The 60,948-nt window shown below is 34.3% G+C and overlaps 7 protein-coding genes across 12 annotated transcripts in view; 3 read left to right on the plus strand and 4 right to left on the minus strand.

The window, feature by feature from the left end:
• Positions 1 to 1,304, plus strand: part of LOC108341664 (dynamin-related protein 4C) — a 2,049-nt gene extending 745 nt beyond the window's left edge. The window contains exon 1 of the mRNA XM_017579319.2: positions 1 to 1,304. This exon is cut by the window's left edge and continues 745 nt beyond it. Coding sequence (XP_017434808.2) covers positions 1 to 1,244 — 1,244 coding nt within the window. The 3' untranslated portion in view covers positions 1,245 to 1,304.
• Positions 1,305 to 3,056: 1,752 nt separating this feature from the next.
• LOC108343162 (probable LRR receptor-like serine/threonine-protein kinase RFK1) lies at positions 3,057 to 14,026 on the minus strand. 4 transcript variants are annotated; one of them, XM_017581263.2, is made up of 24 exons: positions 13,733 to 14,026; positions 13,258 to 13,432; positions 13,043 to 13,114; positions 12,820 to 12,888; positions 12,658 to 12,729; positions 12,466 to 12,537; positions 12,282 to 12,353; positions 12,116 to 12,187; positions 11,958 to 12,029; positions 11,784 to 11,855; positions 11,602 to 11,673; positions 8,572 to 8,640; positions 8,268 to 8,333; positions 7,536 to 7,598; positions 7,394 to 7,441; positions 6,953 to 6,996; positions 6,092 to 6,480; positions 5,823 to 6,021; positions 5,191 to 5,343; positions 4,874 to 4,992; positions 4,563 to 4,773; positions 4,150 to 4,387; positions 3,910 to 4,060; positions 3,057 to 3,794 (listed from the first exon to the last, which is right to left on the minus strand). In XM_017581263.2, exons 1-24 carry the CDS (start codon positions 13,824 to 13,826, stop codon positions 3,423 to 3,425), a joined length of 3,036 nt encoding a protein of 1,011 aa, XP_017436752.1. In that variant the 5' UTR covers positions 13,827 to 14,026; the 3' UTR covers positions 3,057 to 3,422. The 4 variants fall into 4 exon arrangements, with proteins under 4 accessions (XP_017436752.1, XP_017436751.1, XP_052735137.1 ...); XM_017581262.2 differs by having other exon boundaries at positions 7,394 to 7,444; XM_052879177.1 differs by lacking the exons at positions 11,602 to 11,673; positions 11,784 to 11,855 and having other exon boundaries at positions 7,394 to 7,444.
• Positions 14,027 to 20,017: 5,991 nt separating this feature from the next.
• LOC108343302 (26S proteasome non-ATPase regulatory subunit 14 homolog) lies at positions 20,018 to 24,446 on the plus strand. Of its 2 annotated transcripts, none has more exons than XM_017581498.2 (7): positions 20,018 to 20,299; positions 20,391 to 20,568; positions 20,651 to 20,732; positions 21,723 to 21,899; positions 22,016 to 22,183; positions 22,335 to 22,562; positions 24,151 to 24,446. In XM_017581498.2, exons 1-6 carry the CDS (start codon positions 20,167 to 20,169, stop codon positions 22,524 to 22,526), a joined length of 930 nt encoding a protein of 309 aa, XP_017436987.1. In that variant the 5' UTR covers positions 20,018 to 20,166; the 3' UTR covers positions 22,527 to 22,562; positions 24,151 to 24,446. The 2 variants fall into 2 exon arrangements, with proteins under 2 accessions (XP_017436987.1, XP_017436986.1); XM_017581497.2 differs by having other exon boundaries at positions 20,031 to 20,299; positions 24,121 to 24,446.
• Positions 22,352 to 27,086, minus strand: LOC108343301 (uncharacterized). 2 transcript variants are annotated; one of them, XM_017581495.2, is made up of 8 exons: positions 26,515 to 27,086; positions 26,276 to 26,425; positions 26,053 to 26,187; positions 25,831 to 25,947; positions 25,563 to 25,670; positions 24,585 to 24,812; positions 24,118 to 24,464; positions 22,352 to 23,571 (listed from the first exon to the last, which is right to left on the minus strand). In XM_017581495.2, exons 1-8 carry the CDS (start codon positions 27,062 to 27,064, stop codon positions 22,960 to 22,962), a joined length of 2,247 nt encoding a protein of 748 aa, XP_017436984.1. In that variant the 5' UTR covers positions 27,065 to 27,086; the 3' UTR covers positions 22,352 to 22,959. The 2 variants fall into 2 exon arrangements, with proteins under 2 accessions (XP_017436984.1, XP_052735139.1); XM_052879179.1 differs by lacking the exon at positions 22,352 to 23,571 and adding an exon at positions 23,578 to 24,035.
• Positions 27,087 to 27,777: 691 nt separating this feature from the next.
• On the minus strand, positions 27,778 to 32,760 carry LOC108341665 (uncharacterized). Its single transcript, XM_052879178.1, has 8 exons — positions 32,165 to 32,760; positions 31,927 to 32,076; positions 31,702 to 31,845; positions 31,420 to 31,512; positions 31,195 to 31,302; positions 29,219 to 29,476; positions 28,673 to 29,022; positions 27,778 to 28,581 (listed from the first exon to the last, which is right to left on the minus strand). Exons 1-8 carry the CDS (start codon positions 32,727 to 32,729, stop codon positions 27,970 to 27,972), a joined length of 2,280 nt encoding a protein of 759 aa, XP_052735138.1. The 5' UTR covers positions 32,730 to 32,760; the 3' UTR covers positions 27,778 to 27,969.
• A 14,229-nt stretch (positions 32,761 to 46,989) lies between these two features.
• LOC108341112 (seipin-2) lies at positions 46,990 to 49,615 on the plus strand. Its single transcript, XM_017578751.2, has 2 exons — positions 46,990 to 48,137; positions 48,979 to 49,615. Exons 1-2 carry the CDS (start codon positions 47,097 to 47,099, stop codon positions 49,462 to 49,464), a joined length of 1,527 nt encoding a protein of 508 aa, XP_017434240.2. The 5' UTR covers positions 46,990 to 47,096; the 3' UTR covers positions 49,465 to 49,615.
• Positions 49,616 to 55,823: 6,208 nt separating this feature from the next.
• Positions 55,824 to 58,198, minus strand: LOC108341920 (nodulin-26). Its single transcript, XM_017579604.2, has 5 exons — positions 57,926 to 58,198; positions 57,363 to 57,587; positions 56,670 to 56,867; positions 56,289 to 56,350; positions 55,824 to 56,196 (listed from the first exon to the last, which is right to left on the minus strand). The coding sequence occupies exons 1-5, from the start codon at positions 58,049 to 58,051 to the stop codon at positions 55,986 to 55,988; spliced, it is 822 nt and encodes a 273-aa protein (XP_017435093.1). The 5' UTR covers positions 58,052 to 58,198; the 3' UTR covers positions 55,824 to 55,985.
• Between the last annotated feature and the right edge of the window lie 2,750 nt (positions 58,199 to 60,948).

The following is a 60,948-nucleotide window of genomic DNA, read 5'->3' on the forward strand; positions in this document are numbered from 1 at the left end:
ATGATGTGAACATCGGTCTTGGCTATGTGTGTGTAAGAAATCGCATTAGAGATGAGTCCTACGAAGAAGCTCGTGAAGAAGAAGCCAAACTATTCAAGACACACAAGCTTTTGTCCAACATTGACAAGTCCATTGTTGGTATTCCGGTTTTGGCAGAGAAGTTGGTTCAGCTTCAAGCGGCTAGTATTTCCAAAATATTGCCTGAGATTATTAAGAAGATCAATGACAAACTTGATTCTCAGCTTTCCAAGCTGGAAAAATTTCCCAGAAAACTCACCTCCTCGGTTGATGTTATGTCTGCATTCATGGATGTCATTGGGTTGACAAGAGAGTCCCTATGCAAGATTCTTCTGAAGGGAGAATTTGACAAGTACCCTGATGACAAACAAATGCATTGCACTGCTCGCCTTGTTGAAATGCTGGATCAGTACTCTAATGATCTCCGCCAGGGTTCTGATAGTGCTGAAGAGAAGTTTTTGATGAAAGAAATTAAGGTGATAGAAGAAACCAAGCGGATTGGACTTCCAAACTTCATGCCACGCACTGTTTTTCTTACACGTTTACACAGTAAAGTTGAATCCATTTCAAGCATACCAATTAATTTCATTGACAAGGTGTGGGACTATCTTGAAGATGTGGGGGTAACTATCCTGAAACATCACTCAGAACATTATCACCAACTTCAGACATCTTTAAGACTTGCTTGGAAGAAGCTCATTGCTAAGATGAGGGAAAATTCTATGAAATATATGCAAGAGGTTGTAGAAATGGAGAAGCTAACCGATTACTCTTGCAATCCTGAATACACAATTGAGTATAATAAACTGATTGCCAGCCAGAATAATTTGGTGGCAAGTGTTAAAGCAAGTTATTCCTCGATAGGTATTAATGGTTTTGGGGATGTTCAGGTTAGTCATCTGACCCTGTACAAAAATTTACTTCCGCAAGCTTTTGACTTGAAAGTGAGACTAACAGCATACTGGAAGATTGTGCTTCAGAGGCTTATAGACAACACTGCACTGCATTTGCAATTCAGCATTTTCAACCTTTTAAGGAAGGATCTAGGGTATGAGGTTTTGAATGATGTGGTGTCTCCTAGTGGAGGTGGAATAGAGAGATTGTTTGAGGAAACTCCTTCAGTTGCTGTGAAGCGGGACGATCTCAATAGGAGCATTAAGACTCTTAAGGAAAGTAAGGAAGTGGTGGCTAGCATAATTGACAAAATTTCTACCTATGGTAATTAAAATTAAGAATGTCTTTTTTGATGTTCGTGACCATGTTAATGTTGCATCTAAGGTTTTAGAGCGAAGTGTCCGTTAAGTGTTAGTATAATTAGATATATGGTTTTTAGGTTGCTGTGTTCTCTAGGTTTATCTTGGTGTGTGTTGTAGTTGTATAACTCGTAGTGTGTGATTTGGCTCCCACGTTAGTTATTCTTTTTCTTGTTGTCTTATGATCAAGGCGCTGAGTTAGGTTCACAATGATGGGTTGACGTTTTATCCTTGTGTCTTGAATACCCTAAAGTGCTTTCCTGCAAAATGACTGATTTGAACGTTGCATTGTTTTGTTCTTTCTGTTTGTCTTCCAAGAATATCCGTCCCCCCATATCAGTTGTTTTATATAAACTTTAAGTTGTACTTTTTTTATGTATGACTTCAATATTCATTTTATACATGATTGAGAATTTAATAAAAAGATTAATATTAACCTATCTGATAAAAGAAAATAGGCTTAATTACCTACTTAATCCCCATGTTAAGAGGTGAATTGCTGTTTAATATCCGGTTTTAAAAGTGTAGACACTAGGTCCCAAAGTTGTGAAAATTGTATCAATTGAGTCCCTTCCGTTAAGTGGATAATAACGGAGTTAACTTTCGTCTCACGTGACAAAAGAATCTGCGTTTTTTATTCTCTAACCTTCAACTAGGTCTTGGTCTTGGCCTCCAAGATCAGTCACAAGAAACATGCATGAAGAGCCATGAACGAAGGCAAAGACAAAGACAAAGCCAGAAAAGGAAGGATTCCGATGAATGTTTTGATTTTCACCGTCGTGCTTCTCCTCCGAGTGCAGTGTCTTCGTTTCTCAACTCATCAAGCATCATCAAGAGAGAGCGAGATGAGTTGGCCGGAGAAGAAATTGAGTTAGAGGTAGAGAAGCAAACGGAAGTGAACGGAAGTGAACTGTGAGATACTGAAGCAAACGGAAGTGAACTGTGAGATACTGAAAAAATGCTGTGAAAGTCTAACAGAAGAGAACAAGATGCTGCAAAAAGAGTTGGAAGAGCTTAAGTCGATGAAAACAGCATTGCAGGGACCCCTTTTTATGCAGCTTCCAGTGCCAACCCTTACAATATGCCCTTCCTGTCAGAGAATTTCCGGTGGCAGCGCCGCCACCACCAACAGTGCCTCCTCTCCTACCACCACCACCTTGCTTGTGGGACCAAGAGCTTGCTGCTAGGCTGGCATTTCATCCAGATCCACAACGAAGGCTGTGAAATATCAGAACGTTAGTTAAAAAGAGATAGAATAGAAAACGCATTGGGGTCAAAGGTAAAGGAAAAGAGAGAAAAAGTTGGAGAGATTTCAGGAGAAGACAGAAGAGAGAGAATAAAAAACGCAGATTTCTTTGACACGTGAGACGAAAGTTAACTCCGTTATTATCCAGAAGGGACTCAATTATACAATTTTCATAACTTTGGGACCTAATGTCTACACTTTTAAAACCGGGTACTAAACAGCAATTCACCTCTTAACATGGGGACTAAGCAGGTAATTAAGCCAAAAAAATATAACAAATGGAAAAACATAAGTTAATAGAATTAGGTTAGTTGCAACAAAATCCAAATTTCTCTCTATTTAGTTGGGTTAATAAATTGTTCTTCCCTTTTTGTTTTCTTTTTCAAAATTCAATACAAGATATTTGGAATGTGGACACCCATAATCAGAAGGTTCATACCAAAAGCGCATTTTTATCCGTTACAAACACATAATTTATTACAGTTTACATTGCGTATGAATTAAGCTTTTACCATATTTTTGTGCGTAAAACTAGGGAGAGACTCCAAGCAGAAAACTATATTCCACGGGAGAAACCAAAAGTATTTACATAAGTCAAAATGGCTAAAGAAAAAATTAAGATTAAACATCAAGTTTTTAACTCTTAGAAGTAACCTATTTGTACACTACTAAATACAAATAAAAACAAAATAAAGGTGACAGAGAAAAATATTCTCGTACTCTTCTGGAGAGACCTCTGCAGAAAGCAGAGAACTACTCCAGTGAGTGGAAAGGGAAGGTCATATGCATGTGCGAGGAGCATTCTTGCTTAATCTGGCTGTTGATGATAAAAATTTCAAGGCCTAAACATCTGGAGCAACCACTGCTAATTGGTAAGTGCGTATCCAAGTTGTTGACAGGGGTAGCTAACTATTGTCAGTTGAACAATGATCCTCAATATTACTGCTAGTGTGAGTATTACCACCAGATGCTGAGCTGAATGTATGAGACGATGAACCACTCAAACTCTGCTTTGATCGATGTTGATGGAGGTCCCTTAAGGATTTGAACCTTAAATCCTCACTGTAGGTACTTGGTTCTGGAATTGCATCAGGAATATCTAATTCTCCTTCAAACATATTCACCACCTCAGACATCGTAGGCCTAAGAGATACAGAAGCATTTGTGCACAGGAGAGCAATTCTGACCACCTTTTCTAATTCCGTTTCATTAAGGTCTGGCCCCAACCTTTCGTCAACAATCCCCACTAATTTCTTAGCTTGATTTAACTGACATGCCTGCAAATACCAATTATTGTTATCTTAGAAGGATTAAGTAACTTTAAACAAGTAATGGCAAGAAGAATGATGGGTTTATAATTGAAAAAAATACAGCTAGGTGCTTTGAGCATACCCAATCAAGAAGACAAGCACTTCCATCGTCTGGTAGATAATTGTTATTGCTTTTCCCACTAACAATTTCTAATGCTACAACTCCAAAACTGTAAACATCGGCCTTGTAACTAAGATGGCCCCATAATGCATATTCTGGTGCCATATATCCTCTACGACAAAAAAAAATGGAAAAGCAAATTTTAGGTACTGGCAAATAATATTCAGAGATTTATGTATGATTAGTGCGAAGGCAACCTACATAGTCCCAGCAACTCGGGTGCTGATATGGGTTTTCTCTGTTTCATCAAGCCTAGCCAAGCCAAAGTCAGATATTTTTGGATTCAAATCCCCATCGAGTAACACATTAGAAGCCTTGATATCTCTGTGCACTATCTTGAATCTTGACTCATCATGGAGAAATGCTAGACCTTTCGCTATGCCAATGCAAATCCTAAACCTTGTGGGCCAATCCAATTTAAGCTGTTGGTTCTCACTACCTACAGAGATCATGGGGCCTTACAAACATATTGCTGAAATCCCCTTTAGAGGGATTGTAGGCGAAATAATTTAGGCATAGAGAAATATATGTAAATATCAGATTTTTTATTCATACAGAGCTTCTCACATGACCACATATATGATCAAGAAATTGATGGACAAGTAATGACTAACCAAATAAAGCTCGGGCCAGGCTGTTATTTTCCATGTACTCATATACTAGCAAAAGTTGTTCCCCTTCAGCACAGTATCCATGAAGCTTTACGAGGTTGGGGTGTTGCACACAAGATATCAACCCTATTTCATTTATGAATTCCCGATTTCCCTGCCGTGATTTTGATGACAATTGCTTGACCGCTATAAAAGTACCATCTACCAATTGACCCTGCATTGTCGCATCCCGGTTACCAGAAACCTAGTGTACCAGGCATAAACAGAAAATTCCATTCAAATAAAGTAAAATTATTTGGAAGTTGTCTAAAAACCTTGTATACGGGACCAAAACCGCCTTCTCCTATCTTATTAGCAGAAGAGAAGTCATTGGTGGCAGCTCTGATATGCTCCAAGCTAAAATTACCTGCTTGAATATCTCCATCTTTTGCATCTGGCCATGTAAGTCATGCGAAATTTTTATTAGTCAGTAGTTATCTATATATCCTACTGTAAACAAAAGCCTCAAACTTATCAGTTCTGAATAATTAAAATAGTGATTGAAAGCAAAATAATTAGTTTGTGCAAACTTTTATTCTCACTCCCCTATGGATATTTCGTAGAATTCATCTTTCAATGTATAATACTTCACCTTCTTTCTTTCGCGGTTTCCCTCTGAAAAAGCCTTTCCACTTCCACCAAATGAGTCCAAATATAAAGAGCACTAAGCATACAGCACCGGCTACAATGGCAATGATTATCGAAACAGCAACTTTCTTTTGTCCATTTGAGCAAGTTCTAGAATCTGTTCAAAGAATAAGGTATCACACTGATATTTTACTCAGCACTACCCATCATATTCATAACATCACTTCGAAAAACAGAATGTCATTCCACTCATAAGATTGCTGTCAATACTAAAATGTGTAGCCTTCAACTAATATATGTAGAAATGATATTGAGAGTATAAGGAATGCTTACCTAAGAAGTGACAAGAAACAGACATTGCATTTGGTCTTTACTAAGAAGATAAAGAAAGCCATATGAAGAATGTTATTTAAGAAACAAAAAAGAGCGTACCAAATTTAAAAATGAAAGCAGAAGTACTATTTCACGATGCTCTTGTTCTCTAAGGGCATTCTTTTTTCAATAGTAACAGAGTAGTGTATTCTAGAAAAGTGATGTTAGACTTAGACACCGTAAACTGTGATGGTGACAGTGACACCCTTCTTCGAATTCAAATACAATAAATTTACACCCATGTTGCCATGGGGTAGTATTCACCTGAAACCACAGATATAGCTGATACAAGGGGGCCATAAACTCCAACATCAGGAATTCTAGTCGTTCCTTTTCCAGCCCAGTAGAATCTAATCTCCAAGATATTATTTGTGATGCTGATATTGGGTATGGGCAGTACCAGTGGTTTTTCAGTAACATTTGTTTCATTCTCTATATTAAAATTTTTGCGAGTGATTCTTCCCTGAGACAAAGTCAATGCATTAATTCATAATCTGGAAATTAAAATAAAATTCATTAGTTAAATCGGTTACCTGAACATAGATATCAAATATGCGCTTCCCAAGACTTTTATATGTTCTATCATTTGTAAACTGTATCTCTGCAAAGTGAAGGTTTACAGTATAGTTCCCATTTTGCATGCAGTTGTGGAAATAAGTAAGTGTAATTGGAGATACACGCGCCGTTTTATATAATTCTGGCAGATTTGAAGATGGAAGAGATACAATGTAGCGTACGTTCTGGGACTCAAAATCATCCATGAAGTCCCCAGTGCTACTAAATCCCCAGTGATCATCATCACTGTAGAAATACGTTGCAGTGCCACCCTGAACATCTCCGTCTCCGGCATAAAGCTTTTCTCCTCTATCATCTTTTACCCTTACATCCTTCCCACCACAGTTAACATATAAACAACTTGAAACTGAAAAATGCTTGAGAAATTAAAATAGTGTGAGAGGATTTTTTTGACAGTGAATAAGAAAATTTACAGTACAAAATTTCATATGCAATTCAACATAACTGTCATACAAAGCAAAGAGTTATTTTGTACTATGCATTTACTTTCATTTCAATGTTGCTACATATACACATATTTACACACAAATCACCTTACAATTTTCATCATTTGACTAAGCAACATTTCCACTCATGTACATTTTGATCCAACTATATATATACCGCTAGTATGAGGTGCACATCTAATTTGGAAGAATCTTTGGGCTTCATCCTTCTAATTCGAGGTAATTTTTATAAGGTCTTGCCTTTTCTGGCTTACCAGTTTAAAGGGGTGATGATATTCTAAATAATAGAGAATAATCTAGTCAAGTACAATAAGATTTTCTAATACAGAGGATGTTTAATATTTTTAAATGACGTAATTTAATATAACTTACACCGTGAACAGCTGAAATTCTTGGAGCAAGGAACATACTCCTCTCTGTCAATTGCAAAATAGAAATTCCTTAATAGTTTTCAAATACAAATTAACTAGTATGTACTGTACTTATAAAAAAGTTTGAATATCCTTTGACAAACCTTTTTCCATACATTCTCCTCCCTCAAAAGTTTTGTGGGACATTATAAAATACATTAAGTACTAAATTATGTATTAGAAAGACGGTGTGAATCCTGTATTGTTTGCATTTGCTAAGAAAATTTATAATAATTTATTACTATATCATTTTCTCATTAATTAAAGTAGAGGAAAATAATGATGTCAAAACAATAGTCAGGACTAGCACAGCACTTGTTTGGTCTGCATGCCAATTAAATTCTTGAAAATAAATTTTTCAATTAGGCTTCTTGTCTAATCAAAACTAGAGAAGCGGTCTTACAACTTATTCTTCAGAAGCGAGGTTCTGAACAAATTCAGATTCAAGTTCCTGCTAAGTGAAACAACAAGAAACAAATTTCAGTTTAGAAAAATATAAACTTGAAAAATATAAAGGAAATACTATTGAAAATGTTTTCACTGACATGCCATCCTGACAAGCAGGTTGCTCGTAGTCTTGCCAAGTAAAGTTGTTGTATGATAGATCACTGTGTCCAACACAATAAGAGAGCTTTTGTCAATAAACCATAAATTGAAGTCCAAATCTGTTTATAATTATGTACTCCCACTAAAAAAGTGAAATTTAAACCATTCAAGACCAATTACTGATAAAATATCTTCTAGTATTGAACACATTAAAATGCCATCATGGTTCCCACCTTCTTTCAATCTTTTCCAAAAAACTAGTATATAAAAGTAAGATCCTTCATAAGATCTCTATATTAGAGATGTTCTAAGCGTAGAAAGGAATATAAGTCGTATTGCCCTTTGTGTTCAACCAAAATTACACAGACTAAGTTCTTTTAAATAACTTTTGAGATTAGATGACTGAGTTTAGGTTCCTCTCTGTATGGGAGTGTTTTCCTTTCTACAAGCTCATATTAAGTAGATTTAGTAAATCATATCTAAATATAAGGTATGAAATACCTCTAGAATAAAGATGAACCAACTGGGTATTGTCTACATTCTGCAATTGCTTTTACTCAGGAAATAATTTCATCGTGATTTTTTTATGCCAAATCTATTATGCAGTGAACCACATACTCAATGACTAAGAAATCTATTGAGTTATACTAAACATTCCAAATCTACGAGAGTAAAACCTTAATTGCAGAAAATTAATATAGATAAAGAATTTTGAACCACAAGAAACTTACATGCTACTTCCATCCTTCAGGACTGAATTCGGTATATTGCCACTAAGCATATTACCTGTTAGGTAACTACCAGAAGCAATGCCAAACTGTTTAATTCATTGTGTCAATACTTGAACATAAAAACAAATATTCAGTTTCATTATTAAAAACTGCTACATTTCATGATTCTGGAATCATGAAAATTGGATTAGAAATATCTCACTTTAGTAGAAAATTTGCTTTCAAATGCAGAGATCTGTTATCTGCATAAGTTCTTCTCCCTTAGGTTTTAAGTCAAAATTATACATTAGAGTAAGATGCTTACATAAATCTTAGACGCCTTGCACTTATAATTGATGAAATTCCCCCAACGAGCATGTTAAAACTGACATCCCTATCATAAAATTTTGAAAATATAGAATTTAAATTTTAATGAGGCAATACTCTTTTACAAGAAACATGTAATCATACAATAATATAAGAAGCTTGTATTACAAGTTAAAACAAGTCAATAACAAGTATAGTGCCGATTCATAAATCTTAATACACCGGAGATTTATAACTTTTTTCCTGTGTCTCCTGACAAATAGATTTGTAGTTTATGTATTTAGAAAATAAATAACTCTGAACCTTTAACATATGATTAATCACAGAGACTTATACTAATATTTCCTGGCACAGTTACTCAACTTCGGATTCTAAAGCTGTAACAAAAAATACTCAGCTCATTCTCATATTGATATTTGCATTGTATTGCCTTTTTGCCTTACTATATTCAAGCTGGATTTAAATATGTATTGTTTAGAATTCAGTCAACAGAAAATCTTTTCTTTTGTCTTTTACCTTTTAATGTAGATGTACATATTGTTTATTATATATCTTTCTAACTCAAACCTTGGATTAGGATGCTAGACAGGGGTGGATGCGCATTATGGATTGTGGGAGCAATTGCTGCCACAAGAATTTATATTTTATTTGCTAACATATGAAAAAAGAAACTTTACCCCACATTATATGATAGGATTTAATATGACATGTTATGATGGGTAATAGGTGTGCAGGAGAGAGAAAACAGTTGAAGAATTAATTGTTCAGTTTAGGAATTAATTGTTGTTGGGTAGTTAGAAGTGGGCTGCCTTTATAAGAAGGCAAGGGGGAGTCTGGTAGAGGGGAGTTTTTGATATCAATTGTATAGACAGGAACCTTGATCCTGTGGAGGGGGATTATGCTCCCAGTTACTGGTTGTACATGACATTGGTTGATGTGAATACATATTTTCATTCTTTTCTTACCATTTGGGTGCTATTGTGTGAGTGTGTGCTGTGAGACAGTTAGGTTTCATACCCAGAAACCTAACAATTTGGTCCGACCTGCCGGATCAAAGTGGGGGTGAAGGATCAAGAAGCTGCTCCGCTTAGGAGGGGACTGCCAGATCAAGAAGGGATCAAGAAGGGATCAAGAAGTGATCAAGAAAGGGTGGAAGCATGGAAGGAAGAGACAATACCTTGGAGAGAAGGGTCAATGAACAGAAAATGGGGATGGCAGAATGGAGGAGAGATATCCAAGAAATAAAAGAAATGTTGCAGGAAATCAAGATTCACATAATGGGCTCAGAAAGAAGTGAGAAAGCTATCATGAGAGGAAAGAAAGATGGTTCAGAGGAAGATCTGGAGGAAGACAGGGGTAAAGGGCAGCAGAATTGGAGGCAGCGGGTAGAATTGCCCAGGTTTGAGGGGTTGGACCCGTTGGGATGGATCTCTCAAGTTGAGAAGTTTTTTGACACCCAAAATATCACAGAGAAGGAGAGGCTCAGGTTGGCTTACAACTGCATGGAGGGAGGCACAATTTATTGGTTCAGGGCCTGGAAAAATAAAACCAAGAACCTTTCTTGGAAAGGGCTGAAAGAGGCATTGATAATAGGGTTCAGAGAAAGAGATAGAGGTTTTGTTTTTGAAAAGTTAGGCCAAACTGCAAAAATCACAGAAGCTGCTGATGAGAAAGTTGTTGGTGTTGCTACCCAGGGAGTGGCAAAAGCTACTCTTTCTGGGAAGGAAAGAGAAAGAGATATCAGTGCAGAAGACAAAAACTGTGATGGAGGCATTGTTTGTGTTGCTGCCCAGGAAGTGGCAGAAGCTGCCGTTTCTAGGAGAGATAGTGGGGTAGGTTGTGATGTGTATGATAAAACAGTGAAGAAGGGGGAAGACAGAGGAAAGAAAGCAGAATATGGTGGGAACAGGGTGACTATGATGGCTGGAAATAAAGTAGAAGATGCAGCTGTCTTGAGTGGGGAAAAAATATGGTTGTCACAAACATATAAAACACTAGAAGACCAATGGCAGAGATATTTCTTTGCAGGGCTGCAATTTAACATTCAGAGGAAACAGTTAGCTCAACATGATGATGATGAAGGAATTGGATGGTCAGATCAACAAGTTCTTTCCTTTTTAGCTTCTAGGATGAACAAATTTGGGCAAGGAGAGGGCTTCGCCAGTACTGCTGCTATAAAAATACAAAAAAGGTTTTGGGGGTGGAAGAAGAGAAAAGAATTCTTGATCATTCATCAGAAAAGAGTTAAAATCCAGGCCCATGTAAGTGGTCACCAGGTCAGAAGGCAATATAGAAGAATCATAGGGTCCATGGGAATTCTGGAAAAAAAGCAACTCTTAAAGGAGTCAACAATTCTTTCATATAAACCACCACCCAAGCCTCCAGACCTGAATTGGAGGCAGCAGCCAGTGGGTTCCCTTCCTATGATGAAGATGAGCCATGGGAACAAGCATTACTGTACCAACCTTGAGGACAAGGTTGTTTTGCAGCAGGGTGTAATGATAGGATTTAATATGACATGTTATGATGGGTAATAGGTGTGCAGGAGAGAGAAAACAGTTGAAGAATTAATTGTTCAGTTTAGGAATTAATTGTTGTTGGGTAGTTAGAAGTGGGCTGCCTTTATAAGAAGGCAAGGGGGAGTCTGGTAGAGGGGAGTTTTTGATATCAATTGTATAGACAGGAACCTTGATCCTGTGGAGGGGGATTATGCTCCCAGTTACTGGTTGTACATGACATTGGTTGATGTGAATACATATTTTCATTCTTTTCTTACCATTTGGGTGCTATTGTGTGAGTGTGTGCTGTGAGACAGTTAGGTTTCATACCCAGAAACCTAACATTATAACTATGGTAAAAGTCAAACATAATACCTTGTTGAAACATTAAACCTAAAGTATTTTATTTTCGTGGAAATATTATAAATTATTATTGCCTACGCTTAGAAAAATTTCAAAATCTGCCATTGGTCCCAAAGAAAAACGGAATAAACATGTTATAGGTATACAATCTTCACACGCTTACTTACAAAGTCACCAAATTCTTCATTGTCCAGATGTATGAAGGTATAACACCAGATAAGTTACAGCTCCTTAGAATCCTTAAAACACAAAAATTCAGTTGCCTTAAACTTCAAACTACTGGTTGAAAGAATATATATTCCCATTTAAGAAACAAAACGTGACAAAATATTATCACTAGTAGACGTACAATATAGTCAAGTTTGCCATGTTTTCCAGATGAGGAAAGACCTGCGCAGGACTTTCTATGTCACTGATTCTTCTGTATAAGCATGGCTACCATGAGCTACAATACAGATATGATAGACAGAATGAAGCGTAAAATGTACTATGATTCGAGGTACTAAAAGAAAGATATACTCACAGCATAACTAAGTTCTTCAAGAGAGAGATATTTGATGGGAAGGGTCCCTCTAGTCCACTTGCATGCATTTCTCTTCACAGGTTTTACATTGGTAAGAGTATGAAGTTAGAAACAATACAAGATTTAACATTTAACAAAGAAAGGAAGTAGAATCTCACAGTCTCTGGAGATGTTGCCAGCTCTGTATGAAACTAGGTACTGTTCCAGTAAAATAGTTATCATTTATTCTACTGCAATGTGATAATGAATTGTATGCATGAGCTGCAGTGTATGTGTTACGTAGTTGGGTTATGATTAAGGAAAAGGAACAAAATCAAAGCTCACAAGTCTGTCAAATTTTGTAGCCCAGCAAGTGTAAGTGGTAAGTTCCCAGTCAATTGATTGGATGACAGAACCCTTCCGTGTTGAAATTGCAGAAAAAAAATCGTTAGAGAGAGAAAGTAAAAAAAGTAAAATCAAATAATCATACTAAAAAGTGAAAACAAAAAAAGGAATTGGGATGCCTTACAAGGTCTGCAAGTTGATTAGTCTCCCAAGCTCAGGTGGAACAGCACCAGAAAATTGGTTTGCTTCAAGCATTCTAATAGGAAACAAGACAAATGAAGAGGTTAGTAAGTTATACCTCATTCTGGAGGATTTCAATAAACCTGATAATATCTAGGATAAATATGAATGAATTAAATTAGAGCTTGGAACATACAGATATGTAAGAGTTGTAAAATTTTCTAGATGCTTTGGAATTTCCCCAGATAAGCGATTCACAAGAAGAGAACTGCAGACAGTTGTATGTAATATGTCAGTAATATAAAATAAGAATGATAGAGCGAAAAGTTTGCATTAGTTGGAAAATACTCAGACTCACATCGAAGCTAATTTCATTGAAGCCCATTCCTCTGGAATTGAACCGGTGAAACAATTGTAAGCAAAATCTCTGTCCATGGAGGAATTTTTTTTGGAAATATTAAGATAAAGGAGTCACTGAACTATAAAATGTTCATAACGGGAATAAACCAAATCAAGTTGTAAGAACCCATTACAATTTTTTTAACAAGAAACAACGATTAACTTATTTAAATTGGTCATACACATCTTGTAGAAAAGGTAGTTTGGCCAGTTGAGGTGGGAGTGTGCCAGGTAGACTAAGCCGCTTGAGAGTCCTAAACATACAAACATTGTTCATCAGGGCTAAAACAGAAATTTGAGACTACTTCTGGATTTAGATAACTGAATGTGGAAATTCAAGAGGTAAAACCGCGAAAACACGTAACCCAAGGAAAATAAACTAGTTTCGTAGTCATACATCTTCACAACATGACAGACAGTATTGTCTTCAAAACTGCAGTCACAACCAATGCTCCTCTCTGATTCAGCTGGTGGTTCTTGCGTTAGTCCAACCATTTCAATAATGCAGGAATCAGCATCAAATTTCCAATATGCCGATCCCATCGCACTCGCAATTTCTTTTAGGGCATCAACTAAATGGCAACATAAACATGTAACCATAAGCATTGTAGTTTTAAACAGCAGTAATTAGCACGTTAATCTAATATCAACTGGACAACTTCCCAACCAAAGGGAAATCCTGTTTCAATGTTCATATAATTAAGAAAATTAAAGTGGATAGATATAAATTATTAATCAAAACTTCACCCATAAATTATTCATTTTAAATCATGAGCAACTACGACAACAGGTTACTGAAATACGCTGAACTAGAACTTCAGCAGCTCCAATCCGTAGTGTTTCCACATCTGCAAAAATGAAACTAAAGATACCTTCTTCTTGAGGTAATTTTGATGCAGAAACTGTCAGCAATTGGAAGCAACTTAGAGCAATAAAAAGGAAGACAAAGAAACTGGCAACTCCCATGTTGCTCTAAGGGGTGAAAAAGAACGACCAGATTGGCTAAGCTAAACCTCTACTATTCAAGGCTCATTTTTTCTCACACTGCAGCTAACTTACGTGCAATAATTGAGTTGAAGGAACCTAACGGAGTAGGAGAATGGAGATAATGGATCTGAAGATGGAACAGTCGGAGTCAAAGACACTGTCACTATATTAATTGAGTGTTTGTACTTTTCAGATGATGCCTTGATTTGAATTGTTTTGCTAAACTTTATGAATTAAACAAGTTGATAATTCTATACTTCCTCCATTCTAAAGTATCCTTTACCAATGGTTTAAGAAAAACCATAGACATATATGTTTTAATACAATTTTATTAAATACTCACACTTTCAATAAATACTAAGAATAAAGTAATTGTGATGATTTAACAATTAATATATTAATTCATACCAGAAGTCACTAAAAAAAATTAATAATGTACTGTAAAAAAATATTTCTTTTGGAGTAAATTTTAAAAATTGAAAAAGTATGAGAATTTCGGACCCAGCTAGTACACTCAAATATGAATATGAAAATGGATCGCGATATTCTAACAACGTCAATTTGACAAAAATTTGACAACGCCACGTGTCAAGTTTTAATTGGTTGAATTTGAATGTTTTTTTTAATTTAAAATCTGATTTGGAATGGGTTGAAGTTTGGATTCCGAAACTGCCCTCTTCGTTTTCGAACTCTATCTTCTCTTCTTATCACTGTCTTCTCTCTCCATTTTAGGGATTTGAATTTCATTTCAACTTCTCTCTTCATAGCAGTGTTCTCCCTCCTCCATTTTTGCAGTTGTTTGTTCGTCACCATTGAAAGACCAAGTTAAGGTGTTTCTGGGTTGAGAAGTGAGTTCCTGCACCATTGACAAACAACTGATGTTGTTGTAATCGATTACAGGGAGCTGGTAATCGCTTACCAGTAGAAAATCTCCTTTTGTACCGAAAGTTGAAGAGTGCTACCCAGACGTAGCTTAAGCACTCTCCAGGAATATTTTGGATTCGTTATGACTATCTTTTGAAGGTTTTATGGATGGATCATTAATGGAACACTTCAAGTTGGAATACTTCAATATTAAACAAATATAAACGAAATAATGATGAGTAAGGTGAGTCATCCATGCAAAAAAAATAGAAAAGATCACTTATAGGGACACAAAAACGACTTTGGAGAGCAATGTTCATCTACCTGGGGAGTACAGTTGAAGTTTCTGTACAAATTACCCTTTTTCCTCTGGTAATCGATTACAAGACCCCTGTAATCGATTACCAGAGTTAAAAAGGTAATTTGTACAGAAACTTCAACTGTACTCCCCAGTTAGATAAACATTGCTCCCCATTCTCTATTTTTGTTGAATTTTTCCTTTTTTGAGATGGGTGAGTGAGTTCAATATTATTCGGTGTGCTCCCTGCACCAATAATGAGGTTAGGTCATTGATTTTTTCAAAGTAAAAATGTCCATTTAGGTGGTTCTCTCCAATTGAGGTGAGGTGCATAACCCATGCTGTCAACTTTGACCTTTATTGACTATTTTAATCATAACTTTTTCCACAAACCTCCAAATGATGTGATTCTTTTTTTATTAGAAAGTAGACTCAAAAATCTTTCCAATGACTACTAATTTATAATTTTTGGACACCTAAGTAGCTGCAGTTAATTCCTTAAAGTTAACGTTTTATATATTTCTACCACCTCTGATCTTTGCTGGTTGTTTTGCTCATAAATTTCTCCACCGAACTCCAAATGAGTTGATTCTTGTTTTGTTGGAAAGCTCTTTGAGTCTAGATTTAAACAAAACAAGAATCAAGTCATTTGGAGTTTGGTGAAGAAAGTTAAGAACAAAACAAGTAGCAAAGCTCAGAAAAACAGAGTTGGGGAGCAGTGTTCATCTACCTGGGAAGTACAGTTGAAGTTTTTGTAAACATTACCCTTTTTCCACTGGTAATCGATTACAAGACCCCTATAATCGATTACCAGAGGAAAAAGGGTAATTTGTACAGAAACTTCAACTGTACTCCCTAGCTAGATGAACATTATTCCCCATTCTCTATTTTTGTTGAATTTTTCATTTTTTGAGATGGGTGAGTGAGTTAAATGTTATTGGGTGTGCTCCCTGCACCAATAATGAGGTTAGGTCATTGATTTCTTCAAAAAAAATGTCCATTTAGGTGGTTTTCTCCAACTGAGGTGAGGTGCGTGATTATTGTTTGTTCGTCATCATTGACACAGGGCTGATGTTGTTGTAATCGATTACAGGGAGCTGGTAATCGATTACCAGTGGAAAAATCCCCTTGTGTACCAAAAGTTGAGGAGTGCTACCCAGACATGGCCGAAGCACTCCCCAACAGTCCTGACGACTGTGTTTTCAAGGTTTTGTGGATTGATCCCCCCTGTTGGTCATGGTTTAAGGCGTCCACAACAAGCAATTTCAACTTTGGTGAGTCCTATGTAGATGGAAGACCCACGAAGGGTGTTTATAGGTTGAGAGGTAAGGTTCTGCACCATTGACACAGGAATGATGCACTTGTAATCGATTACATGGACCCTGTAATCGATTACTAGTGGAAAAATCCCCTTTTGTACCAAAACTTAAGGAGTGCTACCCAGACATGGCTGAAGCACTCCCCAGCAGTCCTGACAACTGTGTTTTCAAGTTTTTATGGATTGATCCCCCCTGTTGGCCATGGTTTAAGGTGTCCATAACAAGAAATTTCAAGTTTGGTCAATCCTATGTGGATGGAAGACCAAGTAAAGGTGTTTCTAGGTCGAGAGGTGAGGTCATGCACCCTTCAAACAGGAATGATGCACTTGTAACCAAAGAGGAAGGAACAATGCACCTAAGCGACGAAGGAACAACGGTGCCAGCGGAAAAAACGAGAGCTTTGGAGAAATGGCGCACAGAAAGCACTTCAATGGCGTAGAGAGAGAGAGAGACGACTTCCTCCAAAGACACTGGTGGACCCAAGCGACGGACGAACATCGGTGGACAAAGACACCACTTCAATGACGGAGAGAGTTTCAAAGGAAGGAACTTCAATGACGGAGATAGTGTTTTGAAGGATCTTTCGGTGAAGGGGGAGAGAAAGTTTCGAAAAGGGGGAGAGAAAGTTTCAAAAAGGAGGAAAGAGACTTTCGCAGGGTTAGGTTTCAGAAATTAAAAAGCGCCAAAAAGTTTCTGAAAATTATTCCAAAAATGCCCTCCAAAACAAAATGAATCTTTAAAAAAAATTTAATAAAAATAACCAATAACAGTGAGACACGTATTGTTGTCAAATTATTGTAAAAAATCTGTTGTTGAAGAAACGTTTTCCTGTGAAAATAGACATTAAAGTCGGTAAACGAAATCCACGTCCCGTACCAGAATATGAGGCGTTTAGAATTGGTGAACGAAAATCAATAGATAATTGTAGTAGGTGATAAAAGTTATAACATGGTATTTTAATATATTAAAATTTATTACTATGTATTATTGACATATACTGTTTAATAAACATATTTGAATAAATATAACTTTTGTTTGAGGTGTTGTGGTCCCTAACTACTTATGTCACCGCAACAGTGTTAATTTAAGAAAAGAAAATGAAATGAATAAGTTTAAGGTATAATTGTTAATGTCACCAAGAACACTTGCAAGGAAGTGGAAAAAAATAAGCAATAGTTCAAAAAACGAGTTTGAACACCAAGTTTCATATTCAACGAATCTCGTTAATTATGAAGCAATGCCAAATATTCATGGTTTTAGGGGTTGAAAAACTAAATATTCAAGTAGGGATCTTTCCTCTGAAAGTTCATATTAATAGATGGTGAGAAGATACTAGATTTTTCAACTCTAAAATGCAGTTGTTTTGGGATATGGTATTCAATTCAATGTGCAAAAGAGCGGGGTTATCGTGTGGTTCAGAATTGTTCACATTTTAAATTTAATTCCTGAGTCTTAATATATTGAACATCAATGAAAATATTTACAATGGTACTCATAGCACGGAATTTAGAAAGATTACAAAATTTAAACGAGTTTATTGGTCCTATGAACATGAGAAAGTATGTATTTAAAATATTATGTTTATTTATAAGATTTTTTATTCTATATATAAAAATTAATAATATCCATAAATATAATAATTTCTTATTTATATGTTAAATTATAATAATAATAATAATATAATATTTTACTAGATTAATCATATTTTGTTAATATATGATATTAAAATATAATTAAATTAATCAGTAAATATTTTGTTAATATATGATAATTACATCAACAAATATCTTTTATAATTAAAAAAATATACATTATTTTTTATTAACATAATATTACTGTAAATATTATAATATAATCAAATATATTATAATATTATTATAATCATTTTTCAGCAATTTAGTATAATATTTGTCTTTATTAACATAATTATAGGTTATTTTTTGTATTTATTTTTTTATGTCACTTTAATATTTAAACACCATATGATCAATGCAAATAAGACAATTCAATACTTTTTTTTTTATATTGGTATCAAGGCTTTTAATCCACAACCACAACAATTATGTCATCCACTGCCAGCTAAAACAATGTCCTTCAATCTATAATCTCTATACATATTATCCATTATATGCTAGGAAAAATAGTATGTCTTAACCAATTTATTGTTGCAAATATTACTATAATCAAGCCATTTTAGGACGACAGATAAATTCTATGTCAATTAATATTACAACTTGTTTCATTGTGAAAGATCTAAACAGTTTTGGAATGAAGCTCAAAGCCTTGTTGGTTGCACACCAGATCCAAAATCATTTATCTTAAATATGAATTTCACACCACACGAAAAGGAGACATGAAGTTGGAACAATATCTTGACAAGATGAAAAACCTGATAAGTTAAAGCTAGTAGGTTCACAATTTTCTAACTCTGATTTAGTGATTCAGACACTAATTGGTTTGGATTTTCATTACAATTCGATAGTTATCAAATTGTCTGATCAAATTAACATTAGTTGGGTTGAATTGCAAACCCAATTGTTAACCTTTGAAAGTTGATTAGATCAACTGAATAATTTCAGCAACCTCAATCTGAATGCCTACAAACTTTACTACTTGAGTTCAAAGACAACAAATTTAGATCCTAAAATGATTGGAGAGGTTTTAATTTCAGATAAGAGATGATAGAGAAAAAGATAGATGTCTAAACCAATATAACATGTAAGAAGAATGTTAATATAGTTATTACTTTTTGAATAATTGTAATAGTAAACTATATGTTTTTTTTATATGCTAGTTCTATCAAACCTGTAATATTTTATTTAGTAGATTATTTTATTAAATGGATGTTATATTAAATTTCATAAATTAATAAAACTATTAAAATGAATTAACGAAAATATAAGACAAAATATATAATATCATTGTGTTCTTTTTTTATATTATTATATATATATATATATTAAACTTTTAAAATGAACCATTAAATATAATTTTTATACAAAATTAATACAGACTTAATTAGTGTAATGATTTATTAGGTAATATCAATTTAAATTTTACATATAAAATAAGAAGAATATTCATAATAAAAATATCTATATAATAACTTAATATAAATATGTTTTATTGTTAATAGTCTTTTATATCATTATTATTAGTTTTAAAAGATATTGTTTTAAAAAAATAATTAATACCATAAAAATATTAAATGGCAAAAAAATTGAAACACTTATTAACATAGTTAACATTGATAAGTAGATAAAATAAATAAAAATTAAAAAATAAAATAAATAAATGAAAAATAAAATAATTTCTATATAAATATGACAATAAAATAAATATAAAAAAACTTAAAAATATCAAATAACTAAAAATATAACTTTTTAAGACAATTATAACAAAATAGAATAGATATTAAAATAAATTTTCAGGTATTTTTTTCTTATATTATAATAAATAACAAATTTTAAAAAAATTAAAAAATCCGACGTGACTCTTCTGTAAACAAAAATGATGTTGTTACATTAAAATTTTTAAAATAGAACCAAATTAATTGATATAAAAAAAACAATTTGAGATTTTCATGACGAATCACATCACTTAAACTGTTTTTTAATAGATGAGAAAACTGTGAAAAAAATAAATTTAAGTCTATATAGATAAAATTAATGCATTATATTCGTCATTGAAATATTTCAAGAAAAAAATTGTTTTTTCTTGAGAAAACATTGAAATAGTTCAATCACCATTCTTTAGTTCATTGGTTCAAGTTCCAGTCAAGCGAATTCAGTGAATTCAAAACTCAAATCCGAATCAAAATTTGGAAGTGAGATTCGCGATGGAGAGGCTTCAGCGAATGTTCGCGGGTGCAGGTGGAGCGCTAGGTCACCCTCCCCCAGATTCCCCAACTCTCGATTCCTCCGAGCAGGTCTACATCTCCTCTCTCGCGCTCCTCAAAATGCTCAAGCACGGTAGGTAAAGCTGTAAAGTTTGCTTTTTAACCAATCAAGTCAAGGGATGCCCGATTTCAAAATTAGGGTTTTCGTGTTTTTGTAATTACAGGGAGGGCCGGGGTTCCCATGGAGGTGATGGGTTTGATGCTGGGAGAGTTCGTGGACGAGTACACCGTTCGTGTCGTTGATGTCTTCGCAATGCCGCAGAGTGGCACTGGTGTTAGTGTTGAAGCCGTTGATCATGTTTTTCAGACTAATATGCTTGATATGCTCAAGCAAACTGGACGGTAGTTTATTTTATTTTATTTTTGTAATACTTCTGTTGGGTTTGGTTTATGAATTCACTGGTGGTGGTTTTTTGTGTTGCAGACCAGAGATGGTTGTCGGCTGGTACCATTCGCATCCTGGTTTTGGCTGTTGGCTCTCTGGTGTTGACATCAATACGCAACAGGTTCAGCTCCATTTCTTTCTTGAATATGTTCTTCGGTTGGTTCTTTTATTTCCTTATATTGTTTTTGCATCTACCTTTCAATTCAAAGGATCTGTGTGGTGGATGATTTTAGTATGCTTCGATTTTAATGATTTTTTCTAGTTTTTCAAATCATGGACTAGACTAGGATGCTGTACTTTTGTGGAGGATCGCAAGGTTTAAGTGGATCCCGTGGTTTAAATACATTTCACGTTGTTGTTGTTTTTTTTGTTCACTACAATCCTACCTTTTTGTTCAAAATTCTTGAATTCTTAAGAAGAATTCAAGAATTGCATTGAATGTCCAATAGTGAAGAGAACAACATACCATACGCTCCAACTTGGTTAAGTCACTTTACTAACCCTCGAATTATGGCTACTATATTAACCTAATTATCAATCTTATTAAAATTGCTAATGTGGCTTTGATGTTTGCTGGTTTGATTAATTAAGTTGATGCCTAGTTTCTCTTAGAAGATGATGACATATGAACTATTCTCTGGGTTAGCATAGCAGAAAGAGTACTATAAAATGAGTCTGAATACTTCGCGGAGTGAATTATATAACATTTAAATGATGAACCAAAATTTCTACTTAGATATGTTTTCAGGGTTGATATTGCTATTACTCTTATTTTCAAGAGATCTGGGATTCGTTAATAAAACATCATTTGATTTTGATGTTCGTTAAAAACCAACTTTTGTTTGTTAGTATGAAGTTTGCTTTGATTTCATATTAAAGGTTTCATAAGCTATCAGTGGAAGCAAACCATTTTTTTTGCTTATTGAAAACGGTGTCATGATATGCATTTCCAAGTGCCAACTGTTGTCTACTTAAATTTAAGTCGTAAGTAGTTGAAATTTCCAGCCAGGCCAGCCATTACAGTATTAGCAGTAGCCATTATTTTTTTGTTCTTTAGTATGGTGCTGCTGATTAGTATGAGTAACTTGCTCTTCTATGTTATTTTATACAGAGTTTTGAGGCTTTGAATCAGCGTGCAGTGGCTGTGGTTGTAGATCCAATACAAAGTGTTAAAGGCAAAGTGGTGATTGATGCTTTTCGATTGATCAATCCACAGACTATGATGCTTGGTCAAGAACCAAGGCAGACAACATCCAATCTGGGACATCTGAATAAACCATCCATTCAAGTGTGTTACCAAAGCACTTTTGTTATGTGTATACTGTTTTTTTTTTCTTTCTTTTGGAAGCACTTGTTCTGCTTTTTTTTAACTGTTACTGACCTATCTTTATTGCCACTATTTAGGCATTGATCCATGGGTTGAACCGGCATTACTACTCCATAGCCATTAACTACAGGAAAAATGAACTTGAAGAGAAGATGTTGCTTAATCTCCACAAGAAGAAATGGACTGATGGTTTGACACTTAGACATTTTGATACACATTCCAAAACTAATGAACAGACTGTACAGGTAATTTAATGTTTTAAACTGTAAGGTAGATTGGTACTCATCTGATTACTCATAATAAAATCCCTGCATATATTCTGTTTGTCCTATTTTTAAGATTTAAATTAATATCTTTAGCAGAATAAATACTGATAACAAATTAAATTGCGTGCAGGAAATGCTGAGCTTAGCTATCAAATATAACAAGGCTGTTCAAGAGGAAGATGAGCTGCCTCCAGAAAAGCTTGCAATAGCTAATGTGGGAAGACAGGATGCAAAGAAGCACCTTGAAGAGCACGTCTCAAATTTGATGTCTTCCAACATCGTTCAAACTCTCGGAATGATGCTTGATACTGTTGTCTTCTAGAGTTGTTATTTTGGACCTTCTGGTTTCTCTAGCATGGTAAGGATGCAAATTGAGTTGTTAAAATTCCTGTGTCCTAATTCTTCTCAAACTATATTTGAAGACACTAGACAGATATATTCTTTGGACGAGCTGAAAAGGTCAAGAAAGTAAAACTCAGCACGTAGTTTGTGTGGGTGTCTCCCTAAGTATTACTTACTGGGTATCCTTTAATGTTTATTGCTGGATTTGTCTTCTATAAAATTGTGTGTCAAAACAAAAATTTCAATTATGTTTTAAAATACCATAAGAAACAATTAACATTACGCAAACATATATTGAAATATCAATTTTATTTGTGTAGTCTATAAATGCAAGGTCTGCATTAAGCTCCACATATCGACAATGCGATTACATGCAGTATTATTTTAGCTCTGCTATAATGCTGGTCGTACAGCTATTGTAGAGGGGTTTTGTAGCCACGTTGTGGCACTTTCTTTAAAGTAGCCAATATGAGATCGATGTAGAGTGGAAATTGAGCCAAGGCAAAAAGTGTCACCGGCAGGCATGTCACGGCATAGACAGGGAATGCAACTGATTTGAGTTTGCCCTCTAGGATAAAGAAATGACCAACACAGAAACAGACCATTATAGAGGTAATGGACATGAACAACGATGTCAAACCCAGGATAAGCTTCCTGGGAAGAATTTTACCGAAATCACGCTCTTGATACCGAGATGTGAGTATTGAGAGGAAAATCACCATTGAGGTGACAGAACAGCATAGAGCAATGAGAGATGAGATGGCAAAGACTTTAAACTCTGGTCTGTATCCAAGAGTTGGGGTCCCTATGTCATCTTTAAAGTCACCGGGGACAGTGGTGGAAGTGGAAAATGCCACCGTGGCTATCAGTGCTGCTACCACGGAACAGGATTCCGAGGTTTTTTTTAGCCATTCTCCACCACTCTTGAGAAGGTCCCTGTGAGTCTCGCTGAAAATATCCCTTGGTGTCTTGTTTTTTCTGTTGTACCGTCTAAAGAAATGCGGTTGCATCGTTTCCTTGACAAACTATATCACATCATCAATGACTAAAAAATGTAAATCATTTTACAGGGGTAATAATTGGATTCAAATTGAAGCACCCTATAATATGACGAGGACTTGTTACGTAAAATAATTGAATGACATTTTAGTTGCATGCATTTATGTAATAAGAATTTAATTAATATAGAATAAGTTAAAAAAAAAGTCGTATCTTGGTGATAGATTTATAAAATTAGTATGAGTAAGTTTAAATAAAACCTTTTTAAAAAACCATAAATCTCAACCATAGCATTGAATAAACTCTTTTAAGCGCTCTTAATCCATCTTTTCAGCTAATTACGTAAACAGCACCTTTGATTATTATATTTGTAGTGAATGCGATTTGTAGTATTAAAATTTAACTCAACCTCCTTTCTCATCTTAGATATTTTATTTCACCGTTATCTGTGCATTATTCCGATCTCTGTTATCACATAAAAGTGTGTGCCCTATGAGTTTACAAATTAAAAGCAAGTTAATGTTTTTGATCTATTTTGACTGGTTAAAAAGCCTAATGATATGTAAACTTACCAGGTACCACTTGATTTCCCAATGCATTTGCAGGGCTTCGCCAGGAAAGAGCCAAGGTTTATAGTCTCCAAGCTTGGCTGCCAAATGCAAAGCACTGTTTCCTTCGTTATCCACACTCCCGAATATACTCTCCTTCAGATTTTTCTTCTTGAGCAATAAGTCATATAAGTAGGTTTGCCTGTTCTCCACTGCCAATAACACTATATTTTTCTTATTCGCATCCATATCATGAACAGCTACAGGAAACGACTCCATGATTTTCTCTACCATTTCTGTCACTCCGTTCTTTGCAGCTATTAATATCGGTGTCTCACGCACCTTTTCTTCCATGTTAATCTTCTCGTTCCCTGCACATAAAAGTAAACCTCAATACCCAACACTAATTTATACACGCGTCGATTATGTGAAAAATTAAAAAAGTAAATACAAGCTGATGCAGAACGAAACGCACAGAAATAGTGTTATACCATTCTTTTGTTGCTTGTCTTCGGTGTTACGGTCCCAAGTAACATTACCCCACTCATCAAAACAATAAGGGTTTGTGTGGTGATCTTTATTCTCCAATTTTTGCTCGGGTACGCTGCCATCGTCAGCATACTCATACGTGGAAGCTTTTGCCAGAAGAACATCTACTATTTGAGCGGACCACACGTGTTTTTCCTTCCTTCTAGTTATCCTCTTTATGTTTGCTGACCCTTTTGTAGTTTCATAATAACAAATATTTTCACTTTATAATAAAACCAAAGAATCAAAATTGCATATTAATCATAAGAGACAAAGATATTCAATTGAACACACACATATGTGGGAGAGAGAAACAAGATGAGAGTGACAAGAGTACTGCTCACAATTAAATTTAGAAGAATGAAACCAAGTGAGATTGAGAGGAATATGTACTGGACAGGTCAAAATATGAATAAGATCTAAATAAGCTTTTTAACCTGAATGTTAGAGGAATCCATATTACTTATTAGACAACAGTATGTACGAATTAATGATAAATCAAAATTAAAATAGCCAACTCAAAATCTTAATATACGAACTACATTCATAATCCCTTAACTTCCAATTATGAAAAATCCAATACTTTGGACTTAAGCTATAAATGTTTTTCTTAGTATTATCTGCTCCTCCTTTACCCAAAACATATAAAAGGCAACATAGAAACAAAGAACCTCACTCGAGTATAGAAATGGATTTTTGGTACAAAAGCATTAATGCCTATTTTGATTAGTTTTATTTTCAACTAAAAAAAGTAATCGTGTTAGTAAAAAGTCTTTTTCCCCAAAAGTCACCCAAATGCCTCCACTCAAATTAAAGTCTGTGTATAAAAAATATATCAGGAATCTAGTTAAGCTCAAACTTGCAAAATTTAGAAGAGGTATGGTGAGATATGCAAAAATAAATACACAACTCTAAAGCTAAATATGTTAATGAAGGCATACCTGTTCCAAAGATAACCGACATGATCACAAATACAATCTTGAACAAATCTACACATCTTTGGTAATTGGGGGGAAATAATGGATGTTGCCAATCGCTGGTTTCAGACCCTAAACAAATAATATTGAGGTTAATGAAATCTCTGCTAACTCGTATCTCTGAATTTGTATTTCTTAAATTTACTTATAAAATAAAGCTTTTCTTTTTGCGTACAAATTTGATGCGTGGAAAGCAAAAGTATGAGAATTTTAGAAACAATTTAGTCCTCACCTGGAGATTTTGTTTCCGCTTCATTATTTGTAGCAGTCTTTTTCGATGCTTCGAGGTCTCTTTCTGTTCCACCATGCGGCAAAATTTTACGTAGAAAATGTGTCAAGGGCGTGGTCACTGGATACATGACAAACGAATCAAATCACGATTACAGTAGGAACTTGTGGTTGTTAAATGATGTTTATTAAGGCAAAAAGGGATTCGTTTATACTTCTTACATACCAACTTTTACCACCGTCAAAAGATCCGTACATGTCTCGAAATTTTTCGGATAACTGAAATTTTCTTCTTCAGTTATTGGAAGTTGGTCCTCAGTAGGGTGTGGTTCTGGTTCTGTGAGTTTCTTCACGATTATAGCTTCCAAATAAACAACACATACATTAATATTATCAGTAATAACGTCGTATATATATGTATAAAGTGAAATTTGGTATTAATATCTCACCCTTATAAACAATTCTTTCAAACCGTCCCAAGTGGCAACCACTCTTGAAAACAGAAGGCTTGTTTGCCAGGAGATGAAGAGGAGTTAACCCACTCTCGTTCACTAAGTTTACAAGATCTCCGTATAAATGAATTATTTGGAATGCCAAATCTGTCAAATTAATTAGTCATCAGCTAAAATTAATTATCAGATCGGAAAGTTCAATTTATTAGATTAAAAGAAAGTTTAGAAGGACTTACCAAAATAATCTCCGGCAATGGCAGAATGAAGAATTGTGTCACCATCATATCTTCTACAGTAGCTGTAGCGGTCGGTGTTGTCAGAGGTATATCGATAATGAAGGAAAAGGAAAGCTTCTTTTCTGCCATGGAGAGCAGCCAGAAAGAGAGGTGTCTCGCCATCAACATTGCGCATACTCAGCAACGAAGCCTCATCTGAAGCAATGTACTCACACATTTTCCTGCTCCCGATCGAAGCCGCAAAGTGCAAGGCCGTGTTGTCTCTCTCGTTCTTGATTCTCAGTGCCTCACGTTCACCCTTTTCCTTGTCACGAATAAGCGCCACCAGTTTTTTCACGATGTCGCATTGGCGGTCGTTGACGGCGACATGCAATGCAGTGTCACCTGTCCTCGTTATTTTTGCTGTTTGAGCCTTCTTGTCCTTCTCGTACGTTGCCACCACTTCCGTCCACTCACCGTGCATGCAAAGTTTGAACAACCGCTTGCTTGTTTCTTCTATGTCCTCACTCGCTATACCATCTCCCTTTTCCGCCATTATCACATCACCCATTGATACTTTCTCACCTTCTCAAATCTAAACCACTTCTTATTCATCTTAGCGACAACTATACAACTATATATATGTGCGATCGCGTAATGTAGGGGCTGGGCTGCTAATTTTTCTTTTTCTCTTTTTTGGCTTTCATACCAAGTTATTCCGACAGAGAGTGACTGGCACGATAAATCATTTTATCTGTGTAAATGTCAACTAACTTTCCCTTCGTTTTCTCCCAAAGCTACAGAATATGGCGGAGTTATGATAATCACTTTCGACTACAAAACTGGGAGAGAGTGAGACAGGTGAATTAATTTACTTGATTTTTTAGATTATATTCATATTTTTCATGCAAATTAAATAATGAAAAAAATTGACAATTATAATGATATTTTAGAAGAAGTGTTATAGGTGGTTGTGCATTTTTTGACTACTAAAAAAGGCCAAACTTGAGATGTGTTTTGTTTTGGAATTTTGATTGAATTTACTTTAAGAAGCAGTGATTAAGAATGCAGTGGATGGTTGTGGTGGGTATCGGTGCTGTGTTTCCTCTCTAAGCAAAGTCATTAATTTACTTTGGGAAAACGTGTTACACGGACACCAACTTTACCCCTCAGGGATTGGTTTGGCAAAGGAAGAAGGGGAGAATAAATACATTGATCCATGGATTGAACCGGTATTACATCGATCCCTGAATATATTTAAAAGATTTTAAAAGTCTGCCGACTATCTTTAGCAGAATAAATACCGAAAAATCTCAATTAAATTGGATAAGAAACAGTTAACATTATGTAAACAAACACCGAAATATCCATTTCTTTTGTGTAGTCTGTAAATGGAAGGTCAATCTCAAGTTCCATATATGGAAAATTAGATTACATGCAGCATTATTTTAGCTCTGCAATAATCTGGCCGTACAGCTAATGTAGAGTGGTTTTGAATCCACGCTGTGGTACTTTCTTAAAAGTAGCCAATATGAGATCGATGTAGAGTGGAAACTGGGCCAAGGCAAAAAGTGTCACTGGCAGGCACGTCACGGCATAGACAGGGAATGCAACTGATTTGAGTTTGTCCTTTAGGATAAAGAAGTGACCAGCACAGAAACAGACCATCATAGACGTAATGGACATGAACAACGATGTCAAACCCACGATAAGCTTCCTGGGAAGATTTTTACCGAAATCACGCTCTTGATACCGAGATGTGAGTATAGAGAGGAACATCACCAGTGAGGTAACAGAACAGCAAAGAGCAATGAGAGATGCGATGGCAAAGGCTTTAAATTCTGGCCTGTTTTCAAGAGTTGGGGAGCCGGTGTCGTCTTTGAAGTCACCGGGGACAGTGGTGGATGTGGAAAATGCCACTGTAGCTATCAGCGCTGCTACCAAGGAGCAAGATTCAGAGGTTTTTTTCAGCCATTCTCCACCACTCTTGAGAAGCTCCCTGTGAGTCTCGCTGAAGATATCTCTTGGTGTCTTGTTTTTATCGTTGTACCGACTAAAGAAATGAGGTCGCATCGATTCCTTAACAAACTGCATCACATCATGAGAGGGAGAGCAAGTAGTTTGAGTCACCAGAAAATGTAAATCATTTTACGGAATAATTAATGATATGTAAGCGTACCAGGTACCACTTGATTTCCCAATGCATTTGCAGCGCTTCGCCAGGAATGAGCCAGGGTTTATACTCTCCAAGCTTGGCTGCCAAGTGCAAAGCACTGTTTCCTTCGTTATCCACTTTATCGAATATACTCTCCTTCTGACTTTTCTTCTTGAGCAATAAGTCATATAAGTAGGTTTGCCTGTTCTCCACTGCCAATAACACTATATTTTTCTTATTCGCATCCATATCATGAACAGCTACAGGAAACGACTCCATGATTTTCTCTACCATTTCTGTCACTCCGTTCTTTGCAGCTATTAATATTGGTGTCTCACACGTCTTCTTTTCTTTGACGTTAACCTTCTCCTCCCCTGCACATAAAAGTAAACCTATATTAATAATATTATAATAGTAACCAACAATAATCTAAATATCATGATTAAATATCCCTTTCTTAGCCTATTTGATTCTGCATTGGAAGAGGCTATACATATGGGTGAATCATGTGAAAAATTGAAAAAGTAAATTCATTCCTGATGCTGAACCAAACACAGCATAATGTTATACCATTGTTTTGTTGTTTGGGTTCTCCTTTGGTGGTGAGATGTTGTTCCACTTCTGTGGTACCAGCCAAAGTAACATTACCCCCTTCATCAAAAGTATAAGGGTCTGTGCGTTGATCTTTATTCTGCAATATATTCACGGGTACGCTGTCATCGTCATCGTACTCATACATGGAAGCTCGCTTCAGAAGTTCATCCATTATTTGAACTGACCACTCGTGCTTTTCCTTCTTCCGACGTATCTTATTTATGTTCGCTGACCCTTTTGTACCAGAAACATTGTCACGTTATTAAAGGAAAAAAGGTGCTATATTCATGATTTGCAAAATGAAATGTTCTCAGTGATTTCTTTTATACTTTTGAGTTATCAAATATATTTTTATAAAATATCTAAAGATTAATCTATTAAATAAGGACTCATTTATAAATGTTACCAATTTTAGGAGGGCAAAAATCTATAAATAGTCAAGTTGCAAGATATATCTTGCATTTGGTAACCTTATACTTGAAAATCAGTGTCTGATCGATGTCTGGGTAGCATTTTTTTAATAAAAAAATGCTTTTAATGTTTCTTTTAATTCAATAATTATAATTGGTATGTGGTTTTTATTTGTAATAATTTATACTTAAATATACTTTTTTTTTAGATTGTTATAATTATTATTTTTTCATCTAATTTATCTCTTCAACACATTATAAACACAAACCAACGCCGTTATCACTCAACACAATACACACAAATCAGGGAGAAAAAATGGCAACAAGAAATTGATTGGGAGGAAGAGGGTTGAATGCTAGTGCTAGGGTCTGAATCACGGTGACTGCGTTTCTCTGCAAGACGCGTTTAGCCACGGAGTAAACGACATCGCTGGTTATAAGCGGCAACACTCCTGACAGGATGGAGGGGTGGTGACGAGAGGAAGCTTGTCCTAGTGGTGTTTGTCCATAGAAGAGAGGGATGGGGAAGAAAACCCGATGGTGGAATGAGGGATTTTTGGACGGTGGAACCCCCGATGGCACCTACGGTGAGAATTGCAGTGGCACCGACTACGATTAAGACTCCGGCAGCTCTGTCGCGGACTGGTTTTCGGGTTCAGGTGGCTGATTTCGCTCGAACGGCTACCTAGGAATTGTTGCGGTGGTCATTCGGAGGGGAACGCCGTGTCGACAACGACCTTGATTAGGTGGGGGGTGGCACTCGACAGAAATGTAGACATGATGGCCAGATCGTTGATTCGGAGTATGAAACCCTTGTGCGTTCTAGAAGAAGCTGTCACAAGTGTTGGAGGAAGAAGAATAAGGGTTTCCATTTGGACTTGTACCACCCTTAGCTTTCCGTAGCAATGGCGGATCCAACAGTTCTAATTTTTTCAAATAAACTCAGTAATTAATTCTGGAAATGATTTTTTTACTCATAGAAAAATGAAATTAAATGTGGCACGTGTCACCTTACTACTAACTAATGCTAAAATGGAAGTTATTTATCACGAAAGATAAAATTTACAAAAATATACTTTCATACGTACAAAACTTATACAATTTTTTATATTTATTTAAAATTATCTTTCTTTATTTTTTAATTTTTTTCAAAAATAAAAAAAATCATTCTTTTATAACTATTTTACCTTCATAATATAATTTTATTATTATTTTAATAAAATAATATTTTTAAAAATAAATGAACCAAACATAATCAAAATTTGAAATACAACTATTTTCAATATTTTTAAATATTTTATAATTAAAAACACATTCAATCCTAAAAATGGTTTAATATTAAAAGTTGTGTTTGGAACCCTTTTAAAGCGTTTGTAATCTAAGTCCTTCGTTAATCTCCAATTATTTTGGGTAAAAATGACTATTGATATATATATATATATATATATATATATATATATATATATATATATATATATATATATATATATATATATAGCAATTGTAAGTTTATTAAAGCTAAATAGGTTGATGGAGGCATACCTGTTCCAAAGATAACCGACAGCATCATAAATACGAATTTGAATAAATCTACACAGCTTTGGTAATTCAGAGGAAATAAGTGGTGTGGCAAGGTGCTGCTTTCAGATCCTAAACAAATCATATTGCGGTTAATCTGCTGTATAACATAAAGCTTTTCTTTTGGGTTCAAATAATGGTCCGTGGAAAGCACAAGTATAAGAATTTTTGTAACAATTTAGTCCTCACCTGCAGATTTTGTTTCCGCTCCATCATCTGTAGCAATATTTTTCGATGCTTCGAGGTCTCTTTCGTTTCCAAATTGTCTCAACGGCTCGGTCACTGGATACATGGAAAATGAATCAAATCACGATTAAAGTAGGAAGTTGAGGTTATTAAATGATGTTCATAAGTTGAAGTTTTGAGTAAAAATTTTCTCTAAAATTAGCATATATGCTGCAAAAATACTTCTAAAAACAGGGATTGATTTTTTCGTTTTCTTGGAAGAGAGAGTATATATTTTTTACACACCCATTAAGGCGAATTTTTTTGCCATGCTCCAAAGCCCCACACATATCTCGTAATTTTCCGGATAACTGATTTTTTCTGTGTCGGTTGTTGGACGTTGCTCCTGACTATTATTGGTTGATACTTCGAGCTTCTTCACCATTATAGCTTCCAAATAAATTACACAGACATTGTCATTAATAATAATAATAATTCGTTATAAAGTAAAATTTGGAATTAGTATCTTACCATCATAAACAATTCGTTCAAACCGTCCCAAGTGGCCACCACTCCTGAAAACAGAAGGCTTATTTGCCAGGAGATGAAGAGGAGTTAACCCACTCTGGTTCACTGAATTCACAAGATCTCCGTATAAATGAATTATTTGGAATGCCAAATCTGTGAATAAATTAATCATCAGCTAAAATTAATTATTAGATGGGAAATTTCAATTTATTAGATTGAAAGAAAGTTTAGAAGGACTCACCAAAATAATCTCCGGCAATGGCCGAATGAAGAATTGAGTCACTATCAGTTCTTCTACAGTTGCTGTAGTCAAGAGGCTCTGGGTGGTGGTTGTTGTTAGAGAAATAGTGAAGGAAAAGGAAAACTTCTTTTCTGCCATTGAGAGCAGCCAGAAAGAGAGGGGTCTCGCCATCAACGTTGCGCATACTCAGCAACGAAGCATCAGCGGAAGCAATGTACTTGCACATCTCCACGCTCCCCATTGAAGCCGCGAAATGCAAGGCCGTGTTTTTTCTTTTGTTCTGAATTCCCAGTGCCTCTTTACGCTTGCCTTCTTCCGTCTCGGAGCAAATAAGCTTCACCAGTTTTCCCACGACGTCAGATTGGCCGTCGGTGACGGCGACATGCAAAACACTGTCACCTGTCTTAGTTATTTTGGCCGTGTGAGCCTTCTTGTCCTTCTCGAACGTTCTCACCACTTCTTCCCACTCAGCTTTCATGCAAAGTTTGAACAAAAGCTTGCTTGTTTTTTGTGTGTGCTCACTCGCTCCACCATCTTCCCTTTCCACCATCAGCGCATCACCCATTATTACTTCTCTCTTCTCATATCCAGGCCTCTTCTTCTGTTCACCTTAGCCACAACTACATATATGTCTCTGGAATCTACTTTCTTTTGGCTTTCATATCAAGTTATTCCAACACAAAGTTACAGCACGATAAATATTTTTATTTGTGAAATTCCCCACTGCGCAGTCAACTAACTTTTCCTTCATTTTCTCCCACTTTGAAGCGACAGAATATGGTCAGTTATAATAATCACTTTGGACTACAGTTTTTTTTTTTGGAAGAGTGTGGGAGAGGGAGATGTGAATTAATTTTCTTGCTTTTTTAATTTTTATTCAAAATTTGCATGCAAATTAAATAATGAAAAAATGATAATTTGTAATAATCTTTAGAAGTATAGTGTGAGTTGGTTGTGCATTTTTTTAAAAAAATGGTAAACTACATATGATTTTGGTTTGGAATTTTGATTGAACTTACTTTAGAAGCAGTGATTGGATGGTTGTGGTGAGAATCGGTGCTGTGTTTCCTCTCCAAGCAAAGTGATGAATTTACTTTGAGGAACGTGTTACACGGACACTGACTTTTCTCTTTCTTTGCCCCTCCTGTGAGTTTGGAGAACTGTTCCTTAGCTGCGCTGGTGGTATTTGTGGCTTCTGTGGAAGGAAAAGGACAAAGGAAGGGTAATTCCGAAAATAAAATGAAAAAATTGCGCTCATTAATTTCAACTGCCAAATGAACTTCTAACATTCTTAAGGTTTAAATCGATTTTTTCCTCACATATAATGTTAGTCTCTATAAAAATTTAATTACATTATTTAATTTTTATCCACTCATCATCTGTTTTTTCAATTTCTAATTACTTATTGGCGTAAAATACCAACAGCAATGCTTAATTATAAACTTTAACATTATTTTTTCAGTAAAATTATTTTGATGTTTTTCTAAGGATCACTTGTGAACTAAACTTAGTTAACTTTAGAAAGTTAAAGGATCAAATATACTACTAAATTTTCACAAGGATCAAAATTGCATACTAATAGTACTATAGGGAAAAATAAATAAATTCAAGTTTATATTACGGTTTTATAAGTGTTAACAATTTATATTTGTTTCAATATAATGGTGAGAATTATTAGAAGCGAACAAGTTGAAGTTAAAGTTGAAAGAAGAAGTGGTGAGAATTGAAAAACTTAGGCTGTGTTCGCATGAACAGAATTTACTGTTCATGCGAATTACAGAGCGATGAATTAAGTAACCCGTGTTGTTCGTTTGAGATGATTAGCGAGGATTTGCGCGGACGGATTTGCAGGATACATCCAGTTTTCATCACCCGCGAAAGTGAGAAGATTTGCGATGATTTTGACTCAAATGTCCAGTGTGCCCTTACCTTTATATTAAATTCCAATCTGAATCCTGTGGAAATGAAAAGCAGTGCACCACATAATCGATTATGGTTAAGGGTAACCGATTACATGTGAAGTATTTACTTTTGCACTGTGCATGCACGAGAAAGCAAGTTGGCGTGGGGGCGTGGCCTGAAATATTCCTTAGCTACTCCTGATAGCTGATAAGCTGCAAATAGCCATTGAACAGGAAAGATTCCTGCATCCACACAGTTACAGTGCAGAATTGCCATTGACCCGTTGGTGAGAATTCAAACGTGGTTGGTTGTTGGTAGGTCATGTTATTTATTGAGTGGTAACAAGCTTAATAAATTGGTTGCCAGTGTTGTAAGCTGTGTGCAAAGAGATAGTTGTCCGGTGTAAGCTCAGACAAGAGAAGAAGGTTTTCCAGAGAAGAACAACAGCAAGTGCATAGGTCAGTAACATACCATGCTGGTTTATCATAGGGTTTAAGTTTGTTTTGATTTGCAGGTTGTATAAGAAGAGGAAGAAGCACGATCTGCGTGTTGGTGGAATGCAGGATGTGGTTGTTGAAGATGAAGAAAGTCCAAGGGCATGTTGGAGAAGACGGTGAACAGTGCACCACATCCGCGTAACCGGTTACAAGGCTGGGTGTTGCGGTTACAGAAAACTGAAGAAATGCATGCATTTCTGTAATCGGTTACGTGAAGTGGTAACCGATTACAGAGCTTCCCTGGTGGCTGTTTCCTTACTGGTGCCTGGTGCACGTTGAGGGGCTTCAAGATCTGGGTGTTGAGGGGCTTCAAGAGCTGGGTGCAGAGAGGTGGTTGTGCACGTTGAGGGGCTTCATGAGCTGGCTGTTGAGGGGCTTGAAGAGGTGGTTGTGCACGTTTAGGGGCTTGAAGAGCTGGGTGTTCAGGGGCTTCTTTTTCTGGGTGCAGAGAGGTGGTTGTGGATGGGTGATGATTCGGAACATGCATGTTACAATGTTCTCAGGCAGTGTGCATCATGAAAGGGTTGAGGGGACATATGGTTATATGTTAACCAGTTTCCAGAAAGAAGAAAGTAAAGGTAAAGTGGTGTATGTTGGTCAGTGGAGGGCACCAGAGCTGCTGTAATGGATGGAAGAGTGTTGGTGGTTGTTGCGCGAAGTGGGAGAGAGACGTTGGTGCATGCTGGATTTCAGTGGTTAAGAAGAGTTATGTTGTAATGGTTGTTATTGATTGGCATTGTAGGGAGTTATGGAGGAGGTGAGGTTGGCGGAGACCATGTGACAGATAAGAAGGTGGAGAGGGAAGATAGAGTTCTGTTGAAACAATGATGGAGAAGCAACCATGATTATATGAGGAGTGGATTGTAGTGGGTGATCTATCATGGTCTGACAGTGGCTTTGTGATGCAGGTGTTCACTAGGAATTGCGGTGTTTATCGTGGTGGAGCAAGAAGCGTGAAGGTGGTGGAGATTTGGTAGTCCAAAGGATCCAAATCTGGTGGAGGTGAAGGAAGAACATCGTTTTCTATTGCATCAAATTATGAAATTAATTGTTGTATTGGTTTTGTTTGTTAAAAATGAAAGCAAAGTATCATGAGTTGGATTGGAGAAGTATGAGTTATTAACCTCTTTTTTTTTCTTTTGTTGCTTTCGTAGGAAAGAGTTCCCTGAGTGGTTGCTTAGTTGTTGGTGAAAGTGCATATAGGTGTTTAACGTGTTGAAGAGGTAAGTATTTAACATTATTTGAAATGAATTGCGGTTTTGGTTTTCTTTGTTAAAAATCAAAGCATATACTAATGAGTTGTGATGAGTGTAGTATGAGTTATTGACCCAATTTTTTTTCACTTGCTTTCATAGGAAAGAGGTTCCTGTGTGGTTGATTAGTTGTTGGTGAAAGCATCTTCAAGTGTGCATATACGTGTTGAAGAGGTAAGTATTTTAAAATATTGTCGTATGTTGTAATTATTTGAATGAATCATTGAGTTATGGACATGTCTACCTTAGAAGTATAAGATTATTTATTTCATATATTTTATGTTAATTTATATTTGTATTTTATTAAATATATTAACGTATTAATATTTGAAATATTAATTTAATTTGTTATACGTATATGTAAGTAGTTAATAAGAAAGATATTAAATGTTTTTGTGGTATTATGTTATTAAATTTTTTTTATAATCATTAGTTAAATGTATTAATGTATATTTGTATTTTATTCAATGAATATATGAATTTTAAATTTTTATTGTAGTATGTGTAATTGTTTAAGTAAATATAGATGGAAGAACATATAGATTTATCATATTTGGACCGCGAAGATGTAGATGATGATGTGGTTGGTGTAGACTTCAAGATTATTGGAATGATACGTCAACACTTACAAATAACCACATCACTAGCGGCAATCACAATGTTATGCATTGTTGGACACGCATTGAGTATCTTGAATATGTACTCCACTGATTCGAGTAGTGTAAGCAATTACCTACCTGATAGAGACCGTCGTAGGGAGCAGTTAATGTCATATCTTGTGCATACTCATCGGTGCCGCGACATTATTAGGATGGGTCCAGAGGCATTTATTAATCTTTGTGAGAGAGTAAGATCAACTGGGTTAGTCAAGGACGCAATTCGGTCCACCGTGGAGGAACAAGTTGCTGAATTTCTTCATATAATTGGTCATAATGTTAAGAATCGTAGTGTGGCATTTTTCTTTCATCGATCAGGTTCGACAGTTAGCAAACACTTTCACAATGTGTTGGACGCTATCATAAGTTTAGAATCAGAATTTCTAATACAACCATCAGAAAATGAGGTTCATCCACATGTGTTGAACAACCATCGATTTTATCCGTACTTTAAGGTAGTGATTTCATTACATCTGTTAATGTTATTTGAACAAGGACGATAACAAATTCTGTGACATATGATGAGTTAATATGTTTATGTTTAGGATTGTTTGGGGGCCATAGACGGTACTCATGTTAGGGTAAGGATTCCAAGTTCTGAAGCTCCGAGATTTCGAGGAAGAAAAGATTGGCCAACACAAAATATCTTTGCGGCGTGTGATTTTGACATGAAATTCACCTACGTTCTTGCTGGACGGGAAGGCACTGCATCCGATTCAAGAATATTAAAAAATGCTCTTGATCGAGATGATCCGTTGGTTATCCCCCAAGGTCAGTGTGTAAACAATCGATGTCCATGAAATTATTTAGTAGTGACTAATTACCTTTGTATGTGGAAAATTGTAGGAAAATACTACCTGGGTGATGCAGGTTTCATGTTGAAAAGCACAATTTTGACTCTATATAGAGGCGTAAGATATCACTTAAAAGAATATACACGCAGAGGACCACAAAATGCACGGGAGTTGTTTAATCATCGGCACTCGTCGTTGAGAAACGTAATTGAAAGAACTTTTGGTGTGTTGAAAAAAAGATTTCCTATCATTGCAAGTGGCACTGAACCACACTATGGATTAGAGACGATGACTAATATCATACTAGCTTGTTGTATATTACACAACTTCCTTCGGGGCGTGGATAACGATGACTCCTTACTCGATGAAGTTGATAACGAGTTGAATGAAAGGGAAGAACATGATGGGACTTCATCTCAAGTTAGAGAAGAGGACCATAGGATTGGTAGTAGTATTAGGGATTGTATAGCTGATCAAATGTGGCGTGATTACCAAGCATCGTAGTTATTGTATTTGATTGTATTGTATTTTAATTTATTTTTATCTGTATGAGAAGAACACATTATTAAGGATGTTTTATGTTAACTTCAAAAATATTTCTTGACTCTTTAGGTATAAAATGAATAGGGGTAAGGCAGCCGCCATTCCGTCCTCTGGTCCTACTAGAGAGTTCATGAAGTGGACAGAGGACATGGACGCACGTCTACTACACTGCATGATCGAGGAATCAAGAATGGGTAATAGGGTTGACGGAAGCTGGACAACCCAAGCATATACTAACATAGTTGATAGTCTTCATAGCGCTGGGTATGTCGCAGTTACCAAAAATAATGTCAAAAATCGTCAGAAAGTGTTAAAGGATAAATGGCGTGAGGTGCATGACTTGTTTTCTGGATTGAGTGGATTTGCGTGGAATCCAGTAAGTATGACATTTCATGCTGAGGACGAAGTCTGGCTTGACCTGATTCAGGTATTTAAAAAAATACTTATTTTTTATGTGGATCCTTAATATACATAATATGAAGCAGTGTGTTTATTGTCTTTGTTATTGCAGTCGCGGCCAGCTGCGGCGAAGTGGAGAGTTAACAGTATAAAACACTACGATTTAATGGTCGAGTTATGGGCAGCTGATCGAGCTACTGGGAGTGGTGTTCGGACTGCTCGTCAAGCTCGAAGACAACGAGTTGGTCCTCATGTCAGTGTTGATTTGAATCAAAACATTGAGTACATTCCAGAACAGTCTCAGTGGACAGGATACAGAGACCCAACTCCACCATCGCCTCCTCCATCTGTCGATGAATATAGTCCGGGACAGACTCAATCTGTGCCTTCTGTCCCATCTGGTGGAACTTCTTCCTCACGAGGCTCGAAAAGGAAGGCACCTATGGTGGATTCTATTGATACCCAATTTGATAAATTGACGACTAGTCTGGATGGGTTTGCAAATGTCCTAAATTCATCAAATGTACATTTTGGTGTAATTTCTGATGCCGTCGTGCGTCAAGTATTAGCGATGGAGGACAGAAATGAAATACTACGTTCCCAAACCGAGATTTTTCGTCGCACCCCCAATTACACATATACTGAGGCGGACATTTATGAAATGTTGACTGCTATGAACATCAGTGATGAAAATTTGCTAGAGCAGTGCTATGATTTCTTATGTCGAAACCCCACATGTACGAAGAGGTTGATGGGACTGCCACCACATAAGCGGTGGAACAAATTATGGAACATGATATCGGGCGGTGATTGTTAAAAATTTTCATATATGACTTACTAGTATTAGTATAAGGATGCAATTCTGTATTAGTGACTTAATTATGACTTATTATATTTCTATGGTGGATGTAATATTTTACTTCTATTATGTTAACGATGTAATGATTTGCTGTTATATGTATCCTTTGTTGATTTTATCGTTATATATAAGTAATGTGTTATGATATCCTTTGTTGTTGTTTTAATAAATAGCTTGTTCTTGAACAAATTCTCAGATGGCATCATCATCAACAAGAAGGTCAAAAAGAACCCGTAAGGGAAAAGAAACTGTCAATGAGGCAGAAGATGCACCCCATGTTAGACCATCTGTAGAGGAACAATTAGATCAGCGGCGTTTTTTCACTCACAGTCATCAAATGGAGAACTATGCAGCTGATTTCTATACAAGAAGTGTAATTCCTCCAAAGATAATGAATTTTGATTCATTCACCGGTTCAGGGTTATTTTTCCAACAACAGCTTCTTTTTCAAGGGTTGAGCCAATTTCTGACATTAGAGGGACCCTACTATCTGGATTTAATCAAAGTATTTTATTCAAATCTTAAGATATCTGGAAATGGATATTTGCTCACTGAGGTCAACAGGAGAAAAATTAGATTCAAACCTGCTGATTGGTTGACTGTAGCTAACTTGAAGTACGACAGTCAGAAATTATGTTACTCAAATATCCCAGACGATTTTCCATATGACCGCGACATGGCATTAGCTACTATGGTTATACCAGATTTGGAGGGTGGTCAAGGTGTTTTAACCGTTGGTTGTTTGAATATCAATGATCGGCTTCTCCATTATATTATTGTGCATATGTTGACTCCACGACCAGGGAATTTTGCCAGGTTATTGCACGAAGATATTTTTATGATATGGCTGCTGAAAAATAATATACCTATCAATTGGCCTCATCACATCATGCAGCATATGCTTAAATGCAAGGTCAGTGACACAGCCCTCCCATACGGTGTCCTTATCACACACATCATGCAATATTGTGGAGTTGACGTCCCAGCCGATCCCAGCACTCAAATAGGGTCCCGACATCACTTTTCTATCAATTCTTTGAAGAGGATGAAAATTGTTTATGTCAACGGTGCTTGGCAACACGATCTGCATGATGATGAAGAAGAAGACCAACCACACCCTCATCAAAACCCTGTGCAGCCTCCTCCACCTCTAGCAAATGCTAACATGATAACTCAAATGTGGGAGGGAGTACAAGACTTGAGACATAGGATGCAGGGTATGGAACAAATGCAGGTGCGGGTACAACGTATTGAAGATAATTTGGCAAACCTTTCCCTAGACATGAACCGCCAATTTGCTAACCTGAATCAAAATGTGAACTCCATTCTTCACCATTTAGATGATTAAGTTCATTTTATTTCCGATAATATATTCCATGACTTCAATGTCTTTATTTTGGTTTGTATGTGACTTTGAGATCTTAAATTATGTTCAAATTTCCCTAAACATTTTAAAATATATTTATTTTACTACATTATAACTTTTATAATTTTTAAACAATTTTTTTAACAATTATTAATAATTTTTTTTCTCTTTATAAACTTTTTTACAATTAAATATAACATTACAAAATAACATTTTATAATACTTTTATAAGAAGGGCAATTTGGTAATCTATATTTTCTACCAATTAAACTAATTTTTAAAATCAATCACATCAATCAAATCCTACACTAATTCTCACAAACTTTCCTTCCAAATCCACTCTCAATTAACCTCAAATCCACTCAAAAAAACAACAAAAAAATTACCCTCAAATCCACTCAAATCCACTCAAATCATCTCCCCCAAATCATCTCCCTTAAATCCCTTAAAAAGAACACAGCCTTAGTGTAGAAAATATAAAAAAAAACGAAACAATATAGAAAATATAAAATTATGAAAAATTATATAAAAGCAAACATATATAGAGGGTTAGTTAGGCCACATATGTGAGAGACTAAAATCGAGTTAAGTCAATCCAATTTACTTTTTGCGAGTCATAAAACACTATGGTTCTAATGGTTCTAATGGTTCTAAGAGAGTATCATTAACCATAACCTATGAAGTGAGATAAAAGCCAAACGGTCAATTAAAGATCTTAAGCAACTACATAATTCTGCAGAATAGCTACAAAATTAAGATCGACACCAAACCTTACCAATTTCACTCGACTACTGTTCCATAATCATACAGATACACAATCATCATAAACACAACATCAATTATTCCACACCAACAGTATTGAACACCCAATTCATCCAATTTTACATTTACACACATGGATATTTATCAAACAACTTCTTCATACATCAAAACCAAGTAATTAAATTATCTAGCTTCTCTTACCTCTTAATCAGACCGAACAGCTCTACTACTTCAGAAATTTGCTCCTAACACCAGAATTCTCAAGAACCTACAGTTCACTGATTTTCGATAACGGACCAACCCAAAATACCAGAAAAGTGATCAGAAATTAGAAGAAGAAGCTAATGAACACATGCAACAAGAAATGTGACTTGTATGTGTCAGACTATTTCAGAATCCTACAAGAACCCAGAGATTGTGACTTATCCGTTCTAAACGAGACGTTGATCGATGAAAATTGAAGTTTTTGATACTAGGGATGATTGAGTGTGGTCAAATGATTGAAAAGATGAAATGAGATGAAGATTTTCTAGACAGAAGGAGGAGAAAAGAAGAGGTTTGAGTTTTTTTAGAGAGACGCAGATTCTGAGAAAATGGGATGAGTTATGCTTTGAAAAAATTCTATAAAATGCTTAAATTATTTTAGTTGAGACATCTCTTCGTCTCTTCCAGATGTCATTTTCAAGGTTTTAGATAAGAACTAAAACACCACTTTTAATTTAAAATCTTAAAATAAGTTTGTCCAACTTTTTATTTATCATTTATTTATTTATATCTAAAGAGAGATTTTAAGCTTACTTGAATTTCTAAAAAGCTTTCTAAAGTGCAAGAATAAGAAATTATATTAAATAAACTACAAATTATAATTATAAGAATATATGAGAAGTGCATTAGTGTATGAGATCAAACCTATGATCACAAAGGTGTGGTTATATTAACATAGATGTAATAGACACTTATATTAAAAATTGCACTGAAGATTCAACCAAAAAAGTATGACTAAGTGTACATAACTGAGGGAAATGTACTTATATCCGACCTTGTTTCCTTCCATGCGTGTGTACAATGTGCAGAGAAAAAGATGTAGAGAAAAAGAGGTATATCAAATTGAGAAAGAGTAAAAGTATGTATTATAAAGAGAATGAAACAAAAGATAGGATGGATAAATAGAGGGATAAGGCCCAAGTGTCGCCTAACATAAGATAGAAAACTCTGAGGAACCAAGATCAAACACTTGATGACCGCTAAGCGAGGAGAGAGGCTCTAAGCTAACCGAAGCTAGACAATAGTGTGTATGAAGATGTTAACAGACCCCGGGACTAGATGTTCTTCATTCCAACTTGGAAATATGTTGCTTTCGAAGGTTTGCAATGGTAGCGGCTTCGTGAAAATATATGCAACTTGAAGAGAAGAAGAGATAGGAAGGAGTTTGATTAAACCACGTTTTATCTTTTCACGAATGAGGTGACCGTCTATATATTTTGATGTGTTTGGTGCGTTCATGATGGAATTGGTTTGAAGCAATCTAGATGGCGGATTGATTGTTACAGTACAAGATAGCTGGCAGAGTGAAAGGCATTTGAAAGTCTTGGAGGAGATAATAAGCCATTGGATTTCACATGTTAAAGCTAAAGCACGTTCGGCTTTGGATGAGCTACGCGAAATAGTCTGTCGTTTTTTTTTTCCATGAAATGAGGGAATTGCCAAGATAAATGGAAAAACTGGTTACATATTTTCTTGTTTCTAGTCATTGTAGGCCTAAAGCTATAACCGGGTATTGTTGTGAAAGAAGAGACCATAACACGATAAGCAGCTTGTCTATGCAAAGTGGTGGGAAGAGTTACAAATTGACTAAGATTGTTGACAAAGAAGGAGATAACAGGACGAGTATTAGTAAGATAGATGAGGTGACCAATCAATCTTATGTAGAGGAAGCTTCTATGTCATCAAGAGGTTGGCCAACTTGTTGAAGACGAGAGGATTGAACCATAGGTGTAGGAGCAGGGGAGCAATCTAACATGCCAATTTCTTGAAGAAGATCCAGAGTATATTTTTGTTGGCTTAGATGAAGACCATTTCGGTTGCGAGCTACTTCGAAACTCAGGAAATAAGTGAGGTCGCCAAGGTTCTTGATGCAAAATTCAAAATGAAGAAGGGCAATGATGTGAGTAATTTCCTGAGCATGATTTATCGCGAGGACAATGTCGTCGACATACACAAGAATAACAATGACATAGTGGTTAGTATGTTTCAAAATAGTGAATGGCATAAATAGGTAATGATTTGTAGAAGAACAAGTATAAGGAGCGTTGGCGTGTACCACTGGCGCCCAGCTTGTTTGGGGAGCGGTGGAGTTTGCAAACTTGGTTGGGTTTCTGGACATGAAAACCAGGTGGTGGTTTCATGAAAACTTCCTGATGAAGGTCACTGTGAAGGAAGGCATTCCCAATTGTTGGATGCGGCAATGGCAAGGAGACAAAGAGTAGTTAGCTTGGCGACAAGTGCAGAGGTATTCAGAAAAATCTAGACCTTTGAGTTGAGTAAATCCCTTAGTGACGAGTCTGGCTCTAAAGCAATCAATGAATCCATCCAATTTGTGTTTAATTTTGTACACCCAACGAAATCCAATAGTAGTTTTACCAGGGGCAGGTCAGTAATAATCCATGTATGATTGGCTCACAAAGCAGCTAATTCGTCATTCATAGCTTTAACCCATTAAGGATCTTTGGAAGTGTGAGTATAACTTTGTGGCTAATTGACAGAAGTAATATACATGATAAAATATTTAAAGGAGGAAAGATTATTACAGTTGATGTAATTTATAATCGAGTATATAAGAACATTATGAGTATGAAAGTTACTAAGGTAAGAAGAAACCATTTTTGTGGCGTACAGATTTGCAAAGCGATTCAGCAGGTAGGGGACCCAACAACGGTGGTGTGACTGTTGCTGTTAATAATATTTTCATTGTCGATGATGGAAAAATCATGGAGAATAAGATCATTATTTGTATCGATGACAGCATGATCAGTATCATGAGATGCATCACAGATGTTATAATCATGATTAAAATGTATTAGTGGGAATAGGTAAAGAAAGAGAAGTGTTGTCAAAAGAGATAATATTATTTTTCTGATAAGGAAAGTTATTTTCATAAAAAAACAATGTTGTGGGAAATATCAACTTTGTGAGCGTGAAGATTAAGAAACAAATAGCCTTTGGGATGAGGTTTGAAACCCAAAAACACTCTAGAAACTGTTCTACTATCAAACTTTGTGCAATAAGAACGATGAGTATTGGCGTAGCAAAGACAACCAAACGCACAATGAAGAACGATCACACAAAGAACAATACATACGTTCATACGGAGAATCATTGTTCAACAAGGGGTAGGCATGCGATTAATGAGAAAAACAACATGTTGAGCTGTAAAACACCAAAAAATGCTAGGAAGTTGTGCGTGAAAAAGAAGAGCAAGTGTAACATTGAGAATCTGTTGATGCTTGCCTTCGACAATGCCATTTTGTTCAGGTGTGCAAGTGCATGTGGTTTGGTGTGTGATGCCTTTTCGAGAATATCGATCATGCATAGAAAACTCAGGTCCATTATCAGTGCATATGGTTTTTATGACAATTCCAAATTATATTTCAATTTTAGTAACAAAGTCAGTAATATGCTTTCTAATAGCAGATTTATGACACATAAGGATTATCCAAGTGAAACGAGAGTAATCATCCACAATAGGAAGGAAGTATTTAAAACCATTCATTGAAACATTACATGGTCCTCAAATATCCATATGAACAAGATCAAAGGATTTTGAGCTACGAGATGTACTAAGGTGAAAGGGGAGTTTCTTTTGTTTAGCTTTGTGGCAAGCATCACAGACATGCTTTGGTCAGCATGAATGTAAAGGTGCTTTTTATGCAATAAATTCAATCTATCACTAGAAAGGTGGCCTAAACGAGCATGCCAAAGGTTTTCAGTCTTTGCAATACAGGGAGAGCAATTCTTAAGAAAGTCATTAGAATAAAGGACATATAAGCCTGCTTGCGTTTTAACTGAACCAATCTTCTTCTCGTTGGTTTTCATATCCTGTATAACACAGCCAGAAGAAGAGAAAATGAGATTATGATGAAGAGAAGTAGCAATTTTAGACACAGGTATAAGGTTGAAAGAAAATTATGGCACATAGAAAACATTGTGAAGCTGAAAATTATCATTAAAGATAATTGTGCCAGTATTAGTGAGTATTGACAGAACTACCATTTGGAAGACTAATAGTAATAGGTTTGATGCAAGAAGAAATTTTTTGCAGAGACACATATATGGTCTGTGGCTCTTGAATCGATTATCCTTGTGTGATTAAGAATCTTTAACGCAGAAGTGCAGTGAACATTACCAGTTATTGACTGATGTGAGGATGCAACACCAACTTGATTAACTTGAACATGTGAAGTGGCATCAGAGGTATTCTTGAATAAGTCAGCTAAAATCTGATATTATTGTGGAGTGAGACGTATACCTTCCCTTTCATTTTTATCTTTCTCAATGGAAAGGGAGACAGAATGTAATAGCCATGAGACAACCATGTTGTTACATCTATACCAAGAAGCGAACTTGGTGTCAATCTTGGCAGGTTGGACGACAATACCAAGGACAAACTCAATTTTGTTTTTGGTGCTGAGGGTTGTGCGCGTAGAACGACTCCAAGAGTGGTAATTAGGTGCATCCAGAACAGGAGAGACTAATGCAGTGGTTGGATTTTCATTGGGGTGTGGGTACAGAAAACTTTGTACTTGTTGATCTTGTTGATTTTCTGTTATGGAAAAAGAAAAGAAGGAACAAGAAGAGGAAAGAAAAAATAGAAAGAAAGAAAGGAAGAGAGATCAGAGTGGCACAGCAGAGCCCTTCAATAGAAGAGTTTTGATGCCATATCAAATCTTGTGTCCTTCCATGCGTGTGTACCATGTGCAGAGAAAAAGATGCAGAAAAGTTATGCGTTGCATAGTAAAAGAGAGGACGAGAAAGAGGTATATTGAATGGAGAAAAAGTAAAAGTGTGTATTACGCAAAGAAGGAAACAAAAGATAGGATGAATAAATAGAGGAATAGGACCCAACAAGGTCCAACTGCCGCATAACAGAAGATAGAAAACTCTTAAAAACCAAGATGAAACACTTGATGATCCCTAAGCGAAAGAGAAAGACACTAAATTATCCAAAACTAGACAACAACATGTATGAAATATTTTGATTCACTATTAAAATAAATTATGTTTTATTCACTATTAAAAAATAAATTATTTATTCGGGTAGTAAGGCGATTTTTATTGTTTAAAATTTTAACTATTAAAAAAAATCACATATCAGCATTATTCTTAAAAAAAATTCTTATGTTAATAAATTAATACTTAAAAATATTTGAATGAATTAAATATTTTGAAGAAATAAGACGTTTAATATATACAATATGTAACTGAATTAAATGATTTGAAGAATTAAGGCCTTTAGCATATAAACTGTGAGTATTAAAATATATTAAGGAGTTAAATAAGTTGAATGAAATTATAAAGAGGTAACTGATGTTTTAGTTAAATACTTTATTATTACTTAATTATATAAGATATATTGAAAAATATTCTCAATAGTCTTACCGGAGAGTGAAAAAAAAAGTTTACATTATTTATGGATAGGATAAATATAATTTTTCACTTAGTTTTTGTTGTTTTATTTTAGCTCCTCTTAAATATTATTCTCGTTCATGTCTCTGAAATATATAGGTTATTTGCTAGCTTAAATTATTATGAAGCATTTGAATATGTTTCTGACTTTTATTTTTACATACCAAATGTATAATGATGGGACAAAATCTCCTACCTTAACAGAGGTTCAGAATCTGAATGGACCGGCCAAATTCGATCCATCACGACGGCGACGTTTTCGTAGATGCGTTTCAACATTTTCCCGCCGAGGGCTCGCCGGAGCCTTCCGATTCGGCTTCCAGGCTTCCGGATCCTGCACCCGAACCTAAGTCATACTATCCGGCTGCCACAATCCGGCGCCGGCCAGTTAGTCGCGGTTTTGCGGATACTCAATCTTCAGGATCTAGCTTGGAGAGCGATTTAGTGAATGGCAATTGGAGAAGTTTCCAACACCGCAGGTGGCATCGAAATCTCAAGAAAGACGAGAATACGGAGAAACCCGATTTGGATGACCCGCAACAAGTTAATGCCTCGACGGAGGAGAACAACGAGGGCTCCACCGTAACTTCAGCTGCGAACGATGATTCAGCTGTCGACTCCGTTGACTCGGCGCCGCGACAAGGTGACTCGTCTTCGAGTTTCCTCGACCTCCCCGCGGGGTTGGCGATTAACTTATTAGGGTTTCAGATTAAGTTAATGTTCATGTTCATAACTTACCCGCTGTTGTTCGTGTTTTATTCATGCATGTTTTTCATGGATCCTTTGGGGACAACGAAGAGGGGCAAGGTTTTCCTTGTAGGGATTTTGAACAGAGGGTGGTGTGGTTTGTTTCGGTGCATTAGGCCTTATGTCAGTAGATGGTTCAAGGAGAACGAATCGGTTTGGAGCGTGGCTTTGCGGTGGGGGTGGGGGGTTTTGTGCTCAGTCTATGTTGGTTGCGTTTTGTTTGGTCTTCTGGTTTCGTCGTTTGTGTTTAGTATGTTGTTGATGAAGTATTTGGTGGAGAAGCCGATTCAGATGAGGGAGGTTTTGAACTTTGATTATAGCAAGCATAGTCCTGTCGCATATGTGCCGATAATGTCGTGTGCCGGTGTTATTGGTGGTATAGGTTCCGAGGATAAGGATGATGATCGGAAGTGGGTGGGTGAACGGTTTATACCTTCTAAGCACAAGGTGCAACTCACTGTTGAGTTAAGAGTGCCAGAGTCAGGATACAACAGAAACCTTGGGATCTTTCAGGTGCTTATCTAATTTCACTTGTTCAAAATCTTCATCGAATTTAAATTCAGAGTGCGAACTGATTTATGGTGGTACCAGTCCACTCACCGCAATTTGAGATTACAGATATCAAACTATGCTCCGTTGCTAGCTTGGTGTTACGACTTCTGGACCTAGAGATTAAAGTCTTTTACATTTATATTAAGGGTTGGTTTAGATAAAATTATTTGTAAGACCTTACGGGAAAAGAAAATAATAAAGTAAAATAGATTGAATGTTTTTTAGTTGGTTAAAATGAACTTATTTATACACTGCAGTATTTGTTTTTGGGATATTTGAAGTGGTTATTCACCGATTAATTTTGGCATTTATCCGTGTGGATTTTTGTTTATTAACTGGAAGGAAAGATGTTGGTTTTTGTTTATTAACTTGAAGGGAATATATTGATTCTGTAATGAAACATTATACACTACAATGATGTAATGTAGACCTCTCTGGGAATATATTAATTGGGTCATTGTGGTCATTAGTGTTGTACTTTCGAAGCAACCCGGTGGTAAGATTTGTTAGACACCCAAAAATAATTTAATAGGACTTCGTAAGTTCAAGCTTTTGGGTTATGTGGTTTCTGGCACGTTATTTCTGTTCAGTTTGTGGTTACTATCAGTGTGGCGTAGGTGTTCTAAAATAATTGTTACATATATTAGACAAAGAATAGAATTTGTTGTACTTGTTCCATGACCGTTGATTATGATTTCGTCAAGCATCTTGGTTGATGATGATGTGTGATTACAGATGTGGTAGTTTATAGTTTCCTGCAGCTAGCTTTTGTGTTTCTTCATTAATTTCTATTGTTCTATAGATCAGGGTAGATTTCCTATTGCCTAATGGTAAAGCTATTGCAAGCTCAAGTCAACCTTGTATGTTAAGATTCAGAAGTCAGCTTATCCGCCTAATCACTACTCTTCTAAAGATTGTTCCTCTTGTTACTGGCTATACATCCGAAACTCAGACTCTGAATGTGAAGATGAGAGGTTTCAAAGAAGGAGATCTACCTACTTCGTGTTTCAAAGTGACCCTTGAGCAACGAGCAGAATATCAACCAGGTGCAGGCATTCCTGAAATATATGATGCATCTCTGATTGTTGAATCGGAACTTCCATTGTTCAAGAGGATTATTTGGCTTTGGAAGATGAGCATTTTTATATGGATCGCGATGATGGCATTCTTCACAGAGTTAATCTTTGCTCTTGTGTGTTGCACGCCTATCATTATTCCGAAAACAAGGCAAAGGCTGGATTCAGCTCGCCGTCCTGCAACCTTAAACCGTCCTCAGGCACTAGATTGAGATTGCTTTTTTCTCCAGTCATTATTAACCGTGATGGAAGTAAAGTTTTTGTCTAACAAGTTAGCCTAGCATGTATTAATTTGTTTTAGTGTCCTAACATCTAATTGTTATTTTTTTTCTGTTGAATTTCTTTCGCAAATGCTTCAGAGCACGTCATGTACAAAATGTAATTTATGTCAACACATCAGAAGGGGAATATTTTTAGCTAACCTGAAGAAAATATATCTATACTAGGATTTGTGACAAACGAATTAATAAAACACCTTTGTTGGACTATTTCTGCATCGATTCAATACTAATTAGATGTTAAACTAATTAAGAAAAGCTTACCCAATACTATACTCTAAATTAATGTTTTTACAGACTCATTTAGGTTGAAATTCACAAAGGAATGGAGAAGGGAATTTAGGTTAGTACTTGGATAAAAGGAAGAAAGAGTTAGAAAACAAATATTTGATGGAGAATGAAAGAGTCAATTGTTTTGAGAAAATGAAAGGAAAATCCCTGATTTACTATTTGGACCTCTCATATTTATTTTTATGACTATTTTATGAATGTTTCATCCTACACCTCCAACATCTCATCATGTATTTTCAAAAATTTCATTTTTAACCTTCTAATATCTCATCTTTATCCTTATTTTACATCTCTAACTTTTTCAAAAATTTAAATTTTAACTTTAATAAATATTTTTTTATTTTTTTCTTTTTCTTATTAAAAATACTTTGGACTATCTTAATAATAATTAAATTTAAAATTCAAATATTATTTAATATAATTTTATATTTTAATAATTATTAAAACATAATTTATATTATAATAATAGTTATATTAAAAATATAAAAATAAAATAATTAATATAAAAATAATAATAAAATTATTATTTAATATATTTAAATATTTTAAATTATATTAAATAATTATTAAAATTTAAATAAAAATAAAATTTTAAAAACAACCTAATATCAAATAAAGTTATATTAAATAAAATATTTAAATACATTTAAATTATATTAAAATATTAAATTAAACTAAATAATTATTAAAATAAAAATAAAAAATAAAATTTTAAAAATAATTATTCATCAGATATGATATCCGTAAGATAATTTATCGGATGTCTATATCCGATTAGCCGATTAACAAATTTTTCAAAATTTGGTTTTTGTTAAATTTTTATAATTATTAATTTTAATTTAATATTTTAATTTAATTTAATATATTTAAATATATTTAATGTAATTTTAAATATAATTTTTATTTTCATTATTATTATTCTTATTTTAATTATTATTATTATTTTAATTTTTTAATAAAATTATTATAAAAATATAAATCATATTTTAATAATTATTAAAATATAAATATAATAAATGATATTATAATTTTTATTTAAATTCAATATTTATTAAATTTTAAATAAAAATCAAAAGTGTTAACATATTTTACGGATTTTAAACAAGTTTTTAAAATTTGGTTTTTATTTAAAATTTAATAATTATTTAATTTATTTTAATATAATTTAATATATTTGAATATATTAAATTAAATTTATTATTATTATTATTTATTTTTTATTATTATTAATATTATTTTTATGTTTTTAATATAACTATTATTATAATATAAATCATATTTTAATAATTATTAAAAAATAAAATTATATTAATAAAATATTTAAATTTTAAATTAAATTAAATTATTATTAAGATAGTGAAGAGTGCTTTTAGTAAAGAGAAGAAAATGAAAAAATATTTACTAAAATTAAAAATGAAAGTTTTGGAAAAAGTTGGAGGTACAGGAATGTTAAAAGGTTAAAAATGTAATTTTTGAAGGTGGATGATAAAATGTTGTAAGTGTAGGATGAAACACCCTTAGTTTATTTAATTTTTCCTAACGGCCCAAACTTTACTCTATAGTCATCCCAAAATTTTATAGTCTCCCCTCCACAAAAAGGATAAAACTAATCCTCGTATCTAGAGCTGTCAAAACGGATAATCCGCCTTGATTCGGCCTAGTTCATTACAGGTTGGTGGATTAAACGGGTTAGTTCACTTAATTATAAGTTTTTTTAAAATAAAAAAAAAATTATAATTTTTTTAATTCAAATTTAAATAAATTTCACTCTAAAATGATGTTAAACTCCAAAGACAATTCAAAATAATAATAAAAATATCATCCAATCTGCGTAATCCAAAAACAAACCCAATAATATTGAAACACAAAATAATAAATAATTAAATTAAATTAGATGAATTGGTAAGTCTGGCTCACCACGGGTTTAATCCAGATGAGTCGAGTTTTAAGTAAGTCGGGTTAAAAACTAGCCTACATAAAAAATTTACATTTTTTTCAAATTTAACCCGGTTCAAACATGTAATAAATAGGTCAAATTAACTTGCAGGTTACAACCCACAACATACCTTTATCCACTTATTTAAAAAATAAATGAACGATTATAAAATACATATATTTTGAACAGAATTTATATTCATAGAAATAATAAGTTGAGAATTAATCACTACCTGTTAAATACTTGTAATATGTGTGTGCTTTATATTCATCGTTTAAAAGTATTAATTTATTATATTAAAAATTATAAGTTTTAATTTAAGGGTACATTAATTCGGTGCCTTTTCCGTAAACATCCTCGGATTTTTAAACTGTTAAATATATTACTGTAAAAATGTTAGAATTAATAAATATTAATTTCACTAAACCAGTAAGTATAATAGAGGAAGACAACCATTTGCTTATTACAGTAAAATAATCACCATTTACCAGCTAGTTTAAATTAATTAAAACAGAACGATGAAAATATTATCGATGTTCAAATATGAATATCTTATAAAATAATTAGTTTTAGATGAGTATTATGCTTTTGGATATATGTCTGGTTTTTAATTTAGCCTGGAGAATAATTCAGTTTTAAAGACAGAATTTATTTCTTTTTTCAGGCTCTTTTTCCTTTTCCAGTAACAAAAAAAGAGGCATATGTTTATCACGGGTTCTGAAATAAAATAAATCGAAGATTTTATTCATATCTAATCTTATCCATTCTTGCCGATTGTAGATAAACACTTTATCGTTCAATTTCTTCTTTTATCATCAACTCCTGGTCAAAAATTTTTAGTCAATGTTTCCATTAAATACTTCACATTCTTCTTCAAGTTACAACCGTCATATATATATATATATATATATATATATATATATATATATATATATATATATATATTTATAACCCACACAAAAGAAAACATGCAATACATGACATCTAAGAAATAACTTTAATTCATAATTATTGGTAAAATTAAGACAACATAGTAAAGTTAACAACATGAATCTCCAAATAAAAAAGTCTTATCTTGTAATATTAAGTCACTAATCAAACCTCTCTTAATTATAACAAAATTGAAAATAACTTCAACAATCATTCATTCAACTAATTGTAATAGATGGGATAATATAATTCGTCGATACAATGTATTAGAATTTTTAAATGTGGATCATATATAAAATTGATTTAACCTAATTTTACATTTTAGTTTTATAAAAATAAATTAAGCTCAAGCTTATTTTATAATATGATATTTGATTAAATTGTATTAATTAATAATGAAATGTAAGTAATGTTTATATCTTTTCTTTGGTCGAGCAATGATCAAAGCCATTTTAGTGGTTTCCCGCCTAATAAACTTCTTTGAATCATCATTCCATGATAAGATTATATTAATGAAATGTGATACTGCCTTTGAAGAAAGAGTCAACCAAGTAATCATATCTCATTCAACCTTCAGATTCCATTTTTCTAAAAAATAATAATAATAATAAAGGTATTACACATATTTAAATTTATTTAATATATTTATAAAAATAAAATGATGATATAAAAAAATAAATTTTTACATTTTTAATAAAAAATAATAGTATATATATGTTAAGTATTTTTTTTAAATTGTTAATTTTTGGAGGTGGGATAAAGATGACGAAACAATGAAAATGTGGGAGTCTATATACTATTAAATAGTGCAAGATAGAAAAGATAGTTAGAGTGATACTTTTTTATCTGATTTATTTTTATTCTATTTTATGTTAAATAACATATCATCTAGCACATATGTATTTGTAGTAAAATATTACGCCATTAAGTTCATGATCTATTTTGACATTTATAGATCGTTTTTCATATTTTTATAAATTAAAAATTTCAATATAAATTCATAAGTAAATTCGTTTTTAACTTTTCAAAATTTATTTTATAAACCAATTCTACTTAACTTTGAAATAAACCACAGCAACCAAAATCTTCTCCTATGACGACCAAAACACATATTCGGTGTTCGTGCATATTGTATTTCATTCATGTCAGTTATTAAACTGTTGTAATATATAATTGCTTCAGTAAATTATTCAATACCATGAAAATAAATTGAACTGTGGTTTCAGTTACATAAGGCGCCGCATTCATATATTTGCTTATAATTTGCTATGAAAGTGTAAAATATGTTTATTGTAAAAACGTTAATACTTAATTATTTCATTTTTAACATGTTTAATAGCTTCACATTGTTTAGAAAATCGATATATTATTTAAATATTTTTTTCTTTTGAAAAAATTTTAAGATCAAATCAGTAATACATAAAAGGTTTAATACATCATTTGGTCCTTATTTTTAGGGGTTTGGTTCAAAGTAATCATATCTTATAAAAAAAGTTCGGTAAGACCTTATATTTCGTTAAAAAATGTTCAATTCGGTCCTTTCCGCTCACGTCATTAAAAACATAATGGTGCAAATGTCACGTCATCATTAGGGGTGGACAAACTGCACTATTTGCACTGCACTATAAATCTATTACAATTAACTATAAAATAGTTTAAAAAAACTGAACTAAAAAATAGTTCAAAAAAACTGAACTAAACTATTTTTTAGTTCAGTTAACTACAAAACAATTCAGTTAACTATAACACATTTTTCTTCTTTCATAAGATAAGTTTTTCATTTTTTATTATTTAAGAGACACTGGAGAGAGTGGATCACTGACCCAATAGAACATATCCCAGATTTCAGAAATTGTTGAATTTCCTCTTACTTGTTCTTCGGTTCTAATTGTTTGATACTGAGAGAAATTAATCAGAGGCACAACAGAACAAGGGGATGCAACAACAAAACCTCATTCTTCCTTTGGCTTTCGGTAGGAAGGAAAGCAGAGATTGGATGGTTGAATAAAGAGAGATTATATTAAATCTGTTAGTTGATCATGTAGGGGTGACGACGCAACAAATGCAGTTTATATATGTATGGTTCAGGTACTATAAGGAACAAAAGTTTAAGGTTAAGTGTACTTTGATTAATGCTTTGTTTATATTTCTGTCTAGAAAAATATAAATCAGTTAACCTCACCCAACTGCTAACTACTATTTGATTGTTTTTCTATCAGTGTGTGTAAAACATATGATGCCCATGCTTAATATGCTATGTTTCAGTTCCTCTGTCACTGGATACAATTATCGCAGAGGTGAAGACTGATACAAGACTGATTCAATTAATCTGGTGGCTAATCACCAATGTTAGTCAACTGCGTTTTAAATAGGATTTAGCTTCTTCCAACTGAAGAAAAAAAAAACATGGTGGGCAACGCCGCATCCAGCCAGGGCAGGGTCCCAATTTCAGAAATAATTGGAAAGGAGAAAGGGATAGAAAAGCAGGCAAAGTCACAGTTTCAGAAATAATTGGAAAAGAGAAAGGGATACAGTTCTAGTTCTCCTACAGTTAACTGAACTAAAATTGTAAACAATTCAGTTTTAAAAATTAAACTATAAAACAATATATTTAAGTTTTTAGTAAAAATGGATTACTATTTTTTAGTATTATATAGTACAGTTAACTATAGTTAAGTATGGATTAGTTTATTTTGCCCAACCCTAGTCATCATCACCATCTCTAAACAAACCCTAATTTCTCTCTAAGAAACCCTAGCCACCGCACCATCCAACGCCGTCACCGCCATCCTCGCCGGCAGCCGTCCTCTCCAACATATCACGCGCCACCACCAAATGTAGAGACTTTTTTTTTAAAATTAAAAAATCATTTAAGTTCACCTATTAACTTGTGCCACGTGCTTATGAGATGCCACGATGACATTTACACCGTTGTGTTTTTAAGGGGACCAAATTATGTATTAAACCTACATAAAATTTCAAAATCAATATTATTTTAAAGGTACGATGATTCATCGTATCAATATTGGAATTAGAATAATTTTTTTTATTATTTATTAATTTTTCCCTTATCTCCCGCTAATCTTGTGTGTCACGATTTGTTGTCTTCTAACTATAGATTATCGTAAAACATATGTTGCAAGATTTATCCAAAAATATGACTATTGGTGGATGCGTAGACAAGCAGAATCTTTTGATATCCTCTAGGTATATTACAGAATTATTTGGCACTAAATCAGTGATTCTTCCTCGCATTTTAACCCTAATCCCGGGGAAAATGCTTGCATTTGGTGTTGAATCAGTCGGCTTGATCACCTTTGAGGAAAGAGGCACTCTGGGTGATTTCACGCACTGGCTTGTTAGTGTATCTGATGAAATTGTAGGCCCATGCACCCGCCACAGCTCCAAGAGTTGTTGACACCAGATATATCCATATTCCTCTGTACTCATTGTGCACAATTGCTGGCCCTAAGCTTCTTGCTGGATTCATCGATGCCCCTGTGATTGGCCTGTTCATAAATCTCACAACTCATTTCCATGTGATTGGCCTGTTAATACTGTGTTAAAATCAATTAGGTTTGAAGATAAGTTAATACAATACCCGGCAAACATCACATTTAGCAGTACCGTCGATCCAACTGCAAGCCCTGCCAACTCACCAATCTGCACCATTTTAGATAAAGTTAATTTCAATCGACAAAAGCTATGAAATGTTGGCTCAAGAATATTCAAATGCTGATTTTGATACGCATTGCATGTGTATTAGGATGTAAACTGTGACTCAACCTATTCCAAATGATTTTGCAGTTAGTCAATTTAAGTAACCGTTTATACGAGGAAGGGCCAAAGAATTTGGCAAGATATGCGAATTCCACCGCTATTTGCTAAATTCAAAATGTTCGGCACAAATAAACGACAACCATCACCAAACAAGTAAAAAGACAAGAATTATTTTATTTTTAAGAAAAGCAGGATAAATTACCGCTCTGTTATCGGTGGCAACTCCAGAAATGACAAACATGAGATAAAAAGTGATTATGAATTCGATCACAAAAGATTGTAAGTCAGAACCAGCGGGGAGTGTTCCTGTGAAATGGTCATTCTTGCCATTGAATAGAAGTCTCAGAGTTCCGCTGGCAAGTGTGGATCCAACCACCTGAGCTATCACATAAGCCGGTACCTACAACACATAAAACAGAAGAAAATTCAGTAATTAGAGACAAACTGAGACCATTATATGTGTTTTTGTTTGGAAATGAAGTATGCTTAGTTATTAACCAAGCATAAATGCCGATGAAACTGTTCTGGCGAAAGTTGTCTCCATAAGGCAGCGCGTTGAATATTCGTAGTTTGTTTTTTCAGTTTATTGCATATTTATAAGTCTTTCCTCTAATTTTGTTCACTACTTTTAGAAAATAAAATCGCTTCATGAATCTTAACGTGCTATTTCTTTCATATTTCTTAAATTTTGGTGCTGGTATCTTTTTTTTTCCTGGGAAATTAATCTGAGTGACAGTTATTTTTAGACCATTTTCATCACCGTTTGACTGCACACACTTAAAAGTAAATAATCGATCAATATTCTAAATTGATACACAGAATCTAATGAAAATAAAACAATTTAACTGACCAAATGTTGGTAAAATATATTAGCCAAGAGAAAAGAGTGCGTCACCTGCTTCAGTGGGAACCTTCTGGTGGAAGCATGAGCAATGGTTACAGCAGGGTTGAAATGAGCACCAGATATATGACCAACAGAGTAAACCAAAACCATAACAGTGAGTCCCCAAACAATTGAAATCCCTGGTTGTGTTATCACTCTGTCCTTGTCAAGGTTCACCACCACCGAAGCACACCCTGCAAATATCAAAAAGTACGTTCCCACCACCTCTGCCACCAACTGTACTTATTAAACACATGCAACCAAATCATAATCAATGTCCAGCTCAACATATTTATTCCAAATGTTTTGAATCCAGTAAGCTTCAGGGTTTCTAAAACCAGCCAGTTAAAGAAAAATAAAAAAGTGAAACGCCATCCTATAATTACTACAGAAAAAAAACTTTAGTCGGGAAGTAATTTACATGTAAATTTTAAGAAATTTGTCAAAAAAAAAAAGGCAATTTTCGTCACTACATTCAGTGACTAATACTTTGTAGTGAGAATTAGATAGAGAAATCCATATGGGTTGTTTGTGGTAAATTGAATGGAAAAGAAAGGATTAGGAGGGATAAACACCTTCTGCAAGAGGGGAACACAGTCTTGGTTGGTCGAGGGATCACACTTTTTGGGGGTTTCGCCGTTCACATTTAAAACAACCTGGTGGTTTCCACCGTTTGCGGAATTATCAGCCACCACCGACATGGTCTTTGGATAAAGCTAAGAGAAAGAACGAAAAGGGTGTATTGGTGATAAACTAGCTTTGCCTCATAGGCCAAAAAGTGATGGAGAAGAGAAGCAGCCAACTCCAATTTATGGGCACCAAAAAGCCTGGGATTCAAAGACTAAACTTATACCATTTTTTCCACGAGAGGTTTGACCAAAACAACCACTTTTAATGTATTTCCTCGGTACATACGTCTTTTAAAATTCTGATTTCTCACCGAATATATTGTTCTACCTTATTGTATATCGTAATTTTATTATCTTACGTAGGGCGTGTTAATGAAAAAGTATGACAGTTACGGCTTCTGAGCTGGGGTCTGAGTAAAGCATTGAAAGCTTTTCCAACTACCCACCGGAAATGCAGACTGGGACATCAATGGCTATGGCACTTTCCATTAATTTTGGATCAGATTTAACCTTTTTTTTTGTTTATTTGGGTCTATATGTTCCTGTTTTGTCGACCGTTTAAACCAGAAAAAGGATTGAGCAAGCAAAAATTTAAACCTAATCAAACTAATCTACCGTTTCAATAATTTTGATTCCTGGTTAAAACTGGATAAGATCACGTGAATCAGAACAGCTCTAATTTTAGTTCAATTACAACTTTAGTTTTGGTACAATCACGACGCCGTATATTGGAATTCTAATTTTACCTTCTTTTTGTTTTTCATGGTTGCCCTACACATGCTATTCTGAAAATTTCTCTTCTAGATTTTTATTTAATTTTCATTTACATTTACACGATGATAAATTACTTTCTTGTAATAATAAAATAATATATGAAATATTGAAAATGTTTTTTTAATAATTTCTTTACAACATTTTAACAATACACACGTAACAGGTAGTTAGTTCATTTTAAATATTTTTTTTAAAAATAAATTTAAATAAGCTAATAAAATAATTACATGTAGTCATTATAAAAAAAAAACTACTATAAAAAAGTTGTTAACATGTTGAAGTCTATATAATATATATCAATCTTTAACTGCTGCGTTCACTCATAAAAGTTACCGTAGTGACAAAACTCTACGTCAACAGAAGTCAGAACTGAGCCAGTACAAAGTAACAAAATTCTAGTGTATTTTATTAATGAGAGAAAATGAAATGCATTTAAACAAGAGAATATCAAAGTCTTCGTTAAGTAACCAGGTGACTTACTACATGCCATGTTAACATATCTAATGTAAATAATACATAGTTTTCTCATTTTTAACGTTTATATAATATCTTTTAACATTATTCTTTTAAAGATTAAAAAAAGTAATTTTAATTCCTCATGACATATAAGGCTCAAAATTTTAATTCTAAAGAATAAAATAAATATAATATGCATGAATTAGAACGTTGAATGAGTCTAGGGTTACATTGGTCACTCAAAAATGAATTATTGTAGAATTAAAATTGTTAACTTTACAGTGATCAATTTAAAAGCTACTTTTCTAAATAGAATTCTTTTCTTAAAATAAATAAAATTTCTCTATTCTGTCCACGTAAATAAAAGATTGAACAATGTTTAAAAAAATAAAGTAAAAGGTGACCTTTACTTTAAAATTAATAAACTAAAATAGACATCATGACGTGCATTAATCAATACGTATGAAAAATATGGTTTTCTAAATATATACTCATAAAGAGGGCCGCTTTAACTTATGAACCGGCTTTTCTGAAAAGATCTATGAAGAATGCGCGTTGTTACAGCTTTAAGCCAAATTGTCTTGTATTCCGTATAAGTGTATGCATGCTCTTGGTTAAGACGTTATTCAGGTAACTTTCCTAATCTTTGGACGTTAAAAATATATATGGTTAAATTCTAAGTAGATTTTATACAATTGAGTTAAATCTAAAATTATTTCTACAGGTTTTCATAGTCATTAATTGTGATATATAAAGTTGACTTCATTTCTATGTTAAATTTGCTTTCTAGCATTATATTTATAAACAACTTTTTATTTGGCTTTTACTTGAAATTATTGATATTTAAATGAGTCTTTGAACTTTTGTATTCTTTATTTCTCCTATGGAGGAATTGCAATGCTAAAGAAGTATAGGAACGATGAATAGATACGTCCCTACATACGTCCGTAGTTAATGGGTTAGTTAGTGTAGATACCTTCGTATTAATAACCTTCCCCTTTATATCCGTAATTAAATTGGTTGGACTGTATATAATTATTTCGTATTTTTATTTATTTATACTTTTTTATCAAAGTAACAGATTGACTGAAAATGATGGGTCAGAATTATGTTATATTGGTATAGCATGGTAACTAAAGAATTTCTAAATGACATGCTGAATTCATTTAATATCTGCACATGATGTGGGCAAACTCTAGATGTAGTTGTTGTTAAAGGAATACGTCAAATTTGATGGCCGAACTTCATGCAACGCACGTGCCAATGAAAACTCTTCTTACGATAACGGATAAAAGATAGATTTGCAGTGTAAAAGTTATAATGTGAATCATGCAGTGTTGAACAACTTTTAGAAAAAGGAACTTTTCTAAAAGAAATTTTATATCGATAAACTCGTATATCTCTTTTATATTACAAAATACTTTTAAGTATATATAATGTTTGGTCTGAACATATCACTCCACGAAAGGAGCAAATATCACAAACTTTTACAATAATTTTTATATTTTCTTCGTAACAATACTTATCTTTTTCCCTCTTTTATGTTCTTATTATTCTTCTATTTTTGTATAGAAATGATGTATAAATAAGATTAATCTTAAACAATCTGGCAAAATTGTAAATATATAAAATAAAAAATTTAAGAACCAAAACAGAACTTTGTTTATTTTATTGTATATTATCTAAGATAATTATTTCAAATTTTAGAACGGTTAATAAAAAAATATGTCTAAAATCAA

This window comes from Vigna angularis, chromosome 6, assembly GCF_016808095.1.
Source record: "Vigna angularis cultivar LongXiaoDou No.4 chromosome 6, ASM1680809v1, whole genome shotgun sequence".
Lineage (NCBI taxonomy): Eukaryota > Viridiplantae > Streptophyta > Magnoliopsida > Fabales > Fabaceae > Vigna > Vigna angularis.

Excerpts from the sequence above, each read along its gene's own strand:
- LOC108343162 (XM_017581262.2), bottom strand. The coding sequence starts at position 13,826 with ATGGGAGTTGCCAGTTTCTTTGTCTTCCTTTTTATTGCTCTAAGTTGC. Across the intron at positions 12,730-12,819 it reads TCAATGAAATTAGCTTCGAT|TTCTCTTCTTGTGAATCGCT; the intron begins GTGAGTCTGAGT and ends AACTGTCTGCAG. Across the intron at positions 8,334-8,571 it reads GCAAGGCGTCTAAGATTTAT|TTACCTAACAGGTAATATGC; the intron begins GTAAGCATCTTA and ends TGCTTCTGGTAG.
- LOC108343302 (XM_017581498.2), top strand. The coding sequence starts at position 20,167 with ATGGAGAGGCTTCAGCGAATGTTCGCGGGTGCAGGTGGAGCGCTAGGT. Across the intron at positions 20,569-20,650 it reads ATGCTCAAGCAAACTGGACG|ACCAGAGATGGTTGTCGGCT; the intron begins GTAGTTTATTTT and ends TTTGTGTTGCAG. Across the intron at positions 22,184-22,334 it reads CTAATGAACAGACTGTACAG|GAAATGCTGAGCTTAGCTAT; the intron begins GTAATTTAATGT and ends AATTGCGTGCAG.
- LOC108343301 (XM_017581495.2), bottom strand. The coding sequence starts at position 27,064 with ATGGGTGATGTGATAATGGCGGAAAAGGGAGATGGTATAGCGAGTGAG. Across the intron at positions 25,948-26,052 it reads TTTGACGGTGGTAAAAGTTG|TGACCACGCCCTTGACACAT; the intron begins GTATGTAAGAAG and ends TCATGTATCCAG. Across the intron at positions 24,813-25,562 it reads GTCGGTTATCTTTGGAACAG|GGTCAGCAAACATAAAGAGG; the intron begins GTATGCCTTCAT and ends AAACTACAAAAG.
- LOC108341665 (XM_052879178.1), bottom strand. The coding sequence starts at position 32,729 with ATGGGTGATGCGCTGATGGTGGAAAGGGAAGATGGTGGAGCGAGTGAG. Across the intron at positions 32,077-32,164 it reads CATTGCCGGAGATTATTTTG|ATTTGGCATTCCAAATAATT; the intron begins GTGAGTCCTTCT and ends ATTTATTCACAG. Across the intron at positions 29,023-29,218 it reads ACCCAAACAACAAAACAATG|GGGAGGAGAAGGTTAACGTC; the intron begins GTATAACATTAT and ends TTTTATGTGCAG.
- LOC108341112 (XM_017578751.2), top strand. The coding sequence starts at position 47,097 with ATGGACCGGCCAAATTCGATCCATCACGACGGCGACGTTTTCGTAGAT. Across the intron at positions 48,138-48,978 it reads GAAACCTTGGGATCTTTCAG|ATCAGGGTAGATTTCCTATT; the intron begins GTGCTTATCTAA and ends ATTGTTCTATAG.
- LOC108341920 (XM_017579604.2), bottom strand. The coding sequence starts at position 58,051 with ATGTCGGTGGTGGCTGATAATTCCGCAAACGGTGGAAACCACCAGGTT. Across the intron at positions 57,588-57,925 it reads GTGTTCCCCTCTTGCAGAAG|TTGGTGGCAGAGGTGGTGGG; the intron begins GTGTTTATCCCT and ends TAATAAGTACAG. Across the intron at positions 56,351-56,669 it reads TTGCCACCGATAACAGAGCG|ATTGGTGAGTTGGCAGGGCT; the intron begins GTAATTTATCCT and ends AAAATGGTGCAG.